Source organism: Nicotiana tabacum, chromosome 3, assembly GCF_000715075.1.
Source record: "Nicotiana tabacum cultivar K326 chromosome 3, ASM71507v2, whole genome shotgun sequence".
Taxonomy (NCBI): Eukaryota; Viridiplantae; Streptophyta; class Magnoliopsida; order Solanales; family Solanaceae; genus Nicotiana; species Nicotiana tabacum.
The window spans coordinates 59,644,818-59,716,906 of NC_134082.1; the positions used below are offsets into that span (position 1 = coordinate 59,644,818).

Genomic DNA, 72,089 nt, shown 5'->3' on the forward strand with positions numbered 1-72,089 from the left:
GTGACTACCCGGCCGGTCGTCTTAAGAATTAACGCCCCGATCCCCTATTAACTGTTTTCCCCGGGTTTATTTGTGCCATTTTGATTTTCCTGGATGTTCGGTTTTAAGTTTTGGAGAGTTTTTGGGACACTTAGTCCCTAAATGAGAGCTTAAGTGTTGGAAAGTTGACCGTAGTTGGAACAGTGTGAAGACGACCCCGGAATGGAAATCTGAGGGGTTAGGAGCATGTTTGGAGTGTGTTTTGGAGGTCCGTAGCTAATTTAGGCTTGAAATGCCGAAAGTTGAATTTTTGAAGTTTCCGGTTTCATAGTGAAATTTTGATCCGAGGGTTAGAATGGAATTCCGATAGTTGTAGTAGTTCCGTTATGTCATTTGGGATGTGTGTGCAAAATTTTAGGTCATTCGGACGTGTTTTGGTTGGCTTTTTGATCGAAAATGGAATTCAGAAATTTTTAGAAACTTAGGCTTGAATCAGATATGTTTTGGTCGTTTTGATGTTGTTTGAAGTTTTTTAAAGATTAGTACAAGTTTGAATAAGGTTTTAGGACATGTTGATGCCTTTGGTTGAGGTCCCGGGGGCCTCGGGATGAATTCAAATGGTTGACAGAGGAAATTTAGGAGTGAAGTTGCTGCAGCAGCTGTTCTTCTGGTATTTTCGCATCTGCAGTTTGGGGACCGCAGATGCGGAGCCGTAGAAGCGGTGTAGTGGACCGCAGAAGCAAAATTTGGGATTTTCCTCAGGAACCGCAGATGCGGTGAAATGTCCGCAGAAGCGGAACTGCTCCTGGTTAGAGTTCCGCAGATGCGAAAGCTAGGTCCTTAAGTGAAAGTCGCATATGCGACACTTGTTTCGTAGAAGCGGGACCGCAAATGCGGTCCCAGGATAGCAGATACGAAAATTGCTGGACAGAATGTTTTAAGTTCTGAAAATGGGACCATTTTCCATTTTTACGAATTTGGAGCTCGGGGAGAGGCGATTTTCGGGAGATTTTTGAGAGAAACAACGGGGTAAGTGTTCTTAATTTAATTTTGGTTAGATTACTCAAATCTATTACTAATTTTAGCATTAAATCTAAGAATTTAGTTGGAAGAGTTTCAAAACCCTCTCGGATAAATTTGAGGATTTTAGGGTCGAAATGTTATGGGATTTGGATAATTTTGATATGGTTAGACTCGTGAAAGTGCGAGATTTCTGGAAATATAAATTTTACCTGATTCCGAGACGTGGGCCCGAGGGGCATTTTGGTCATTTTACATAATTTAGCGCATTAGCTTAGAATTTAATTGTAGAATCAGTTACTTGAAGTGTTATTTACATTATGCAATTGAATTAAATAGATTTGGGCCATTTGGAGTCAAATACTCGCGGCAAAAATGTGGTGTCAGATTGATTTTTGAGCCGGTTCGAGGTAAGTGGCTTGTCTAACCTTGTGTGGGGGATCTTCCCCTTAGGATTGGTATATTTGGTAACTGAAATGCCTTGTACGTGAGGTGACGAGTGCGTACTTGTGCTAATTGTTGGAAATCCGGATTTTCTTTAAGTAACTACTAGTATGTTTTCCTTTCTTGTTTCATTACTTGTACTATTAAGCACGCTGTTAGCTTAAGAAAGCATGTCTAAATGATTTAATTGCTTGATTGCTCAATCTGTTACCTGAACTCTGTGCAGCACGCTAGGCTAGAATTATTTGTTTCCTTAATATGAAATTTCCCTTCTCTGAATATTTTCTTGCTGCTGCTGTAAATTGACATTGGGACTACAGATGTGGGATTCCGGTAGCTCCCCCTTGTTTGCTTACTTTGGGACTACGGGTTAGATTCCCCAGAGATTCCCCTGCACATTACTTTGGGACTACGGGTTAGATTCCCCGGGAGATCCCCCCTGTACATTTACTTTGGGACTGCGGATTAGATTTCCGGGAGATCCCTTGTGCAGTTATATGGAACTACGGGAATACACCCGGCAGATTCTCCCAGTACTGGGTATTTATATTTGGGACTACGGAACGGGATTCCGGTAGATCCCCGCACACTATGAGTTGGACTACGGGATGGTATCCCGGGAGATCCATTGTATTTGTACACATGGGACTATAGGACAGTATCTTGGGAGATCCCCGATTTTGTTATTATTGGTGTTGAGCTATACTTCCTTTCCGTGTTTACCTTGTTTCTTTATAGTTGTTGTTGTCCTGTACATCCTGTCGTTATTCCACTGCTGTACTCATTTATACTGTTCTGTTCTATACTGTTGACCTTATTATTATATTTAATCTCAGTAGGGCTCTGACCTTCCTCGTCACTACCCAACCGAGGTTAGGTTTGACACTTACTGAGTACCGCTGTGGTGTACTCATGCCCCTTCTGCACATATTTTTCATGTGCAAATCCAGGTACCACTACTCAGGCCTACTATCATTGAGGGAGGCGAATGCTTAGATACTTCGGGGTACTTATGCCACGTCCGCAGGCCGAGAAGTCCCTTTCTATTCATGCTTTTAGTATTTGGCCCTTCTGTACTTCTGTTCTTATTAGACAAAAATTCCAGAGTTAGAGCTATGTAGCATTTCTTTTTTTTAGCTTGTGATTCGTGGGCTTCCGGGTCTTGGATTTAGATATTGGTTTTGAGATCTATATAAATATGGTGTATGCTGAGAGGCACATTTAACACTGTTATTTCCTTATTCTGTTTTTAAATTGTTTTAATTCCGCAAGTTTTGGTTATCTTCCGCAATTTAGGCTTACCTAGTCGTACAGCCTAGGTGCCGTCATGATGGTTCATGGAGGGCGAACCGGGGTCGTGAAATTATCCCTTCATAAGTAGCATTTCCAGCATATTTTATAGGGAGTAACCAAAATTGGTCAAATTTTGCGTAAAAAATTCTGGATTTTGGTCGTCCAGTATTTAATACGGGACATAGTGGTTTAACAATATATAATATAGTGGCTTATATCCCTTCATAAGTAGTATTTCCAGCATATTTTATAGTTAGTAACCAAAATTGGACGAATTTAGGATAAACAATTCTGGATTATTCACATCTAGTATTAAATACTGGATATTATGGTTTAAAAATATATACCTCCAGTGTAATATACAGGAAATAAAATATTAAATTATTTAATTCCAGTAAATTGTTCTAGATACCAAGTTTCTACTATTTTTCACTTCTCCATTATAATATACTAGTTTATATCCCTTCATAAGTAGCATTTGCAGCATAATTTATAGGGAGTAACTAAAAGTGGTCAAATTTAGAGTAAAAAATTCTGGATTTTTCACATTCAGTATTAAATAAGAGACATAGTGGTTTAACAATATATACCTCCAGTGTAATATACAGGAAATAAAATATTAAATTATTTTATTCCAGTACATTTGTCACAAACCAAAATACACTAAGGGTCGTGATGGCGCCGGACACCGCTGTCAGGCAAGACAACCAAAAATACTTAATTTAATTCTCGTTTTAATAATTTTGAAAGCTATGATTTTCCTTCAATTTTACTAGTAAAAGATAACCATTTCAAATTAAATATAATTGCTAAGAAGTTAATGCAAAATACTCCATATCATCCCAGAACCCGGTGTCACAAGTGCATGAGCAAATTTCTAGGAAATGAAATAAAATACAGTAACTGTCCGAAATACAAATTGGACAGAATGAAAATATAGTACAATACTCTAAAGGAGACTCTGCTGGCTGCGGGGCGTCTCGATAAATGCAACTCATCTAAGTATCCATATCAACCGTACCGCTGCGCAAAACTAGGCCACTAGACACACACGGACCTGTGCAACAAAAATGCACAACAAGTGTAGTATGAGTACGAAAACAACATGTACCCAGTGAGTATCCTGTCTAATCTCGAAGAAGTAGAGACGAGAGGTCGACTTCGACACTTACTAGTGGTCCAATAATAATATTTTGAAAATGTGAGAAAATCATGGATTTTATAAAGCAAATATAAACTCATAAAGCCTGAAAGCAGGTAAACAACTTCTCAAATAATGATGAATTTCTAAAGATTTATTTTTTCATCATCTTTATCAATTCATCTTCGGCTAGGAAAGACAAATATCAAAATTTGTAAATCTCAGGCAAGCAATACAAGCATGCACATATCATGTCGAGGTCGTACGACCCGATCCAACATAAAAGTAAAATGTGCACTACCAGAGGGTCGAATGGCGCAAACCATAGATGCATCTATTACCCTACTCGCGAATCATATATGCGACGCGGTCAACATAAATAAACAAGCACCCCGCTCGCGAATCATACATGCGACGCGAGCACACATAGATATATACATTCAAACAGCCAATTAAGAATTTAGCAGGGAACATTTATCTAAATAAAAGCCAATTCTCTTTTAATGATTTAAGAAAACGAAGTTTAATCTTTTTTCTTAAAATTCATTTACTAATTCGATGTGATTTAAGCAATTCAAACTATCAACAAGATTACAAATATTCCACGTATAACATGCTTTTGGGTCCTAGACTAACCGGACTTAAACATAATAGTAGCGACGCACGGACTATCGCCACCTCGTGCATACGTAGGACCCACAAATAGAAGCATAAATCCAATTAATTCACCTATGGGGACAATTCCCTCTTACAAAGTTAGAAAGGAGACTCACCTCGCTCTGAAGTTCCAAAACCAGCTTCCAAGCCCTTTTGGCAACTCAAATCGATGCACAACGCTCCAAAACTAGCCAATAAATGAGAAAATCCATAAACATATGCTGCAATACTCACAACAATTCAATTTAGATAAATTCCTAACTCCGTTCGAAAAGTTGACAAAATCTCCCTCAGGCCCACGTGCCCAGATTCCGAAAAGACTCACAAAATCCTACAACCCATTCCGATACGAGTTCAACCATACCAATTTTATCAAATTCCGATAACAACTTGACCTCCAAATCTTGAATTTTCGTTTTTGAAAAGTTTTACAAAAATCTTGATTTCTTCCATTTAAATCCGAAATAAATGATGAATATAACCATAGAATCATGAAGTATAATTAATTTTGGATATAGAAACTTACCCCAATCCATATGGTGAAAATCGCTTCAATCCGAGCTCCATAGCTTTAAATATGATAAAAATGGCCGAAACCTCGAAATATAGCTTCTGCCCAGGTATTTACCCTGCGCGATCACGGAAAATTCTTCGCAATCGCGAAGCACAACATTTTTCAGCCCAAAATTTGCCTTTCGCGATCGCGAAGAACAAATGCCCAGCTCTTCTAGACAGTCTCTAGTATAATGGCCATAACTTTTTTGTAAAAAATTCCAAATTGCAAATGGTTTAACTTTTTGAAAACTAGACTCCAAGAACTACAACTTTGTTGCTTTGCTCATCTACCAGTTCCTTATAGATTACAAGATATAAACTTCTAAAGTCAGCCCTGTGCAACACAAATTTCTTCTTCGCGATTTCCAAACTCTTCTCGGATAGGATGTAGTGTACCACTCATAACTTTTTGTACACAACTCCAAATTCCAAATGGTTTGATGTTATGAAAACTAGACACAAAGGGATACAACTCTCGTTTTTGGATCATTTCCAAATTCTTTATAGATTGCGATATACAAGCTTCCAAATTTGGGTCAGTGCAGCAGAAACTTTCCTCTACACGACCGCGAAAGCCCATCCGCGATCGCGAATCACTGGCCATTTTCTTCCATTTTACTCATCGCGATCACGACCAATTCCCCGCAATCGTGTAGCAAACTGCTGTAGCCAAAAACGAGCAGCTAAAAATGGTCTAGAAAGGATTCGAAACCACCCGGAAACTCACCCGAGCCCCTCGGGACCCTGTCCGAACATACCAACAAGTCTCAAAACATATCACGGACTTAGTCGAGGCCTCAAATCACATCAAACAACGCTAAAACAATGAATCGCACTCCAATCCAAACTTAATGAACTTGAGAATTTCAAACTTCTATATTCGATGCCGAAACCTATCAAATCACGTCCGATTGACCTCAAATTTTGCACACAAGTCATATTCGACATTACAGACCCACTCCAACTTCCAGAATCGGAATCCGACCCCGATATCAAAAAGTCCACTTTCGGTTAAACTCCTCAAAAACCTTCAAATTTCTATCTTTAGCCAAATGACTCCAAAATGACCTACGGACCTCCGAATTCACTTCCGATCATGCTCCCAATACCAGAATCACAATACAGAGCTATTCCCAGACTCAGAATCCCAAACGGACATCGAAAACACTGAAGTACACTTCAACCCAAACTTATGAAATTCTTTCAAAAATGCCAACTTCCACAATAGGTGCCAAAACGTTCCCGGGTCTTCCAAAACCCGATCCTGACATAAGCCCAAGTCTGAAATTATCATACGAACCTGTTGGAAGCTTCGAATTCCGATTCTGAAGTCGTTTACTCAAAAATCTAATCTTAGTCCATTCTTTTACCTTAAAGTTTCCAAATTGAGAATTTTCTTTCCACATTAACTCCGAACTTCCCGAAATTCAATTCCGACCATGCGTAGTAATAATGCCTGAAGTGAAGCTGCTCATGGCCTCAAACTGCCGAAGAACGTGCTAAAGCTCAAAATGACCGGTCGGGTCGTTACATTCTCTCCCACTTAAACATACGTTCGTCCTCGAACGTGTGCTAAGAACTGCACATGAGTTGTCCAAAATCACTGTTTAACACCTCGTGCACCTACCCATGCTACCACAAATCAGTTGAGCACATTAGCTTGATCAAATATGAAGATATTCTCTTTCATTTAGGCAAGTAAGCCTTAGAGAGCAGTTTCAACATCCGAAATTCACTGCCAGGCCTGCTTCCAACATATGAACACTGTATAAATCACCACACGATGCACCCATACATGATTGCATACCATTGCTGAATCCACACTATGCATTGCATAACCCACAGGACCATAATAATATCCTCTGATAATAGCCGCCAAAATTCTACGAACCTGACGCTCACAACACACCTCATGACACATATAAGTCCTGTTCCAACTCTTGTAACACTGCCACGACGGAAGAGGTGTGTAGAAACTTATAACCAATTGCTGAGTCAACAAATCATTGAGTCTTTCCTCTTGACTAAAACCATTGCCTCATTATGAACCAAATAACTATATTTGCCTTTTAATATACTTTATACAAACCCGGTTGCACCGAATCCCAAGTCCAATAATTTCGTCTTACCCAGTATAAGTTGCCCAAGCAATAAGCCACTTCAAACGCTGCCAAAATCACATATAATGCCGCAATATGCCAACAAGCTACAAACTCGAATGTGATACATAAGAAACGAACTCTGGAAAGGACTACTCAACCCATATAACTAATTAGACAACAGAAAAGGTGTTATGAACCTTCCTCGGAAAATGAGAAGCAAAACACACAAAAATAGATATAGGAAACTGTACTCAACATCATACTGTTGCGGCATGCAACCCGATCCAAACAACATACCCGTGGCAGTGTGCCACCCGATCCACATATAGGACTCACATAAGAAGATACACACCGAGCTAAATTGTTCAATAATACTAAATACCGAATATCGGTTGCAAGCACACTAAGTGCATAATACCATCCCTGGGGAGACGGATAACGCCATAAGCTACAAAACTCAAGCACAACTGAGGTGCGATATATAATCTGAATTGCAAGAGCCATCTTGCTCACATAACACCATCTCTACGCGGAATCTCAACACATAAGAAATTTATCAAGTCATCACAGGTCACACGGCACAATATAATATTACATGAAATAGCCAACGACAAAACAACATCCAACGTCCGGATACTCCTCCATGAGGAGCGCCATGCTGAAATGAACACATCCGGCCTGATGTAGAGCCCATATTCATATTTAAATCCACCCACCGACCTCGAGCCGATTCTGACCGCACCGTACTAGGCAAATAACCTTTCAAGGGTCCATAATAACCCCTTTTTCCATAACTCACAAGAACAACCCTCATATCTGGAGCAAACCTCCACAGTCCATAACCCAATAAACCAAGTGCCCTCCAGGCATAAATTCTCAAATTAGTGATATTACCACAATCTTCATACTTGGTTTAAATCTTTAATTAATCAAGTAAATACATGTCACACTTATACAATCTTCCCGTGAGATACGCTCCCACGACCTTCCACACTAGATAACGAGTCTGCACATCCATACCACCGGTCACACTAATGTTGTAAAGCATATCAAGAATCTGTAACCAAGATGAGCCTCCGACACAAAATGCCGATCTTAGGTGACGCTGAAGACAATAACAGCTTACTCTAAATATCCAAATCCCCTTCTTGCTCATCCGAGCTCGTGACATCCTCATCAAACACCGAACTGCAACCTTGATCCTCACTTTCAAATTTCATACCGCTCACTGCACCTAACAAGCCAATATGCGATAGTACAAGAATTTTATCATAACTCATGAACCACTATTAGGGTAAACACTTCATCACATAGAAACTTTTTATTTAACTCATTCCAAGAGAATCTGAGTGAATTCTCATAACCGTAGAACATTCAAATCCTCAAGTAGTGGTCTAAACTATCATGATCCTTCCGGATCTGCCTACGCATAACAAGGACATAATACTTGAATAATTCCAAATAAAATCAATTACGGCGGCCGTCAAGCCTCGCATGTACCGCCACAAATCACATGCATAACTTAATCACGCTGAAGGAACTGATCACCACCACTATTATGCCAATTCAACCATGGCTAGTCAATCTAACTTCTTCTAATTCATTCTTAACTTGCATTAGAGATAATAATAGCTCCATTCCTTACATCACCAACCTAAATCCGCACTCATCTTGAGTAACCCTCTTCTACGAGACCACATTGTCTCCAAACCCATGAACCGTTTCACACCCTCCTTGCACGCACATTCGCATCTTCAACTAATACACCCATTCTGATAATTCCTCTACGAATCCGAAGTCTTTTTCTCATTTTCCTCCGAATGCTACACTGCAAGTCAAAAATATCATAGAACATTCCGAGCCTCTTATCATAATCTTCTACAAAAGCTCGATTCTTAACCATACTTGTGGACTCAAAATCCTTAGGCACCACACTTTAACCTTTGAATCCACTAGGACCGTTATTGAGAGCCACCCACTCTGACTTAGTCACGAATATAATCAATAAGGCAAATTATAGCACGCATTCCTTAAATTCTTTGCTCAAACCACTACCAGATACATTAATGTCACCAATCTATCCTGATTCATGTGCCCTTACAAGAAAGAAAGTCCGAAAATCACCACATTTACAATAATAAGACAAGGGACAAATGCACAAAGACACTCACTCTCAACAAAGAATTTCATGTGTTACAAATTATCATACTATAAGCTTGCCTCATTTTAATTCGCGACCTATTCAAGAGCATTCGGTTGGAGATCCCATAAGGACCTTTTATGCTTGTAATGTAGGTTTTGGGAAAGGATCGGATAATTATTTGGGATATAAGTGACTACACCCTCCTTGAACACTGCTCACATCTTTTTAAACCACAAAGCCCTTATTGGCATGCAGTTACCAACATAGAACCACCTTAAAGTACCTCTCTAATTTTCTCAAGACTCCATATTTATATATATATATATATATATATATATATATATATATATATATATATATATATATATATTTTATATAACTATTTTCTTTTGAAGCTTGAGTAATTTCATATGAACAACTTTGAGATATATGTTTCTACACTCAATGTACAACCTTACCAATTTCCAACTTGACACCAACACCCGTAACTTAGGCTTTTAGCCTTATTCTCAATATTCAAGGAGGGATATGTTCAAAAGAGGGAATTATTTCACAAAAGGGTAAAGGTTTGTAATGAGGTGGTCAAAGAATGTTAAAGGCTCAAATGGGGTAAACTAGTGATACTATTTATGCAATGGTAGGCTTGAAAGGCTAAAGAGACTTTTTCAAAGACCACAAAGAATGCCTAAGGTCATCCCTCCAACCAAACATAACTAATATTAGCATTGAAAGATCAACCGGGCAAGTTCTAGATGATAAAAGTAAACACAAGAATTAATTATAGCAAAAACTAACACTCATGGCACATGAACCAATCAAGACAGATTAATTTTACTTCTTTATAAGAGCATCTAGAGCAATATCATGCTAACTAGTGGGCAAATAGTCATCAAAAGAGCCAAAAAGTTATCACAAAAATTATTCTTCCCCATGCAAATTACTTTTTCGATTTAAAACCAAAATTTGGAGGGGTATTCTTAACTCATGTTTCACGTACAAGAGACTAATTCTATTAGTACCAAATAATCCAAAAGTCTCCACATAACAAAACAAGACTAATTCCCTTAAGAAAGTCGTCACGCCATCTATCATAGGGAAAAGTCACCCGGTTCAGCACAAAAATGTTCCTCGGGAAAGAACCGTAGCATAAAGAAAACCCAAGGAAATACTACTAAAGAAATAAAAATAAAATAATGAAAACTACTAAAGAAAATAATTAACAAAAGCAACTAATAATAAAGGAGCAAAATTAACATAAACTAAAAACTACTACAGAATAAATAAAGGAAGAAAGAAAAAATAAAATAGAACAACAACAGTGACTAATCTTCACATAAATAACTACTCACAACTATGCTCGGCAAGAGCACATGATAAGCAATAACAAAACAAGCCCGGCAAGGGCACACAATATCCATACAACAGAATAAGCCCGACAAGGGTACAAGTCAAGTATCAATGTATCAACAAAGTGACTCCCTAAATCCACCCCCAACTACATACATTGCAGTGTCCTCACTGCAAAATATAAAAATAAAATACAAGTAGTTTGAGGGTCTCCCTGAGGTCTGCATCAAACTAGCAGACTACGGGAGGAAGGCTAATCACTGTTGTGAAGTACTCGCAGCCTCATCATCATCAGTATCATCAGCATCATCACCGGCATCATCTAACATGAAAGAATACTCTTCGCTATCATCGTTGTCCTCAACTGGTATCTTCGTGTTTGGCTTCCCCCATTTGAAGATGGCCTTGATGCGTCTCCACATTTTGATCATGAACTTGCCCTTCTTCTTATTCTTCACCTTCTCCTTTTGGAAGTCTGACTGAAGATCTGCATGTGCCTTGGTCAAGTTGCCATAGGCTGTCTCGAGTATGCCAACAAATGTTATTATTTTCTCCTGAGACTCCGCCTTCTTTTTCTGTGCATCTAAGTAGGTCTTCATGTCTTCCCTGGTAAAGTATGTGGGCATAGGCTGGGAGGATGAGGGCCCACTAGGGAGCTGTGCCACTATGTCATGAATGGATGCAAGTTGGGAATTTAGCATCCCAAATGGTCCCTCAGGTGCAGCTTCCTGTGAGGATGACTCTGGTTCGGCAACAGTAGTGGTTACTTTCCTCTTCTTGCACTACCCTTACCCGTTACTCTCAACAGATGAAAGGGTTTGTCTGCTGGCAACTAGTGATCGGTGCTATGCACCTCAACCTCTGCCCACCTATACAACTTTGTGATCAGCGAAGGGAACATAAACCTTGCGTTATCATCTAACAAATACTCTCTCAACTCCCTCAAGATATAGTGACCAGCATTCACAGGAATGCCGTATAGAATCCATGCAATGATCAAGGCTCTGATGTAGGAGACATCTGAAACATTTCCACAGGGTGACACCCTGTTGCAGAGGATGTAGAGCCACATTTTGGCTTCAGCTGTGAAGTCGATCGACTTCAAACCCTTTCTCTTATTAGCCTATTTTGCTCTCATGCTTGCAGGATAGAGTTTAGAGACAAGTCATTCTCCGTTGTCTCAATGATCTTTTTCTCGCACTGGCTCAGGTGGATGGTTAGGAATCCCGAGTATATCATTAATCTGCTCAATCCCAAACCTCACTATTTTGCCTCTAATGGTGAGTTGTGGATCAGTGAAGTTTGTGCGCTTAAGATTCGCATAAAATTCATGTACCCGCTCCTCATTGGCTTTGCATAGAGTAGGAATGAAGCATGACCATCCGGATGTTTGGAGACGACCATAAAATTCTGGGAGCCGCTCGGCCAGTTTATCCTCGATGATCCCTTTTTCAAGCACAATCTTCTTTGTGATAAGATTGTCATAATACCGGTGATGACAATTAGCATAAATGAAGCGTGAATTATCAAATGGTTCCTCAGCTTCCTCCTCGATTTCATGATGAAGCGGAGCATTTTCGTTCATGTTCGGATCCATTTTAGCCCAAAGTACCTTCACAAAATCAAAACAATGAGTAGAATCATTTTAAGAAATTTAAAACAATGCAATTAGGCCAAAGAATCAAGTTGAACGGGCCCGGGAAGCTCTAGTTGCAATGCTACTGGAATTGCAGAAACTGCACAGTTTCTGCACCTGCGGAAGAACCATCGCAGGTGCGGTCCCGCTTCCACAGGTTTTCCTCCGCTTCTACAGTTTTGCGCAGTTTGCCAAAAATCACACCTGCGGAACAGTCAAAGCAGGAGCGAGGTCGCATCTGCGGCACTTTTTCTACTTCTGCCGTGTTCATCCAAGGGTTCAAACACCCAGAATTTTTCAACTCTTTTCAATTCTTGAACATGATTTTGGCACCTAATTTATACTCAAAACTTCTAAATTAGTACAATACAAGAATCTATGAATCTCTTAAGACTAATTTTGTGGTACTTAGCATATAATTTTCTTTTGGACAATTTGTCAAGCACATGACAAATAGTGAGAATTTATGCTTTTTTTTACACAAATTTGGGTTCTTATATTTCCCAACAATTTGTTCTTCTTTATTATCAGCACACACAAACCTACTCTCAACCAATTTCCCTCACTCCTAAAACTTCTAAACCAAATAGTGACAATAAACATAAAAAAATGAAAATGTGACTGTGATTGAGATGAAGAAGAAAAAAAAAGAAGCAGAAGAGAGGAGTAGATGAGAAACATGGTACCTATGTGGTCTGGTGCTTGAGAGTAGTAGAAATCAAGAGTAGTGAAGGATTTGAGCATGTGAGAGATGGGGAATTTTGGGTTTTGGGGGAAAACGTTCAGAGAATACCTAATGAAATGAGGGCTCAATTAATTAAACTTGCCCGATTTTCTACACCTGTGGTTAAGGTAGCACTTCTGCGGACGCGCACATGCATTAATTTTTCGCAAGTGCGGTTACACCAGGGTTCAGCAGTCCAATTTTGGGCAGCTACTGCTTTGGGTTGTTCCAACATCTCAAACTCCTTAATTCAACTCCAAAAAATCTGAAACTTGGCAGATTAGTCAAAAATAATATTCTAAGCTATTCTAAACAAGAATATTTCAAAAATGACAAGAAATTGAAAACGAAGGGTTGCCTCCCACCAAGTGCCGCATTTAACGTTATGGCATGACACAGATCAACTTTACCACTTTTCTCACCATTTGGACGCTATGAACTGGGCACCTAACTTGGAATCAAGCTTGTGACCACGAGCGGTGGGGGGTTGGTAAGTTGATGATCAAGCCAAACTTCAATTTCTTCATTTTGCACTTCTTGACTTTCATATAAGGGATGTCATTTTGCCTTCTTGTTCCCTCAAATTGTAAGATGTATGGCATTTGTCTTTCCTCCTCGCAATCCTCATTGACTGGTGTAGTTCAATTCTCATATCACCACAATGTTGAAAAATGTTTGGAATGTGACATCAAACCTTCAAATTGCAATTCTTCTCGGATTTTAACATCCTCATTTTTCCCCGGACTAGATTCAATCTCAACCAATTTTTTATTTACACCGGCTGACTCTAAATCCATATTTTTTTTGGCATCACTAACAAGCATGAAGTCGGTTGGAGGATGTTCAATTCTTGATTCCTCAAAATAAAGCTCGCTTTCTTCCTTGAAATCGGACCCTTCTTGACTTCTTTCCACACTCTCAAGTTGGTGGGGCATAGTGAGTCTCAACCAATATTTTCATTTGACCTTCCAAGATGCGGATGTTCTCATCATTTTGAGTCAAGACTTGCTTCAAGTCCTCGAGTGCAAAGTTGTGTTTCTCCTCATTTTCAAAAATGGCTTCCAACATGAGTATAATTTTCTCATTTTGAGCATTTGAGAGTTCTTCTTGGTTTTGATCAAGTGCCAAGGAAGGATTTTAGGCTTCCGCATATAAGGAAGGTTCTTGGCTTTCATTTACTTCTAAGGCTTTTTGGACCTCTAAAGCTTCAAGCATTTCTTCCATTTGTGAATGCAACCTTTCAAGCGCCAAGTCATTTTGGAGACTATTTTCCAAAAGCTCCTCCAAGGCACTTTGCCCTTTGTTTCCTCCTTCAATTAGGCATTCTAACATGAGCTTGAACTCTCCATTTTGAACATGCTCAATTTCTTCCAACTCCATATCCTTATAAATTTCATCACAAAAAGTAGAATCATCATAGCGGGGGCTTGGGGAAGGGAAGGACAAATAAGCACAATACTCCCAATGTCCATTTTGACGACCACACTTATCACAAATACTCCACTCATGGGTTTGAGATTGTGCGCACAATCCGCCTCCAACATAATTTAAATAATTTTGCCACGAGTGTGGTCCTCCAAAATAAGGACAAGGGTCATCAAAGTATGAACAACTACCATCTGACCAGTTTTCATTATATGATACCATTTATTTCAAAAACTAAGAAAACAAACAAGAAACAGACAAGAAAAATAGACCAAGGTAAAAAAGATAATAACACAAATATTCACAAGTTTGGACCAAAGCACTTACGCTTATTTCTCGAACAACTTAAATTATGCCACATTGTTCCCTGGCAACGACGACAATTTTGATGACGTCCAAATCCACTACTATAAAGTAAATGGACACGGTCGCATGAAATATAACTTACCCAACTATGAGTCATGGTCGAATCCCATAGAGAACAATATGTAGGCGATTAGGAATGTAAGAGAATTATCACTAGTTATGCAATACCAAACACTTAGAATTGGTTTTAGAAAATATTTATAACTAAATACAAAAATGCAAACTAACCTAGAAAACAAGTAAAATGATCAATGGCTACAATATGGATACACGGGGAATTACACTCAAGCAAAGATCCAATGTATTTCACGATTTTACAAATATGAGCGAGTTTATGTTAATTAGCCAGGGGTAACAATTCTATATTAGCTTCTTCCAAAGACTAAAAAGACTTCCTAATTGAATTATCCCTAATCAATTACGAGATTAAGCACACCCTGATATGGCTACAAATAGTTCAATCCTATCCCTAGATAGAATCTATAAAATGAGGGTTAAAGTCTCAAGTGCTTGTTAATTAATCTTTCCCAACCCCAAGTAATCTTTCCCAAAATTAATTCGAAGTTAATGGGCGAGTCCTAGGGTTAGCTAATCCCTTTGGCAACATTAAAGAGTAAGAATAATTAAAGGAAAAATAACTTACTTCATAAAAGATCAAAAATCATTCAATACATAAGCACAACAAGATATTTAATCCACACTTTAATTATGAATATTTCCATAAACAAGATTCAAGTGTTGGAATAAATGCGACACACTTAGATATTCAACACAAAGCAAGGAAATGAAGAAATGAGTAAGAAATTCTTAACAAAAATCTTCAAATCTTCAAAACCCAAGTGTATATGCAAAACTCCTAGCTTCCAAACTTATTCTCTCTAGTCTTAGGGACTGAAAATAAGCCAAAGATATGTTTCCAATAGGCTAGGTCATGTATTTGTGGGTTTGGATTGGAGAGAGTGTGATTTTCCAAAATTACCCAGACCTGAAGCCCGTTGACCGCACATGCAGAACAATCCTCGTAGGTGTGGCTCCGCAAAAGCGGACTACCAATCGCAGGTGCGAGGCTAGTGTAAAATTCCTGTCTTCGTAGATGTGGACCTATACTCACAGCTGCGTGACCACATGAGCAGATAATTGACCGGAGATGTGGTACCAATGCCTTGTATCTAATTCTCGCAGATGTGGCTTCTCCTTTCGTAGATGCGATAACGCAGATGCGTACAAATGTGACGACCCAAAGGGTCATCACCTATTTTCTTATCCATTCTGTGCATTCCGAGGCCTTGAAAACCTCATTTAGAGTTGCCTCAATTTACGTGCGCAGTCTGGGCACATAACCGGAAAGCGTAAATATGAAATTTTGTGAAAAATGCTAAGTTTTGAGTCTAAAATGAATAAATTTGACTTCGGTCAATATTCTGGGTAAACAGACCCGGACCCGTACTTTGATGGTCCCGGAGGGTCCGTAGGAAAATATGGGACGTAGGCATATGCTCGGAATCGAATTCCGAGGTCCCAAGCCCGAGAAATGAATTGTTTAAGAAAAATTATTTTCTGAAAATGTTTAAGGAAATTGGAAATGAAATTTGATTAGAAAGCGATGGTATCGGGCCCGTATTTTGGTTCTGGCGCCTGGTACATGTCTTATATATGTTTTAAGCCCTTCCTATAAAGTTTGGTTAAAATCGTACGTCGTTTGATGTGTTTCGAACTTGAAATCCTAAATTTGAAACTTGAGGAAGTTTTTGGAAAAATTCTTGATTTTTGAGGTTTGATTCATTGTTTTTGAGGTCATTTAGGTGATTTGATCGCACGGATAGGTTCGTATGATGATGTTAAGTTAGTGCATGTGTTTGGTTAGGGGCCCCAAGGGCTCGAGAGTGTTTCGGAGGTGGTTCGGAATGGTTTTCGCCTTGTAAAAGTTGCAGGTTTTCTACAGTCAGTGCACATGGAATTTGTTCTTCGCGTTCGCGTGGTCGTACTCGCGAACGCGTAAGGCAAAGATCCCAAGTGCCCAGTTTCTTCATCGCGAACACGAGCTTTGGGACGCAAACGCGAAGCTGAGGGGGGAGACCCTTCGCGAACGCGGCCCTACATTCGCGAACGCATAGGGTACAGGGGGAAGGGCCACCAGTTTGTTCAACGCGAACACGAGGCTCGAGGAGATTACTCTCCGCGAACATGAGCCCCTGCATGCGAACGCGAAGGCCAAGAAGCCTGACCCATCACGAATGCGAGGGTCCTGTCGCGAACGTGTAGAGTTATTTTGCCCAATTATTTTAAAGTTCCAAAACAGAACCCATTGCGGGATTTTCATAAAACTTCTCAAACTCTTTCTTCTCCAAGGTTCTAGGGAGACTATTGAAGCATCCTTTCACCATTAACTCTTGGGTTAGTAATCTTTAACTCGTTTTCTTCATTTTCCATCAATATCTATTGAAATTCTAGGCCTAAAACATGTGATTAAGGGTAGAAATTAGGGAATTGGGTAGAGTTAGGGTTTTTTTATTTTTCTTGATTTAGACCTCGTTTTGGGGTCAAATTTGAAAACAACATATTCGGGCTCGTAGGTGAATGAGTGATTTGATTTTGGTCCGAACCTCGTGTTTTGACCAAGCGAGCCTGAGGTTGATTTTTGGGATTTTGGGAAGAATGCTTGGAAAGCTATAATTAGGCATTGAGTTCGATTTGTTTAGCATGTATTGATGTTATGAAGTCATTTATGTATAGATACAATCGATTTGGAGCCAAATTCGAGAGGAAAAGCGGTAATTGAGGATTGAATTGGCCATGGAAGTTTGAGGTAAGTGTTTGGTCTAACCTTAGCTTGAGGGATTAGGAGTTGAGTCCTATTTGCTATGTGATACTTGTTGAGTACGACGTATAGGCATGGTAACGAGTATCTATACGTTGGTGTCTAGCATGACCGTGGGTCTTTATATTGTGAATATTCTGATTTTGTGGTATCTTTCATGCCTTGATGATGATTTCTATATGTTGTGGTAAGCTTGTAAAAGAAATTGTGACCTTCGAACTTCGAGGAGCATTGGCTCAAGTTATGATATGAATTGTGAAAGTATATGAGATTATTGAACCCTTTGGAGCACTGGCTCAAGTGGTAAAGTGAGTTATGAAGTAAAAAGTGGAAGAAAGAGAAAGAGTTATTGAGATGTTCCCTTGCTGGGATGTTTGCTGCTTTGTTGATTATCTCCCTAGCCGGGATGCTGAGATTTATTGATATTGTTCCCTTGCCGGGATTTAACTGTTTAATTGTGTTCCCTTGCCGGGATTTCTATTATTATTTGTTTACTCCCTTACCCCTTTGTTTGTGATTGTTGTTTGGGTGAGGAAAAGCGTTAAAACACGAAGGGTGATGTCGTGCATTGTTTTCTATTGTGAGGAAAGAGTGTAAAACACGAAGGGTGATGCCGTGACGTACGATGTACCATTCCGTACCGATTATCATTGACTATATGGTGAGGAAAGAGAGTAAAAGCACGAAGGGTGATGTCGTGCACACTTTTGTTATAAATTATTATTTGGTGAGGACGAGAGTAAAAGCATGAAGGGTGATGCCATGCAAATTGTTGATTTCTGATTCTTGCTGATATTCTAGTTATGTTGTTACTTTCCTTACTTGATGCTTTCTATTCGGAACCGCTATTTCCCCCACAGCATGTTTCCTCTTCCCACATTTACTGGTTATTTTTGTATTTTCTTTTCCGCTGTATATATTTAAATTGCACAGGTTTATTTGGTAGTCTGGTCCTAGCCTCGTCACTTCTTCGCCGAGGTTAGGCTAGACACTTACCAGCACATGGGGTCGGTTATGCTGATACTACACTCTGCACTATGTGCAAATCCCGGAGCAGCTTACGGACAGTAGTTGGAGGGCTTCCTTCAGTCCACCCGGAGACCCAAGGTAGACCTGCAGGCGTTCGTGGGCCCTGGCGTCTCCCTCTATCTCTATTTCCTGTTTCATTTTCTTTTGTTCAGAAACAGTTTATTGTATTTTCTTCAAGCCTTGTTTGTAGTGACTCTTAGACAGTTTGTGACACTGTGACAACAAGTTTTGGGTATTGAGGTTTTGAAAGTTGTAATAGACATAGTCTTGAGTTATAAAATAGTTGACTTCCGCTTATTTATTTAATTCCGCTGTTTTCATGTTATCATTGGTAATTGTTAAAAGAAGTAATCTATTAATGAAAAAGGTAGTTAAGGGTTGGCTTGCCTAGCTCTCATTAGTATGTGCCATCACGACTCCCGAGGGTGGAAAATCCGGGTCGTGACAACAATATTCCGCAGGTGCGGAATCACTAAAGGATTTTGTACTTTTGTTACTCTTTTTGCTCAATTTCGCTTCAATTGACTTCAAATCTTTCCATGACATCAATTACCTAAAAATCTAGCAATGCATACCATAATTCACCTCATTTTATAATTAAAGGACATAAAAACTAAAGAAAAGAGACTAAAATGAGTGGTAAAATCACCACTCATCATACCTCGAGAGCGCCCCTATTGCATATTTACATTTGGGACTACGAGGCGGTACCTCGAGAGCGCCCCTGTTGCATATTTACTTTTGGGGACACGAGGCGGTATCTCGGGAGCGCCCCTGTTGTTTACCTCTTTCTACCATGCGATTGTTATTGTGTTGCACGAGATTTCTGTTGTGCTATTGTTAGTATTGATATATGCACATGCGGCGTGACAAGGCGAGCTATATATATGGGTTTGCACATGTGGCAAGACAAGGTGGGAATGTTATTATACACGTGTGACTAGACAAGAACAAAGAAAGTATGAAAGAAACTGAAGAATGACTATCTCAATTACTTTATTCAAATACATCAAATATATTGGTATTTATACACAAGAGAAATAAGAGATGAAAGGAAGTAAAATATCCTATACTAAATGTAAATCCTACAATGTATTCCTCCTATATTCAACAACTAATGCTACACAATATTCTACAATAAATGCAAAATATCGCTAATAATATCCCATATATTCACCATATCGAGAATATATTAATGACGATACTCTACAATCTGTCCATTATGCTAACAAACACCGTTTGTTTTTTAAACATATGAATATACACACACACACACACACACACACACGCACATATATATATATATATATATAACGAAGGTGCTTGTGAGTGTCGACTAGAGGCGGTGGTTGGTAGTAATTTTGGTTAATGGTGATGGTTCTGGGTAATAGCTAGTGGTAATTGGTAGCGATGATAATTATAGTTGAGGATTATAGTAGGTGGTGATAGTTAATAATGGTGGATAATGATGGTGATTGAGGTTGTGATTGATGAAAGTGATGGTGGGTGATAGTAGTTTATAATGGTGGGCAGTGTCGGCTAAGGTATTGAAGGTGATGGGGAGATTGGTGGTGGTAGTTGAGGTAGGTGAGTGAGTGGTTATGATTGAGGATGATGGTGGTGGGGGTGGTGGGTGGTGGTAGTGGTGGCGGCTCTGGTTGAGGGTGGTGTGGAGTGTGGTTATGATTGAGGATGATGGTGGTGGGGGTGGTGGGTGGTGATAGCGGTGGCAGCTCTGGTTGAGGGTGGTGTGGCGACAACTAGTAATGGATGTGTATAATAATATCTTAATGAAATTAAGTCTTTATTATGGATTTTAATCATACAGACCTATTCAGACCCATTAAGTGGTTGTTAAGTAAAAAAATACTCTTAATGATTAAGATTCAGACCTCCATCAAATGCATACAAATGAGGCCTAATAAAAGATTTTTAAATTAAACAACTCCAGAGATGTTCTTTCTTTGTCTACCAAACTCAGCAACTAACCAAACTAACAAGTTGCAAGAAAGTTTAAGCTAACAAAAATATTTTCCAAGCCTTTAATCTTTTGCTAGCTAGGGTAAGGGATGAACAAAGATCTAAAAACGATATTCATTTTGAAAATGAAACACATTTTTTCTTTTAATCTAATGCCCACAATACATACTAAAATTGAGACGTGAACCAAAAGGACAAAAATATTTGTTAACTTAATGTATTACCGTAAACTCCTTAACTTGTTACTAAGAGTAACACAATCAGGCAGAATTTTATTATCGAAACTTGTCTTACCAATTTAGTAAAACACCACTTCAACACCAAGAAAACCAAGAATCCACGTTTAGCTCAAAATAGTGAATTTTACATGCTTAAGATTCAAAGAGTAGTGTTTTAACACAAAAAAATGGATTGAGTGGGACAGAAATTCAGATACAACTCAGGAAATGAACTGACATGTAAAACCAGAATGTCATAACTTCATAATATATCCTAATCCATTTTTACGTGGCTTTTTACAGCTTAGATTTCCAACAAGCATCACCAAAATAACCAGAAGAATAGAAAAGCCCCTGCTACAACAGCAACAACAACAACATCCCAGTATAATCCCACAAGTGGGGTCTGGGGAGAGTAGTATGTACGCAGACCTTACCCCTACCCCGAGGGGCAGAGAGGCTGTTTCCAGGAGACCCTCAGCTCAAGAAAGCACCAAGTGATGATATATTAGTACCATCGATAGACTCATAATAAAATAACATAAAAGACAAAACATAACATAAAGGAACCTAAAATAGCAAAATAATAGCAATATAAGAGAATATAGTAAATACGAGCAAGATGGAAGGTAAACTAATACCCAGCGCATAAAGCCTTGCATCAGTAGCTGACCAGTAGCATCCTAAGCCTAACTCCTAACTGGCTAGGCTCACTCTAGTACGCTGTAGAAATATTCACAACTTCCCCCTAACTTTCAACCTTAATGTTCGACCTCCACAATTCCCTGTCTAGGGCCATGTCCTTAGTAATCCTAAGTCGCGCCATGTCCTGCTTGATCACCTCTCCCCAATACTTCTTAGGTCTCCCTCTACCTCTTCTCGTACCCACCACCGCCAATCGCTCACACTTCCTCACAGGTACATCAGTGCTCCTCCTCTGAATGTGCTCGAACCATCTAAGTCGTGCTTCCCGCATCTTGTCCTTTGTGGAGGCCACGCCCACCCTCTCTCGAATATCTTCATTCCTAATCTTATCCATCCTTGTATGCCCGCACATCCACCTCAATATCCTCATCTCTGCTACTTGCATCTTCTGGATGTGTAAGTTCTTAACCGGCCAACACTCGATACCGTACAACATGGCAGGTCTAACTACTGCTCTATAAAACATACCTTTTAGTAACGGTGGCACTTTCTTGTCACACAGGACTTCCGTCGCTAACTTCCACTTCATCCACCCCACCCCTATACGGTGTGTGACATCCTCGTCGATCTCCCCGATCCCCTGAATAACTGACCCAAGGTACTTGAAACTACCCCTCTTAGGGATGACCTGAGAGTCAAGCCTCACTAATAATAAACAAGTCAGGCACAATCTACTGATTTCCAGAGCTAACTAAGTTGACACTTCAGCAACCGCGAACAAGGCTTCGAACAACAACCTCGACGGTGCAACTAGACTTTAAACTCAACTCCCCGCTTTCCTCTTAGTCCCTCGCTCCCTCCTTGCTCCATCTAACAAGTTGGACAATTCTTCAGAGACATACTTCATACATGTGCGTGCACCTGGATCCCTGTCCAGACATTTTGCTGCTATAGTCGTGATGCTATTAGACATCAGCTCATCATCATCATCATCATCATCTTGGAAAAGTGATTTATTCACTATCGACTTTTTTCCACCTTGGAGTTGCTCCTGAATCCAGCAGTAGTGTGGAGTGGGAATCTCTTCGATTTTGGCAAACAACTCCACAAGTAGAACACCAAACATGTATACCTCAACTATTAACGGCTGAACACCACCTTCATGGATTAGAAGCCATAGTAATGTAAAGTCAGGTACTTATTAAACAATAAAAAAGAACGATTTAACACATAAAAATCACATCAACAGTCAGATGTTCTCAACTCAAGATTCAGCAAATATTTAGGGAAATTTTAACACTCTTGATACCACAACATGAATGAATAACAGTTATTTGTACATCCCATCACTGAGGCAATTGAATAGAGATAGACACTGATGATTCAAAGAGTTTCCACCTACGAGTTTGACGGAAACCTGAACACAGAATAAGATGGCCAAGATAATGGAAATAAGTGGCCCTAGTAAAGGTAGGGCCTCTCTTTACTGGAGATTGAAGAAGGGTGATAGTAGACGATTGTAAGGCCCCGTGAAAACTTGTACTCAAAACCCGGTAGTTTGGACCTTTTGTACTAATCTATGCTATAAAAAGTTAAGAAATACTGTTTTCCAGAAAATGCGATTCTGCGGTCGAGAATGCGGTTGCATATCAGGTATACGGACCGCATAATCACCGCAAAGTGAGTCAGTGTTTGGTCGAATTGGAGGTTAAATCTGCGACCTGATATGCGATCGCATAACCGATACGCGGACCGCATAATCGTCGCATATTTCTCTTGGGATTTTTGTGAGGGGCAGTTCTACGGTGCATTATGCGATCGCGGAATGAGTACGCGGACCATAATTCTGCCGCATACCCAGGCAATGTGTTCAGATTTTGGGAGTACTTTTGTGGTCCACTCTGTGGACCGCATTTCCACTCTGCGATCGCAAAGTGCGATCGCATACCTAACCCGGGCTCCAATTTTCTAAATTTTAAACCCGACCCCTTTTTCAATAAAACACCCCAGCCCCTTATTTTAACCTATTTTATGAACAAACCTAGAGAGAGGGAAGGAAGGATTCTTGAGAGAGAAAGTCTTGTCTCCATCAATTTGATTTTTCAAAGTCACTCGGGCCGGAGAATTTCAAGTAATTGTCTTCATCTCCATTCTTGAAGGTAAATCCCCAACCCTTTATCATTGTTTTCAGATTTAAACAAAAAGGGGGACTCTCATGCGTCAATTCTTGAAAATGGAAGTTAAGATACACATGCATGTCCTTTAAAACCTAGAATCTAGTAAGAGGAATTGGGTAGAACTAAAGATTTGCAAAAGAGGGGTTGGAAACCTAAGTAAGTTCGGGCTGAGTTTGTGAACTTCAATTCTAAGTTATATGTGCTAACTTGTGAACTAGATTGACGGTACTAGGTTATTGGTGAATTGAAAGTAGAAGCTAAAAGGGAATTCGACTCCAGGTATGTATGACTAACTTTAACCTTTGTAAAGTCACCTTGTTGGTGTACGGGTAATTGGTATGTGTTACTTATGTGGACTATTTTGTGAAATTCCTATGATTAATGTGCCTTGAACGTTGTTGGTTAAGTTTTCCGTTATTGTGGTGTGAGTAAAATGGCAATAACACAAGTGCGTGTGGGTATGAATGTGTTACGTGGTAAGAGCTGTGGAACAAACGATGGAAAGAAATCGTAATTGATACAATTGAAACAACTGTGACAATATCATACGTGACTTGTTGTGGGCAATTATCGTTGTGACTTGAATTGTGTACGGGTTATTGTATATGTTGGAATTGGTATTGATGTTTATGAACACTCTTTGTGAATTGTTGTTGTTGTTGTGTGAAATATGATTGTCCGGTAGGATTGGGTTGCGCGCCGCAACACGAAGTAATAAGGTGTGGGTTGTGGTGATAAGGGTGGCCGAGGTAATAAGGGTGGAAAAGTGATCGAAATCACTATTGAAATAAAAATATGTGAAAGTTGTGAAACCATTTATGTGATGAAATAATGTTGAAAGGGGAAAAGGAGAGATTGTGGAGTTGCTTGGCTTTGGTTGTTCCTTTCATGTGCATTTGATTGTTGATTCTATTACTGTTTGTTGTCTGTGTATTTCTTGATTTTACTTAGGGTAAAGTTTGTTTATACATACCAGTACAATTCAAATGTACTGACGTCCCTTTTGCCGGGGGCGCTACATTCGTGTTATGATTGTAGGTGGTTCCATAACAGATACTCCAGCCCACCGACAGTAGCACTCCTTCACCTCCCGTCAGCTGAATTGGTGAGCCCCTTTCCTCTCGGGACCCTGCGTGGCTCATGCCGCTTTTCTTCTTGGAGTCTTATTTTGGTATTTGTGTAAGGTATAGTCGGAGCCTTGTTGCCGGCATTTCCGTATTATTCTTCAGTTGTATTTAGAGGCTCCGTAGACAGGAAACGTGGGTTGTGTACTTATGTATTTTGGGCAGTATAACTTGTAAACCACGTTAAGTAACTATGTATGTTATGTAAATCTCGTAAGAATGTGTTTAGATTTATAAATGGCTATTTCACTTGGTTAATGGGTGATGGAAACGCAAGGTATCACGTGGAATAGGAAAGGCACCCAGGTTCGCTTGGCTGGGGCTATCCGGTCGAGCGTCGGTCGCGCCTCTCGGTTTTGGGGCGTGACAAACTTGGTATCAGAGCCTAAGGTTTTAAAGTGTCCTAGGATGTCTTGGAGCCATGTCTAGTAGAGTCCTTCTTATCGGTGTGTTGTCGACCACATCTATAAGTTGGAGGCTACATGGGCATTTAGGAAATTACCTTATTCTTTGTTACTCTATATCGTGCGGTGAAGTGAAAAGTGGAAGTATTTATATCTAACTCGTGCTCTGTTCCAAATTTTCAGTAATGGCACCTAAGAAGAGAGCTAGACTCGGCCTCGGGGCCAATGCCACCCCAAGTGTGGCTGTGAATCATGTACCTGATGCCGTGGGTGAGAGTGACTCCCCGGTCTCGAATCTGCCTGGCCCATCTATTCAAGATTCAAGTATTCCTGTTCCAGCTGCGGCAGAGGGTGCTACCATCCCTCCCGCTGATATTCCTGATCTTGATGCAATTCCAGCTTTCAGTCCCGGGGTTTCTGATGGGGACCTTAGAGGAGCCATCCATATGTTGACCCAGTTAGTGGCCGCTCAGGCCCAGAAATCTCATGATGCCCCTGCGCCCCCCAGCGGACAAGGGGATTCTGCCAGCTCCAGAGTCAACCAGTTTCTGCGGTTGTCCCCTCCAGAGTTCACGGGCACAGACCCAGAGGCAGATCCGCAGGATTTCCTTGATGAAATGTATAAGACCCTTTGAGTGATGAAGGCTACAGAGACGGAAGGGGTTGAGTTGGCTTCATACAGGTTGAGGGGAGCAGCGTATTCGTGGTTCGAGATATGGGAGGATTCCCGTGGGGAGGGAAGACCTCCGGCTAGATGGGATGAGTTTGTAGATGCATTCATGGACCACTTCTTGCCTGTCGAGACAATGGCGGCCCGTGCTACAGAGTTTGAGGTCCTCAAGCAGGGCAGTATGAGTGTTTGGGAGTACCACATAGAGTTTGTGAGGTTGTCCAAGTATGCTCCTCAGTTAGTGTCGACCATGGATGCTCGAGTTCGGCGATTCGTTCAGGATCTTAGTCCTTTGGTGGTGAATGAGGCTGCTACAACGGCCTTACACTCAGATTTAAATTATGGGAAGATTGTGGGGTTCGCTCAGGCCACAGAGGCTAGGAAGTTGAAAATACAGGCAGGAAGGGAGAGTAGCAGTAGGGCTCGATCAGCGGGTCACTCAAGGAGACCAGTTCCTGGGAGAGGGCCATCAGGGTCGTCCCAGTCATATGCTCAGTCCTCAGCAAGCGCACCGCCATCGATGCACAATTATCAGCAGGGCAGTCACTTGAGATCAGGTTCAGACAATAGGAGACCCCATCATTCCGGTCGTCCCGGAGGGAGATCACTGCAGCAGGGGAGGGCTTCATGCCCCAAGTGTGGGAGGTTCCATTACGAGACTTGTTATTTGGATATTCCGGTGTGTTATAGATGCGGGGCGAGAGGTCATATCCAGCGGGACTGCCGTGCGCCCAGTCAGGGCATGGGTGGGGGATTTGCTCAGTCATCCGGTTCTTCAGCTGCCACATCATCCGTGCGTCCTCCAGCTCCAGCAGGGCGCGGTGTAGTTAGGGGTGGAGCTCGTGGTAGAGGTGTATCCAGCCGGTTTTACGCCTTGAGTGGTCGCCAGAGTGCAGAGGCCTCCCCAGATGCTGCTACAGGTATCTTGTCTGTTCAGGCCATTGATTGTTATGCTCTTATTGATCCGGGTCCTCTTTGGCTTATGTCACCCCATTCATTGCTTCAAGTTTTGGGGTAGAACCCGAACAACTTCATGAGTCGTTCTCTGTATCGACTCCGGTTGGTGATTCTATTACAACCATGCGAGTTTATAGGAATTGCGTTGTCATGGTATGTGGTCGTGCTACCACGACCGATCTTATTGAGCTTGAAATGGTGGATTTTGATGTGATTATGGGAATGGACTGGCTTTATTCGTGCTTTGCTAAACTTGACTGCCGAACGAGAGTCATGAGGTTTGAGTTCCCTAATGAGCCGGTTATTGAGTGGAATGAAAATGGTGTGGTGCCGAAAGGTAGGTTTATTTCCTACCTTAAGGCTTCAAAGATGATTAGGAAGGGGTGTATCTACCATTTAGTCCGGGTGGCAGACACCACTTCAAAAGTGTCTGTCCCCGAGTCCGTGCCAGTCGTGAAGGAGTTTCTTGAAGTGTTTCCGGACGAGCTTCCAGAGATCCCGCCAGATAGGGAGATTGATTTCGGGATTGATGTATTGCCAGATACGCGACCGATATCTATTCCACCATACAGAATGGCGCCAGTGGAGTTGAGGGAGTTAAAGGAACAATTGAAGGATTTATTAGAAAAGGGGTTCATGCGTCCAAGTGTGTCACCGTGGGGTGCCCCGGTTCTTTTGTCAGAAAGAAGGATGGGTCGCTCCAGATGTGTATTGATTATCGGCAGCTTAACAAGGTCACCATCAAGAATAAATATCCTTTTCCTCCGATAGATGATTTGTTCGACCAATTGCAAGGTGTGAGGTTCTTTTCCAAAATTGATCTACGGTCCGGGTATCACCAATTGAAGATCAGAGAACAAGATATTCCTAAGACCACTTTCAGAACTCGCTATGGTCACTTTGAATTCTTGGTCATGTCTTTTGGGCTAACCAACGCCCCGACAGATTTCATGGATCTTATGAATCGGGTCTTCAAGCCATTTCTAGACTCCTTTGTGATTGTTTTCATTGATGACATCCTTGCTTATTCGCGGAGCCGGGAGGATCATGCCGATCACCTCAGGGCAGTTCTGCAGACCCTTTATCAGCATCAGTTGTATGCTAAATTTTCAAAATGTGAATTTTGGTTGGAGTCCGTTACTTTTCTGGGCCATGTTGTTTCTAGTGAACGGATTCAGGTGGATCCTCAGAAGATTGCAGTAGTAAAAGATTGGCCTTGACCCACGACCCTGATGGAGATCCGTAGCTTCTTGGGTTTAGCGGGGTATTATCGGAGGTTTGTGGAGGGATTCTCTACCCTCGCCTCCCCTTTGACTAAGTTGACGCAGAAAGCAGTTAAGTTCCAATAGTCCGACACTTGTGAGAAAAGTTTTCAGGAATTGAAGTCGAGATTGACCTCGGCACCGATATTGACCTTGTCGGAAGGCACAGAAGGATTTGTGGTTTATTGCGATGCCTCCAGGGTCGGTTTGGAGTGTGTGTTGATGAAACATAGGAAGGTCATAACGTACGCTTCAAGGCAACTCAAGAATCACGAGAAGAATTATCCGACGCATGATTTGGAGCTTGCGGCAGTTGTATTTGCCTTGAAAATATGGCGGCATTATCTTTATAGGGTCCATGTGGATGTGTTCTCGAACCATAAGAGTCTCCAATATTTGTTCAAGCACAAGGAGTTGAATTTAAGGCAACGGCGGTGGTTAGAATTGATCAAGGATTATGATATGGATATTTTATACCATCCAGGGAAGGCGAATGTGGTGGCCGACGCTCTCAGTCGGAAGTCCCTGGGTAGTTTGGCTCATTTGGGAGCGGATCAGAGGCCTTTGGCTCGAGAGGTTTATCAATTGGCCAGTCTGGGGGTTCATATTTCGACCTCAGACGAGGGGAAGGTTATGGTGCGTAATGGAGCAGAATCATCGCTGGTAGCGGAAGTCAAGGAAAAGCAGCTCATTGATCCAGCATTAGCACAGATGAAAGAGCCAGTTTTGAATAAAAAGACTTCGACATTTTCACTCGGTGGTGAGGATGGAGTATTACGATGTCAAGGTAGGCTATGTGTTCCAGATGTGGATAATCTTTGGGGGAGGGTAATGGCGGAGGCTCATAATTCCAGGTATTCTGTGCACCCAGGTTCTACGAAAATGTACCGTGATCTCAAGGAAATTTATTGGTGGAACGGTATGAAGAGGGGTGTGGCGGACTTTGTATCTAAATGCCCGAATTGTCAGCAAGTAAAAGCTGAGCACTAGCGGCCCAGTGGGTTAACTCAGCTTGTGGAAATACCAATGTGGAAATGAGAGATGATCAACATGGATTTCGTGGTAGGATTACCTCGCACTCAGCGCAAGTTTGACTCAATTTGGGTAATAGTGGATCGACTCACCAAATCAGCTCACTTTTTGCCAGTCAAGTCCACGGATACTGCGGAACAATATGCTCAACTGTATATCAAGGAAATAGTAAGGCTTCATGGCACTCCACTTTCTATTATTTCAGATCGAGGGGCCCAGTTCACAACTAATTTTTGGAAGAAATTTCAGCAAGGTTTGGGTACTCAGGTGAATCTCAGCACGACTTTCCATCCGCAGACTGACGATCAAGCGGAGCGGACTATTCAGACGCTTGAAGATATGTTACGGGCTTGTGTCTTGGATTTCAAAGGTAATTGGGATGATCACTTGCCACTTATAGAATTTGCTTACAATAACAGCTTCCATGTTAGCATTCAGATGGCTCCGTTTGAGGCATTGTACGGGAGGAGATGTAGGTCTCCGATTGGATGGTTCGAAGTGGATGAAGCAGAATTGTTAGGCCAGATCTCGTGCACCAGGCTATGGAAAAAGTTAAAATCATTCAGGAAAGGCTGAAAGCTGCTCAGAGTCGCCAGAAATCTTATGCGGACATTCGTCGAAGAAAATTGGAATTCCAAGTAGATGATTGGGTGTTCTTGAGGGTATCTCCTATGAAGGGAGTCATGCGATTTGGGAAGAAAGGAAAGTTGAGTCCTAGATATGTCGGGCCATATCGGGTCACTCAAAGGATAGGACATGTGGCCTATAGATTGGAATTGCCCCCTGAAATGTCATTAGTGCACCCGGTGTTCCATGTGTCTATGTTAAAGAAAGTGGTTGGAGACCCATCCACCATCGTGCCAATCGAGGCTATCGAGGTCAATGAAGAGTTATCATATGAAGAAATTCCGGTCGCTATTCTTGATAGGCAAGTCCGCAAATTGAGAAACAAGGAAGTTTCTTCAGTTAAACTGTTATGGCAAAGTCAACAAGTCGAGGAAGCCACGTGGGAAGCGGAAAGTGAAATGAAAGAAAAATATCCCCATCTGTTTGAACAAGTCTAGTAGTGATCGTGCGAACTCTTGTCTCTAAGTAAATTGATGTTGTGTTCAATCTGGTGCAAAGACACCCCATATTTTTCCCTAAATGCTTTACTATTGTAACTCTTCAAGTTGTGCAAGAATTGTATGTGTTGTGATTAGTTGAGTCATGCGCAATCCCCTTTTTGGTAAGTGAAAGTTTTGTAAGAACTCATGTGATAAGTGAATGATTAAAAGTAGTGTAGATTGGTAATGATTAATTGAAATGTGTATAGTGTATTGAAGTGGTTGGACTGTATGGAACTCATTGACGTGACCAAATCATGTGCAATGTTGAGGTAATGAATTGTATACCAGTTGTAGGGATAATAGGGATAGCGTAATAGTGCTTGGAAATAATGTTTTGGGGGCTCTCTAACAGGTAGATAAGTCTAATTACAAAGGAAACTCTGGCAAAATATTTCAAAAAAGGAGTTTGCATTTCATGTTTTCAAAACCAACCGATTTCCAAAATCCTCATTCGAGGACGAATGATTTTAAGTGGGGGAGGATGTAAGGCCCCGTGAAAACTTGTACTCAAAACCCGGTAGTTCGGACCTTTTGTACTAATCTATGCTATAAAAAGTCAAGAAATACTGTTTTCCAGAAAATGCGATTCTGCGGTCGAGAATGTGGTCGCATATCAGGTATGCGGACCGCATAATCGCCGCAAAGTGAGTCAGTGTGTTGGTCGAATTGGAGGTTAAATCTGCGACCTGATATGCAATCGCATAACCGATATGCGAACCGCATAGTCATCGCATATTTCCCTTGAGATTTTTGTGAGGGGCAGTTCTGCGGTGTATTATGCGACCGCAGAACGAGTACGCGGACCACATTTCTGCTGCATACCCAGGCAGTGTGTTCAGATTTTGGGAGCACTTTTGCGGTCCACTCTGCGGACCGCATTTCCACTCTACGATCGCAAAGTGCGATCGCATACCTAACCCGGGCTCCAATTTTCTAAATTTTAAACTCGACCCCTTTTTCAATAAAACACTCCAGCCCCTTATTTTAACCTATTTTCTGAACAAAACTAGAGAGAGGGAAGGAAGGATTCTTGAGAGAGAAAGTCTTGTCTCCATCAATTTGATTTTTCAAAGTTACTCGGGTCGAGGAATTTCAAGTAATTGTCTTCATCTCCGTTCTTGAAGGTATAATCCCAAACCTTTTTTCATTGTTTTCAGATTTAAACAAAAAGGAGGACTCTCATGCGTTAATTCTTGAAAATGGAAGTTGAGATACACATGCATGTCCTTTAAAACCTAGAATCTAGTAAGAGGAATTGGGTAGAACTAAAGATTTGCAAAAGAGGGGTTGGAAACCTAAGTAAGTTCGGGCTGAGTTTGTGAACTTCAATTCTAAGTTATATGTGCTAACTTGTGAACTAGATTGACGGTACTAGGCTGTTGGTGAATTGAAAGTAGAAGCTAAAAGGGAATTCGACTCCAGGTATGTATGGCTAACTTTAACCTTTGTAAAGTCACCCTGTTGGTGTACGGGTAATTGGTATGTGTTACTTATGTGAACTATTTTGTGAAATTCCTGTGATTAATATGCCTTGAACGTTGTTGGTTAAGTTTTCCGTTATTGTGGTGTGAGTAAAATGGCAATAACACAAGTGCGTGTGGGTATGAATGTGTTACGTGGTAAGAGCTATGGAACAAACGATGGAAAGAAATCGTAATTGATACAATTGAAACAACTGTGGCAATATCATACGTGACTTGTTGTGGGCAATTATCGTTGTGACTTGAATTGTGTACGGGTTATTGTATATGTTGGAATTGGTATTGATGTTTATGAACACTCTTTGTGAATTGTTGTTGTTGTTGTTGTGTGAAATATGATTGTCCGGTGGGATCGGGTTGCGCGCCGTAACACGAAGTAATAAGGTGTGGGTTGTGGTGATAAGGGTGGCCGAGGTAATAAGGGTGGAAAAGTGTTCGAAATCACTATTGAAATAAAAATATGTGAAAGTTGTGAAACCATTGATGTGATGAAATAATGTTGAAAGGGGAAAAGGAGAGATTGTGGAGTTGCTTGGCTTTGGTTGTTCCTTTCATGTACATTTGATTGTTGATTCTATTACTGTTTGTTGTCTGTGTATTTCTTGATTTTACTTGGGGTAAAGTTTGTTTATACATACCAGTACAATTCAAATGTACTGACGTCCCTTTTGCCGGGGGCGCTACATTCGTGTTATGATTGTAGGTGGTTCCATAACAGGTACTCCAGCCCACCGACAGTAGCACTCCTTCACCTCCCGTCAGCTGAATTGGTGAGCCCCTTTCCTCTCGGGGCCCTGCGTGGCTCATGCCGCTTTTCTTCTCGGAATCTTATTTTGGTATTTGTGTAAGGTATAGCCGGAACCTTGTTGCCAGCATTTTCGTATTATTCTTTAGTTGTATTTAGAGGCTCCGTAGACAGGAAACGTGGGTTATGTACTTATGTATTTTGGGCAGTATAACTTGTAAACCACGTTAAGTAACTATGTATGTTATGTAAATCTCGTAAGAATGTGTTTAGATTTATAAATGGCTATTTCACTTGGTTAATGGGTGATGGAAACGCAGGGTATCACGTGGAATAGGAAAGGCATCCAGGTTCGCTTGGCTGGGGGCTACCCGGTCGAGCGTCGGTCGTGCCCCTCAGTTTTTTGGGCATGACAACGATAATCATGCAATTTAGATAATATTTACACTCCAATTTGGCCGCACTTTATTAATGTTTGAATGTAAAAGATAACAAAATGCTCTAATTAAGAGTTTTATGCTTTGCGGGAGCCATTCCGAGCTAGGAGGAAGCTAAAAGAGTATTTTGGAGTCAATATGGAGCATGGAAGGCCAACCGAAAGATAACACGATCGAAAAGGAGAAGAAAGAGCAAGGACCAGGTTCGCGGCCGCGAACAGAAGTTGTGTAAAATCCGCGGTCTATCCGCGGTCTATCCGCGATCCAATCCGCGGCCACAGACGGGTTGTTCAGAGCCAAAATGTCAGGGCCAATTGTGTAATTTCCAGTACGACTCTCCTTAACCTATAAGAAGCCCAGCTTGCCCAAAAAGAGGATATTGAGGTTTTTGAAGGGATTTTGAAGGCAAGAACAAGCAAGAAGCAAGGCGGAAGATTCGACATAGAGTTTTTACCTTTCTTCTTCTTGTTTTTATCATTGATGATGAATTCTATCGTTATGATTGTGAAAACGATTATGGTTAGCTAAACTCCTAATCTATGGTTTTGAAGAAACCTCTTGGAGGATGAATTTCTCGTTATGTTAATATAGATTTGCCATTATATTTTCTCTGTTTATTCAACTATATTGTGATTGTTGTTGATTGAAGGACCCTCAATCGGCTGTGCCTATTTAGTATGCATTACTCGGGAGAGAGTGCATATTTAGGTAGTTGTTGAACAACACCACTCCTAACGTATATGAGGGATCAATACGAAAGGTTTAAAGGTGGTATTAGGGATAACGAAACCTTGGGCGCGATCTAGGTGAGCTGTAACTAAGGCCAGCTAGCGTAATTAGGGAGAATATGTCTAGTATATTGTTGTAATTACTCGGGAGAGAGTAACGACAGTAAGAGTGTTCATGATCGATAGAGAAGACTCAGGCAAATTTATAGTAAACATAGCGGAAAGGATTCTGATAAGAAGGGAAAGCAGAACCTTAGACCATCCTCATTCTTGCTTACAAAACGGTTTATAGCTAGTTCTTAATTACTGCATCTTTATTACATAATATTTAGTTAATAAAAACCAACTTTTTTACTCAAATATCTCTAAAGATTGAACACATGAATTTCTTTGAGTCCAACAGCTGTGATTGATAGGTTAATTCCATGTCGGATTCGACTCCGAACTTGTTAACCGGAATATATTTGCAGCGACTGCTTTGTCCTTTCTATAAGGCATAGTTGGGCATGATCAAATTTTGGCGCCGTTGCTGGGGAATTAACGGTGTTATTAATTGTAGTAAAAAGAAGTACAAAATTCTTACTATAGTCAATTTTCTTCAATTTAAACTGATCATTGAAATTCTAACGTTTGTAGTCGTGGTGAATTGTTTGAAGCATTATCAGATCCTGAGAAGGTGTTCAAGGCATTGAACCGTGCAAACAGAAAAGGCATACAACAACAGAACTCAACCGAAAAATTGAACCAGACATGGAAGACGATAATCTAAACAACAGAGACAACGTGAATGACCCAAACAATAGAAACAACGTGAATGACCCAAATGATCAGGGTGTGGTACCTCTTGTGCCAGAAGCAACACTATATGATTGGGCACAACTCACCGCTGACAACTTAGCAACTGCCATTGTAGTCTCTCAGATACAAGCAGATTCATTCCAGATTACAAATAACATGCTACATTTCTTGCAGAACAAGGGACTGTTCTCTGGGTCATACGTTGAAGATCCTCAGCAACATCTAAAGAATTTCCTGTCAATCTGCGCCACGCAGAGGCAACACAACATGACACCAGAAGCAATACGTTTGTTGTTGTTTCCATTCTCAGTGACATGAACAGCTCAGACTTGGCTTAATTCACTCCCCATAAACTCCATCACTACTTGGGAGGAATTAGTCAAGCAATATTTGAACAAATTTCATCCACCCAACAAGACTGCTCAGCAAATTGATGAGATATTGAGCTTCAGACAGAAACCAACTAAGACACTACAAGAAACATAGGAGAGATTCAAGGGTCTGCTGGTTACGTGTCCACATCATGGTATTCCGGAGCAGATGTTGGGGCAGAGATTTTACATGGGTTTGGCAAATAGTTTAAAAGTAAATGTTAATGCTTCAGCAGGTGGAGTGTTTTTGAGCAAAACATTCAGAGAGTGCAAGATCCTACTTGACAAGATGGCACAAAACTCAGGATGCACAACAATCCAATCACTCCTGTGATGCACTCAGTGGCTCTAGACCCGGCCAACTCCATGTCTGAAAATATGGCCACTCTACTGACACAAATGAGCATCCTTACCAAAAAGGTTGAAGAATCAGCCCAGAAGCAACAGGTACACATCGTTGATGCAATGAATGGGGGCTTATGTACATCATTCATTAATCAACCATATGTCTGCTCGTGGAGTGCTGAAGGTGACAATCAACAATATTAGGAGAACATGAATTATGTGGCCAACTATGGGGGACCAAGACCAAGTGGTCAAAATTGGGGTCAACAGAATCAACAATATAGACCAGCTCAACAGTAGTACAACAACAATAACCATAGGGCTATGCGACCACAAGGTCAAACGGTGACTTACCAAAGGCAACAAGGGTACAACCAGCAAAATCAGTAGCAGGCTTATCAACAACCGCCACAACAACAGGTTGTGAGACATGAAGATGGGTTTGCTAAACTTGAGGGAATGATGTAACAAGTGATTGGGTCCACTGGAAAACTAGCTGAGAGTAAAATCACATGAGTCAGCGATAAAGAATATTGAGATCCAATTAGGATAGATTTCCATGGCCCTAAATAATCGTCCTCATAGGACGTTACCTGCAGACACCCACCAAAAGAGCAGGGCCCGAAGCAACTGATGGCAGTGAGTCTCCGAAATGGTAAAGACTTAGATATGGAGCAAGAAATTGCTCGTGAAAGCATACCAACAGAGACACTAGTGCCAGTACCCGTTGAGCTAGACAATTTAGCAGGGTTAACTGAGGTAATAGTACAACATGCGCAAGAGAACACCAACAAAGAAAAAGAGGTTGTGAAAGAGACGGAGATTGCACTAGAGCCAACAATAAAAGCAGAGCCTGAACAAGAGAAAAACCAAATCACAGGGAAGAAGCGGCCACCAAACACCATTCCCACAGAGATTGGCCAAGTATCAGAAAGATGAGCAGTATAAGAAATTCTTGGAGATGTTGAAGCAAATTCAGGTAAACATTCTACTGATTGATGCCTTAAAGGAGATGCCTGGCTATGTGAAGATGATGATGGACTTGATGTCCCGCAAGTTCAACTTTCAAGACTTGGCCACGATTACACTGACTCAGGCCTGCAATGTTGTTGTAACGAGATCCATAGCTGAGAAGCTGTCTGACCCTGGGAGTTTCACAATCCCTTGCACAATAGGCAACTTTGCATTTGCTAAGGCACTATGTGATCTGGGAGCAAGCATAAACCGTATGCCCCTGGCTATCTACAAAAGGCTAGGCATTGGAAGAGCTAGACCCACGTCTATGTTACTACAGCTGGCTGATCGAACAGTGAAGAGGCCCTCTGGGATTCTAGATGATGTATTGGTACAGGTTGGGATGTTTGTGTTCCCAGCAAATTTTGTCATCCTTGACTGTCGGGTTGACGAGGAAATTTCCATAATTTTGGGAAGGCCATTCTCGGCCACTGGGAGATCCTTAATTGATTGTGAAACTGGAGAGCTCAAGATGAGATTAACGATGAAGAGATAACATTCAACATGCAGAAATCTACGCGGAGACCAAGAGAATTTGCTAATTGCTCTCTAATAGATGCGGTGGATGTAGATTTGGAGGAGGAAGATGATGCAATGAACATTAAAGACCCTTTAGCAGCCTGTCTCATGAACTTAGATGAAGCTAATGGAGAAGAGTTGGTAGAGTGGGTACTTGCTCTTGAAGGCCAAGGTTTTTGGAGAAGGGAGCTTGAATTTGAGCCTTTGTACTTAGAGGAAAGAAAAACTCCTCCAGATACGCCGTCAATAAAAGAGCCACCAAAGTTGGAACTGAAGTCACTGCCATCCCATCTCAGGTATGCATTCTTAGGACCTGACTCAACTTTACCTGTTATTATCTCAGCTAGTTTGTTAGATGTGCAGGTAGAACAACTTTTGCAGGTACTGACTGAGCGCAAGACTGCAATTGGGCGGACCATTGCATACACTAAGAGGATCAGCCCGGCCTTTTGTATGCATAAGATTCTTCTGGAAAATAGGCACAAACCTTCCAGAGAACATCAAAGAAGGCTGAACCTCAACATGAAAGAAGTGGTGAAAAAGAAAGTGATTAAATGGTTAGATGCGAGAATCATATTCCCCATCTCTGACAGCAACTGGGTTAGCCCAATGCAATGTGTACCAAAAAGGGGAGGTATGACGGTAGTGAAAAATGAGAAGAATGAGTTGATCTCTACACGGACAGTCACAGGTTGGCGAATCTGTATTGATTACAGGAAGTTGAACTTGGCTACCAGGAAGGACCATTTTCCACTGTCATTCATTGATCAGATGCTAGATAGATTGGCAGGGAGGTCTCACTTTTGCTTTCTAGATGGGTACTCGGGGTATAATAAGATTTCTATTGCCCCGGAGGATAGAGAGAAAACATCGTTCACCTGCCCTTATGGAATTTATGCTTTTCGGCGAATGCCGTTTGGCCTATGCAACGCATCCTCCACACTCCAAAGGTGCATGATGGCCATCTTCACACATATGGTAGAGGAGATAATTGAGGTTTTCATGGATGACTTCTCAGTGGTGGGGAACTCATTTGATGATTGCCTTGTGAACTCGAGAAGAGTTTTGAAAAGGTGTATCGAGACTAATTTGGTACTCAACTGGGAAAAGTGTCATTTCATGGTACAGGAAGGTATAGTCTTGGGGCACCTAGTATTAAGTAAAGGTATTGAGGTGGATTGTGCAAAAGTTGATGTGATAGAAAAGCTTCCACCACCCACCTTCGTCAAAGCAATCAGAAGTTTTCTTGGGCACGCCGGTTTCTATAGGAGATTTATGAAGGATTTTTCTAAAATTGCTAGTCCCTTATGTAAATTGCTTGAAAAAGATAACCCTTTTGTGTTTTGTGATGACTGCAGTGTAGCTTTTGAGGAATTAAAGAAGAGATTGGTAACAACACCTATCATAGTTGCGCCCGACTGGGAGCAACCATTTGAGCTGATGTGTGATGCGAGTGACTATGCTGTGGGTGCAGTTCTTGGGCAGCGAAAAGATAAAATCATGCATCCAATATACTATGCAAGTAGAACGCTAAGTGGAGCCCAGCTAAATTACACTGTGACCGAGAAAGAGATGTTGGCAATGGTGTTCGCATTTGACAAGTTCAAGTCATACCTGATAGGCTCGAAGGTAATTGTTTATACTGACCATGCTGCTCTCAGGTACTTAATTGAGAAGGAGGAGTCAAAATCGCGCCTGATTCGATGGGTGCTACTGCTGCAAGAATTTGATTTGGAGATAGGGAACGGAGAACCAAGTAGTTGACCATTTATCCAGGCTGGAAGGAGTTGAAAAAAAGGTTGAGGTAGAAGAGATTATGGAAACCTTTCCAGATGATCAACTACTAGCCACGAGTCTCGAGGAAGCGCCATGGTATACAGACATTGCAAACTACCTGGCGAGCGATATTGTTCTTTATGATCTTTCCTCTGTTCAAAAGAAAAAGTTCTTTCGTGATTGTCGCATGTATTATTGGGATGAGCCTTATCTGTTCAGGATTTGTGTTAATAACATGATCCGGCGATGTATCCCCGAGATATCAGTCTTCTATTTTGCAGGCATGCCACGCGTCACCATATGGTGGGCACTTCGGGGGAGCATGGCCAGCTGCGAAAGTCTTGGAGTCGGGGTTCTACTAGCCAACACTGTTCAAAGATGCACATCTATGGATAAAGGGCTGTGATGAATGCCAACGAACCGAGAACATTTCCCGCAGACATGAGATGCCCATGAACCCAATTCAGGAGGTAGAAGTGTTTGATGTATGGGGGATCGACTTCATGGGGCCGTTTGTAAGCTTATATGGCAACAAATACATACTCGTCGCTGTGGACTACATGTCTAAATGGGTGGAAGCTGCAGCACTCCCTACAAATGATGCAAAGGGGGTAATTGCTTTTTTGAGAAAGAACATATTCACCCGATTTGGCACCCCACGGGCAATAATCAGTGACGGAGGCACTCACTTTTGTAATCGAGCCTTTGCAAAGTTCTTGGAGAAGTATGATGTACGCCACAAGGTGGCCACCCCATATCATCCACAAACAAGCGGGCAAGTGGAAGTCTCGAATAGAGAAATAAAGAGTATGCTGACTAAGACTATGAATGCTACTAGAACAGATTGGCGAGGAAGTTAGATGATGCACCTTGGGCGTATTGAACCGCTTTCAAAACTCCAATTGGCATGTCGCCATACAAGTTGGTGTTTGGGAAGGCGTGTCATTTACCAGTAGAGTTGGAGCATAGAGCTTGGTGGGCGTTGAGACGGTTGAATCTTGATAGTGAAGCTGTAGGAACAAGTAGAATAACGGAGTTGCACGAGCTTGATGAGTTTCAGATATCACACTTTTGCGAGCACAAGATTATACAAGGAGAGAATGAAGATGATACATGATAGAAATATTATTGAGCGGAATTTTAAACCTGGAGATACGGTATTGCTATACAACTCACGACTGAGGTTATTTCCGGGCAAATTGAAATCACGATGGTCAGGGCCTTTTCGAGTGGTTGAAATTCACCCCACGAGTGCCGTAGAGATTGCTGCAGAAAATGACTCTCACGCATTCAGAGTCAATGGGCACAGGTTGAAACATTATGTGGGCATAGATGAGGCAAAAGAAGTGTCAGTGACCCATTTGATCGAGCCTCCGATGTTGAGCGTACCTTAAATGCGCTTACATGTATCGTGCCATTACATTAAATCAGACGCTTCATGGGAGACAACCCATTGATTTGTTGTATTCGTTGTGGTGACATAAGTATCCCGGGGGTAGGCATAAACACAAAAAAAAAACTTGGACGCCTAATCCGCAGTCGCGGATCTGACTGTGGATCAACCGCGAATTTTGCAAATCTTCTATCTGCGGCCACGGATCTTACCGCGGATCCGGTCACAGACATAGCGACGTCCAGGTATCAAATTTTAATTTTTTTTTATATTCTTCCCCCTTCACCACCTTTTTAGTTAGATTTTTTTCTTTAATTAACCCCCCCCCTCCGCATCCCCCTTTTTCTTTTATTCCCCCTAACCATAAACAACATGACAAAAACAAAAACAAAACTCTCCCCCTTCCTCAACTTCTAACGCATCCCTCTCCCCCTTCTTCACCAAATCCCCTTCTCCGAAGCGAGAAGCGGAAAGCAAAGCGTGTGCTTTTTTCATGTGAAACGCAATTTAATACATAAATAAAAAAATATTAAATACAACAACATATCCAGTATTATCCTACATTGTGGGGTCTGGGGAGGGTAATGTGTGTGCAGACCTTACCCTACCTTGTGAGGATATAGAGGTTGTTTCCAATAGAATAAAAAATATTAAATAGGCATAGATAAATGATCGAGAACTCAATAAAAATAACATATTAAGCAAATGTTTCAATTCTTAAAATAACATTGGACTTTTGTGCTACTGCCAATTACAACTCCATACACCCAAGTTGGATCTTTATTTTGGCTTGATGTCATTGGATAATGAGATAGAATTTACTACAATCACCAAAAAAAACAAAAACAGAACTGGTAGAATAGGGCAGAACCAGTGAACAACAGTTTAAAAAAACAGAGCAGTAGCATAACTAGACAGAGAAAAGAAGAACTGAAAAAAATAGAAAAGAAAAAGAGAAAGAGAAGACGAGAAACGAGGAGAGGAGTCGAGAGGAAGCAGGTAAATCAGAGAAAAGCAGAAGAGGAAGAGAAGAGAAGAGAAACTTACCTTGAGAGAATAAGAAAAGAACTGAAGAAGAGATGTCGAAGGATGTTTTGGCTTGTAGCAGTAGCGAGAAATGTTTTGGAAGAAAGGTGCGTAAGTGTATTTGTAAATTTTTTTAGAAAAACCCTAAGCAGCCGCTGGACCTTGCTTAAGCGAGCTTTTCTCACTTTTTTTCCTCGCCTCGCTTTTTTGCCTAAAGCACTCACTTTTTTTTTCAAATGCCTCGCTTTAGGTCAAAAAAGCGCAGACCTAGCGCCTCGCCTCGCTTCAGCGCTTTAAGCGAGAAGCGCTCGCTTTTAATAACCCTGGAGAAGACTTAGGCAAATTTATAGCAAACATAGCAGAAAGGATTCCGATAAAAGGGGAAATCAGAACCTTAGACTATCCTCATTCTTGCTTACAAACAGTTTATAGCTAGTTCTTAATTACTACATTTTTATTACATAATATTTAGTTAATAAACACCAACTTTGTTACTCAAATATCTGTAAAGATTGAATACGTGAATTTCTGTGAGTCCAATAACTGTGATTGATAGATTAATTCCCTGTAGGATTCGACTCCAAACTTGTTAATCGGAATATATTTACAGCGACCGTTTTGTCCTTTTTATAAGACATAGTTGGGCGTGATCAAAGGGACTCTTATCAACTCTTGGACCAGCCATGAAAACCACTCTCAATCTCCTAATGCTTCAGGAAGAGAGGGAAACACCGTTGTGAGTACGTTGTCATGCGCCTCAGCAAACAGTTAGAAGCTTATCCATGAAAACTAACAACAGAAGATAGCAAACGAATGGTCGCAATTAGGGGTATATCCGCCCGTGGGTTCAGGAGTTGTGTGTGGTGACTTTAATATCAAAAGGTTTGCTGCAGAGAGAAGGAACAACAACAGAGTAACAATATCGATGCTAGAATTCTCTGATTATCCAGAGAACAACAACAATAAAAACATCCCAGTGAATTCTCACAAGTGAGGTCTTGGGAGGGTAGGATGTACGCAACCTTACCCCTACTCTGGAAGGGCAAATAGGCTGTTTCCAGAAGATCCTCGGCTAAAGAGAAATGTAAGAAGCACCGATAGAAAGTAATAACAATACAGGATATTTAGAAGAACTAAATCCAAGATAACAAAGGGGAAGATGAAAGAAGTACTTATCACAAGTAATAACAGTGCTAAGGTATATAATGATATCAAACTAAAGGGATACTAATGGCAAGTACTAACAATACAAGATATGTGGAAATAACAAACTAAGGGTAAAAGGGATATCATACTAACACTAATATTGTTGAACTAACGAAGACAAAAGGAAACGCTCAACTACATCTAACCTTCTACCCTAATTCTCAACCTCCACTCCCTCCTGTCAGGGGTCATGTCCTCGGTAAGATCAAGCTGCACCATTTCCCGCCTAATCACCTATCCCCAAAATTTTTTCTGCCTACCTCTACCCTTCCTCTTACCCCCTAAGTCTAACCTCTCACACCTCCTGACCGGGGCATCTGTGTTTCTCCTCTTTAACATGCTCGAACCATTTCAACCTTGCCTCTCGCATAATTTCCTTCATAGGGACCACTCTCACCTTGCCCCTAATAACTTTAATCCTAAGTCTATCAAACCTCGCATGTCACACATCCATCTCAACATCCTTATCTCCGCTATTTTCATCTGTTGGACATGGGAGTTCTTAACTAGCCAGCACTCTGTCCTATACAACATAGTCGGTCTAACCACTACCTTGTAGAACTTCTCTTTAAGTCTCAACGGCACATCCCAGAGAACATTGAAACTAATTACCCATTCACATACACACAAAAAAACCTTCTTAGTTGGATGCAACTTTCCCTTGAGCCAAAGGAGATATCTCTAATATCACTTTCAGAATTGACAGATTCCTATTCGTCGCCTCTGACAACACAACTATATTACTGGAATATAAAGAAATCACTCCTACTTCAAATTTAAGAAAATGTGAAAAAAAGGATTTCATCAACATTATGAGTAATTGTGGTACATGAAAGTCCAGATTTCACCTTAGCTAAAAATTAAAGACGCGAAAGGATAAATTAAAGGATGGAATAACACTTCCTTTGGTTTTCTGGAGAACAGAAAGTCTCGGAAAATTGTGATAGAATGCTTGGAGAAGGAACCTAAGAGGAAGATCTCGAATCACGGAAAATTTACAAATGAAACTGAAAGACATTATGAATAAGTACCCAGGAGCCAAAAGTCTGAATGCTTACAAATGAACAGTTCCCAAAACATGGCCAATGACCATAGAAGATATCATACAATCACAAAGATAAGTCGGAAGTAAATGATGAGAAAAGGGAAAATAGTGCCACTATGAAATTCTCAGCTACTACAAAAGGTTTACACACATATTAGGCCTACTTACACACTAGAAGATAGCGCCAACAAAACTAACGCAAATGAGTCTTGACTATCCGCAAAGGCAACACAAAACGGAGAACCTATGGCAACGGATACCAGAAAATGAAACAAAAAAGGCTAGTAAGTTGGAATTAACCATACTTCTCTATTGGTGGAAGACTCGCATTTATCAATAATGTCCTTCACTCTCTACCACGTATATCATGTCACCCTTTCCTACCCCCACAGTAAAAGAGACATAATATTTTGAGAAAGGAATTCTTTTGGCATGCCCCTTGTAAGATGAAGTTGTGTTACAGAAAGCAAGCACTGAAACACGAAAAATAGCTATGAGGTGATTCACACAAGCTGTGGGGGCCCACTAAATGGATGTCATCATAGAAAAAATGGCAGGGAAGAAGAATTTACAGAAGATACATATTTTAAGCTTGATCAATGTGCAACTAACATAATTTTCAAGACAAACCTAAATGACTAAAAAGTGGGAACGATATTTGAATTCCTCAAAATTCGGGACATATTCCAAGGCTTAACTGATGATGCCAGTATATCTTGCAGGAAAGCCCAAAGCAAAGGAATCTTTTCGATACAATTTTGCTAAAGCTCCTTATCTATAATAACATTCAACTAATTAATTGGCCTCCGAAACAAATAAGGACATACAATACTTCTCCTCCTGGCATGTGGTCTGTGGTGCTTGATTGACACAAGAAAACCTATATAAGAGAGGTCTCACTCTATGCAATAGGTGCTACTTACGTGAGAAAGAGATGGACCCCATCTGTCTCCTCCTATTCCTTCACTTTACAATAACAACACACCTCTGATAGATATTCTCAAGCACCTCAGCATTGTCCTTGCTTACATTTAGTGGAATAAACACTCACAACACACACACACAAAGAATTCCCAGGTGCTTCAAGACGACTACAACGGCACTCTGAAGATCAAGCTCAACTGCTACATTTTTACTCCTTTTAGTGTAGAATGAACTGCGTACATCAAGTTGAAACCTAGCTAGATTTCATAGTCCTTATATACTTGATAATTGACATACTTCCGATGTTTCAGTTTTTGCTTTCGCAACCTTCTGATGTACTAACAACAACACCTTCTTTGTGCACTGTACATCAATAAGATCCATTTTTGGACGATAAGAAAAACACAAATGTCACTGAAGCGCTCTAAATTTAACATGCAATACATCGGACTATTAGCAAATACAGAGAAAATCTCTTCTTTCACAAGTCAAACTAACTGCTTTTGTTAAATGATTATGACATACAGACGTTGGGAGCTTACTGGTTTAGATACAACAACAACGACCCAGTATAGTCCCACAAGTGATTACTGGTTCAAATAATAAGTTAATAAAACAGATATGTCATTGACCATAATCACTCACAACTAAGTTCACTAGCAGTACAGACATTGAACTAAATAAGAAAAAAGAAGTCGCAGAGACGCACGACTTACATACTCAAGAGAATCTGGGTTGACAGGATAAATAAGGGGGTACACCGTTTTATTATCCTCCCTTATAGGAGCAAGGAAATTAAAGTCGAACACTTTTATGTTGAAGTCCTGCAAGCCAATTGAACTGTCAATAGTAAAACATCAACTAGTAACTAAGGAGGTCCATAAGGTGTTGTTACCTCGTCACTCATTATGTCAGAAAGATCGATTGCTCGGACAGTAAATTGCTTCTCGTGCAACCAAGCAATGAGGCTTGCAAGTTGAGTAGCCACATTTATTCTACCATGCAAACGAAAGTCAGTGCCTGCCAAAGGTACAAATGACCCATCAAGAGCACACAGAAGTAGTAAATTTATTTAGTAACAAACTATAGCTTTCTTGAGTAGCTCTAATACCAAAATGAAGCAACTACGACAAAAACATAGTTGGTTTTTCATCATACACAACAGCAAGTGCTTCCTGGAAGCAGAACCCCTTTATCTTCATCAAATTGGGATGCGGGTTTTCACCCGTCAGTATTTCAAGCTCATTCTGCAAATTTTCCAATAGAGAGAGAGAGAGAGAAAAGGGTAGAGAAAGAGAAATGGGATCCAATATAACGATGGTAACATACACAAAATCTGTATGGATGGTCACCATAGTACTTCTGTCTTGGACAATAGAAATCCCATGTCTTGATAGTAACTTCTTGCACTTCTACGCCTTTGTCATCGTGAATGACACCTTCGTACAATCTCCCGTGCATAGTCTTTCTAATATCCCTGTCAAAGTTTCCAATCATATCTTTCAAATCGTCAAATCTGTATCGTTTCACATGACCCAAGGGTGCTAGAGTCATTCTCCAAAGAGAACTCATGAAGGAATATATAATCAGTGTTGAGAATTTGCAAATAAAGATCCTCACACTAGTCATCTCCTTATAATTTTGGAACTCATACACGCTAGAAGAAGAAAACAGAGGACATCATCTCACCAATTTTTGAGTAAGATGTGCAATTATATGTTTGTGAAATTTTTCATTGTTTTCTTTCCCGGGAGTGATTTAAGTTAAATTTACAAATGGGTCTATAATCGTTAAGGTGATGTGACAAGAATAATTAAAATCCCATTATTATAACCATATAATAGACAAAACCTAAGAAAATTACAGAGCCAAAAAGCCAAAGGAGAAGACAAAAATATCTAACAGAAAAGAAAGAAAAAAAAAACTAACACAAAAATCAAGAGTATCATTGATTCGTTCAAAGATTTAAGAAAAGTTAAAGCGGACAATTCTGAAGAAGAAAGTGAGAGAGAGAAGCATACTCATTGGTGGCCATCTGCTCCTTTATTTTCTCGCAAATCCCCATAAACGTTTCTTCAAAACCCTCAAAACAGCGATTGTGGGACTTAATATAGTTGTCCTTCTGATAATAGAACGCTGCATCGCCCCATCGCGCCAATTCCTTCCTCAACTTTTCCAGGCTTTCCAGGCGTTCCATTGATTTTGCACTTTGCAACGAGAGGAAGGAGCGGAATAGATGTAAATGCGGATGAGTATTGGAGAGAATTAGAGAAAAGTAGAGGAATTCTTATTGATTTTGGAATAGAAGTCGTTTGCCAAATAATAAACCCTACAATTTCTCTAAATATCGACATTAGCTATAAAATTTATTTATAACACTCCCCTTAAATATCTATTCGACAGATAATATCTCGTTAAAACCTTAACTAAAATAAAACCAAATGAAAAAAAAAATCTAGAGAAGAAAAAAGAGTACACATATTGAAAAACTTAGTGGGACAAAACCTTTTAAGAGGAAAAAAATACAACGCATATTAACTCCCCTGATAAGAGCATCAATTCACATATTCAAACATTTGTATTCCAATCTTGTGCACCATCTTTAAAGGATCTTTGGTAGAGATTTGATAAACAAATCAACCATATTAACTTGAATGAATATATTGCATCTTGAAATCATCAATCTTGATAGAGATGTAATGTCTTCATAAACTGCAATGGAATGGCCTTTTCAATATCTCCATAGAGGTATTCTCGTTATCACATTATCATGCTTATAGTTATAGCAAGATATATTTGTACACAAATTGCACTGAGGAAGTGGTACTTCAAGATCAAGAATTGTATATGCTTTAAGCAGTTTAAATCCTTTAGAGATTATCATATAAGTATAGTCAAATAAGCCATTTAAAGAGACTTTAGATGCATATCAACTTTTCATGTCATGCTAGACATATAAGATAAATAAAAGTGATTGCACACACCATTGACTTTATACCTTCAAGCATTTGAACTGCAGATCCAAAACAACATGTCTTTCATATAAAACCAATTCTACTTGAATTGTTTCTCTAGACTTAAGATCCTCATATATATTTAACGCTATTATAGATGTCGTCGAACATTTTATATCGGTTCCAATATTTTTTCATAAAGACATGACATATAGATCTCTTCATTCATATTTTTAGGTACCTGAATCTCTCTTGAGATTTTATGAGATGTTATGTCATGTGATCTTCAAGATCAATTGCATCCTTATTATGATCATTTTGATCATTTGCTCATCTTCTTTATCAAGAAGTTTATTTGAAACCGATTTGTTTATACGCTTTAAGCGTAGCATAGACTTTGTCCTTCTAAGACTTAATAGGAGCATTTGCAATGAGAATATAGTTACTTTCTTTGGGTCAGCAAATGCGTCTGGCATGCTTTGAAATATATTGCAAATGAATTATCCTTTTACGAACTTTAAGTTCATATTATCGTATTCGAGGATCTAGATATACAAATGATAATTCATTCCACGTAACTTTTTCTCAACTGTTTATCTTGTCTCCCCCTTATGTTAAAAAAACTAACTTTTTTCCTCAATTTTGGGAACCCATCTATGTGTGTTATGGTGTTAATCAATATATATATCGCACATCAATAATAGCAAGATGGAATTATTTGGTTCCTGACACCGGACCACTTGTGAGGAGAGAATATACTATATTTTCGTATATAACGTATATCAAACTGATATAGATAATTTTGTTCTCATAAGTAATAGTTTAGCTATTAAGTGGAGGCACTCAATAAATTATTTTGCTAAACCAACTGTGATGTAACCCAACTTATCAAGATAAACTATCTTGGATAGAAAATCTGGAAATTATGCTCTAAACTAAATTATTGAGCAAATTACCTCGCAAACACCAAGTTGCGGGTTAATAATAATCGCACATGTAATCATCTCATAGATGCATCTTATGTGGTATACATGGAAGGTGAATGAGCTCATATTCACCTTTGATATTTCCAGAATTAATGGGATTCAATCCTAACTTTAGTTGGTCAATTAATTAATGAGAACAAGCAACATTAGAGAATTCGTAAAGAACTTTCTAGTTCTTTAATATTTACCCATGTGAATTCTCTTTTATTTTTGCACATCATACTTAAATTGATATGACTAAACCAGCTATGCCAACTGAATAAATTATCAATATTGATAAAGTTCAGGTTTATAGCATGACGTGTGCAATTATCGATAAACTCCAAGTTTATTATGATATGAGTTTTTATATCAATAAACATCCACTTTATTGTGTCATTCTTTTGTTTGTGTAGTACAAACTGGAGAATAAAGCGGGAAGTTTTTCACATACATATTATCCCGCTACAAGTTGTAGTAATAGAAGATATCAAATCTTTCCTTTGTTTATAGTCTCAATATAATCAACCGCTTTCGCGTATACTTTGGAAACTGAATAAGTTTCTTTGAGACTTACTACAATACAATACCTTATTGGTAATCAATTGTGTTTCTCCAAAATAGTATAATTGGCTATTGTAGAGTTCTCAATTAATTTTGTACTACCACATATTCGTCAACATCCATATGGTGAATATCTCTTTTAAAAAGAAAGTTACACCATTATGGTTACGGTCAAAATTATAGGCAAGATTTGTTTCTTGCATTACTGTTGTCTTTTAATAATCACAATGCCAAAATATTTTGGCATACAATAAGTACGTGAACAATGACCATTTAAGCCATAATAATGACATTATTTTCTTATATCATCTCAAACCTTCTTCTAGAGGTGAGTGTGGTATATTCACTACCACTAGAACGTTCATATTCTTCCAAAAATGAATATGTATTTATAAATCAGATGTTGTCACATTCACATCATGAATGGACCATAATCATCTATATGTACTTTATAAAATCTCATGTCAAATTGATGACAAAATATTACTTTCACAGAGTGAAGGATTATTTTGAGAATCCTTATTATTCTCATTGTCATAATGATGACGATTATAATTTCGTCTATTGCCACGTCCACATCCATTGATACCTTTACGGTAATAATTTTGTCTTCTTTCATACTTATCACATATTGCTATCACAATCTCTTAAGGGAATGAGAATGGAGCAAATTCAATGGGACGAGTTTTCAATTCTTTGCCCACAATCATACATGAATTTGATCATGGCAAGGCATAGAAATTCTACTACTTCAAGTGGGTGTAATTTCTTACAAACTCCATTAGAGTTATAATCAAACTTTGTTGTCCTTACTTGTATATAAAATCAAATTATAGAATTCCAAGAATTTGAAAGAGCAAAGTAAAATACTTACCTTAAATCCAGAATTTAATCATGAAGTAAGTTCATGGAATAATTGACAATCATTATGCTCAATTCCAAAGCTTCTACTCAATAAGTTAGAGTCTTGTGCTGATAACGTGTTATGAAACAATAAAAGAAGAAGATGAGTATTGGAGAGAATCAGAGAAAAGCAGAGAGAGAGAGAATTCTTATTGATTTTGGGATGAATTACAATGGAATAGAACCCTCTATTTATATAGAGAGAGTGACTTAGCCACCAAATAATAAACCCTAGAATCTCTCTAAATATAGACATTCACCATAAATAAAATACTATTTATAGCAATACTCGTTTATTGTATTTTTAACCCCTTTTTTCACTTTCTTCTTGAAGTTCTAATATCCCTCTATTGTCATTAATTCCCCCCGTACACCCCCACCCCCTCAACCAACCAAAGTATTCCCACAATAATGCTTTTGTCGTCTTACTATTAAAGATAAATATTCATATTTTAACATATGGACTATGTGGCATGACTAAACTCATCCGGTTATTTTATTACTTATCTGATCCAAATCCTTTACACCCACCCTAAAAATTAGGCTCTTCACCCAATTAATGTGTGAACCCTACCTTGTTGTACTTATTTTTTATTCCAGCAATAAAAGCGCTTTGTCTCTCTCTCTCTTCCATAACTGAAAAGCTAAACCTTGTAATTCAGTTTTTTTTGTTCTTCGTTGTTTATAAGGTAGACTTAAAAAGTTGGTTCAATGTCTAGTTCAAGTGTTACATCGAGAAAGAGGTGCTATTGTGGGGATATTGCGGAAAACTTCACTTCGAGGACTCCAAACAACCTCGTAAAGAGATTCTACAAGTGTGCTAAACCTGAAGTAAGTTTGAATTTTGCTTGTGATTCATTACTTGAATTTTTTAAAGTTCTAATTTTTTGCTCTTTAACATAGTTATTGATTGTGTTTGTGGTATTGAGAATAGCAAGACGAAGTTATTTCAGTTAAAATATTGATGGTAATCAACATTTTCAAGTTTAAATTAGATGCTTCCATTGACGAAATCACGATGTTGAATATGTTGTCAAATACGTGCAAGCTTGAAAGGGACAAATTGATGGAAAATGTTGATGTTTTAAAGGCTATAAATGATGTTGAAGTGAATAAAGCAAGGGATATGGAAGTGAAAGTGATGCAGATGAAGATGTTCATTATGATTTCATTTGCATTATTTGTCGAATTTGATGTGGCATTGTCGATGAAATGAATTCTGCATTTTGTCTAGTGCCGTAAGTTTTTGATGAAGTGAATTGTTGTAAAATTTAGATTGTCATGAATGTTTTGTGTAGGTTAACTGGATTGTAATATGATGAATGTTTTGGCGTGATTTTTAACATATTGTAATGCCTCAATACTTGTAGTTCCATATATGGCATGTTAATGTGAATTTTAAATTGAACCAAAAATTAAGCACTTAAATTGGGCAGTAAGGCACACTTAAAATCCAACACATTTCAATTTCAACTTAACCATAAATTTGCAGTAAAAAACTAGGCAAATTAGGGCACACTCTAATTTTTCAATGTTCAGGCATGTATGACTAAACTGAATGAGTTCAACTATAAATGGCCAGGTCTTCCAAGGCATACACATCAATATACACAAGTCCAAAAATCATAATAATAATTGACCCAACTGCAAATAGCATTGGCGAAGTCTCAAAAACAATCCACTCACTTTCTGGACATTTGAAAGAATATGACAACAATTACACACATTTAACCATCATCACTTTAAAACTTCACTAACATTAAATATTGATCATCACGAAGTATTGTCAATACAGTAATTATATATCACCAAAAATAGTAAATATGGTAGGTCAAACTGATGATTGGATGTCAAACTATAACCCCCAAAAACTTATAAAACTTAAGTCATACTATGATATCTAATTCAGTTATCAGTACCAATATTAACAGAACATTAAACTTGAAACTATCATTAAGTTTGCAGTATACATCCCACATCACAAAACTAAATAGAACAGCTTGACCATTTTCCTTTTCTTATCTTCAACTTCCTAATCTTCTATTGCCTTTTTTTTTTTCTAATTGATTTGAAGATGTAGCTGTTTTCCCCTTCTAGATTAGGCTTGCTGGTGAATATGGAAGATGTGTGGGCTCACTAATACCAGTGTGATTATCAGTAAAGTTGATTGACTTTGTCCTAGATGGTATGTTTACATGCTGCCTCATTTGAAGTCTTGTTTTTAATGCTCCATCTCTATGAACTTAAAATTTGGAACCATACTTGGTTGGCTGGCTATAGGTGTATGCTTGAAGCTAAATCCACTTTCTTGACTATCATTTGTGGTACGGAATAGTGGATTTCATCTTCAGTTTCAAAATCTAACAAAGTGCTCACCCTCTTCAAAGGTTGTGTTCCCTTACTTAGATGTTTTCCCTTTGGTTGCTGTTAAAAACAAAGTTAAAAACATAAATAAGTATAAATTTTTCTAATATATGTGCAAACCGTAGATTACCTGAGCACAAGTTCTTGCATTATGGTTTGGTTGTCCACATTTTTCGCAAGTCACGACTTTATCTTTTCTGGACTGTGACCACACTCCTTGCCTTTTAATTACCTCATCCTTCTGCCTATCTCTCTTAACGTTAGGCTTGCCATCCAACTTCACCAACTCCGGTGGCTCCATTGCTTGTGATGGGCCAATTTCCAAAAAGTGTCTCCTCTAACAGGTTGAAACTTGTGTCTATAAGCAAGTAAAAATACCTCCTTACTATACCATCAGTGCATCTCTATTAAAGGGTCACCCCTGTTGTAAATTATATCTCTAATAGCATGAGGACATGGGATTTTTGTAAGGTCTCATGCCCTGCAAGTGCACCTCTTTATGCTTAAATTCATACAATGCTTGTCAGATCCTTCTATAACTTCATATCCATTTTCTCCATTGCAATTAACTTGACAAACTTGAGCAATCTCCATGAATTAAATATAGAGTTCTCGGCTCTTTGGACTAAACTCATTGCTCCATGTCCTAACTTCTTCTTCTTCATATTTTTTCATCATGTTCATGACTTTTGAATCTAATTTCCTCCAACATCTTAATGATTGACCTTTTCCCTGCAATCAACATCCATTTATTGAATGATTCAGTCGGATTATTATCAACTGACTGATTAAGCTATGCACAAAGCCTGTGGTGGGTACTGCAATAAACTCTCAAGTGCTTGTTGTTGCACCCTATTTTGCACAAGTCAAAACAAGATTCAACTTGTGGTTTCCCTGTTGATAATGAAAGAGAGTCACCACCTAATATTTAAAGCTATACTAAGGTACCTATTTAATTGTTAAACCATTTTTTATTAGTTTACTAGCAGTGAGATTTTGGTAAGGTTCTTGTTCTTCTAAGGGAAAGGTATTAGGCACCCCTTAAAATCTACCTAAGGTAGCTCCATAGGACTTAGACTAGGTTTAGGAAATTTAATGTCTATATTCTACTTGGTTAGTGCTTAGAAGCATATTGCTTACCTTATATTATGTTTTAAAACTTATCATTTTGAAAGGAAGGTAGTATATGTATTTTTTTTAAGAGAGCGCATATGTTTTACTTATAAAAACCTTGAAAAGTGTTCATATTTGTGTAATTGAGAGATCTTTTGAAAGTATATTTATAATGCTTTATTTGTATACTTTGTAAATATGTCTACGTTTAAAAATACTTTACTTTTGAAACGAAATGATAGTTTGTGTAACCTTAGTGAAATAAGGATTACTAAAGGAATGAGTTTAGATACACCTTGAACACTTATTTGCAAATTCTGCAATCAGGTTTAGATGAAAATCGTTTGAATTTCTTTAGTCGTGACTGTGCTCGTTTGGTTTGTAAAAAACTCAACTTTAAAATTATTTACCCGATTCTGGCTTTTAAAGAAAGAGTATTGTCAACTTTGCAAATCTGTTTTGAACTTCAAAAATTCAAAAAAAAATCAGTTAGTAGGCATGAAAGTGAAAACTGGATAATAGAAATAATTAGACAAGTTGAAGTTATTCAACTACTGAAGAGATAATACCTCTTAATTTAACTATGGGTTTTAGCTTCCCTAGGATGCTAAAGTAACTCAAAGAGATAAAAAGAAAAGCATTCACTCAAATATTATCAGTGTCATGCATACATAAAGGTAACAACAAATTATGTAAATTAATAAATGAATGGAATGGACTCATAGTTTGAGCCTGAAGAAAGTTAGGCCCAACGGACAATGAATAGCAGCAACTTCAGTGACTTCCGACTCGGGTTGGAACTTGGGCTTGAGTTCTTGAGAACTCAGCAAGCCAGTTCGGTTACATGTACAAAAGAGGAAAGGCATACATTAGTGACAAGGCTCAACATAATAGTTAAGCATAAATAGTATCAATATAAGGCCCAAAATAGAACTGTAAAAAATGATAGTAGTTCGTAATGCAGTGAAACCAATATAAGGTCAAAGAGAGTAAACAAATTAACAGTGAAGCCTTTTATTCCATTTAACACTAATCTTAAAGGTATTAACAAATGTCAACGGTTAAGAGCTTAAGGTAAAATTTCATTCATGGCCAAGACATCATTTGGATCCCTGGCACTTCAGAGTTCACAAGGGTCTCAAGGACCCCGAGCAATGCTTGTGTCAAGGATAATATCTCAACCGCAAATTAAATCTAACTCCTAAATACCCTTAACTACTCATACTTACTTCTCCCTATAGGTTTAAGTGCCAATAAGGTACTCACTGTAACTTTCAATATGATAGTACTTATAACACAATGATAGATACGTTTTTCACAGCAACTATGTAGAATAGTATCATGAGTGTAAGACAATCAATCACTATTATAGCCACAATCCAAACACAAGTATATGGTACAGTATCAATACTTTCAACATGTTCGAGTATGCATAAAGAAAATAATTACAGGTGCAAACAAAGGAAAAGAACACCAGCAAATCATTTTAGAAGTTCATACACTAAACTATGTGATTCAGAGAAGACATATATGTCAACCTTTACTGGTTCCGCTAATCAATTCAAGTTTGCCGGAGTCATTAGTTAAATCTGCAGTACGTCATGAGTTTATCAAACTATGTTCAAACTCAACAGAAATTCACACACATAGATCAAATCTTAACTTCTTACTTGGTATATAAATTAACAGCCTATTTCAGAATCTCTAAATAGTATTAACAAGGATATTTAAGAAAATAAAAGTGATCCTTATTTAAAAAGATGACATAATCCATAAAGAATCTCTCATTCACACTAGGTTTAGTAGGAGTTAATGCATATTATTATACTCAAACAAGGCCGATAAATGATACGTTGGTATTTTACCAACTTATCTTGTCTTTAAGCTTATATTTTGCTATGATTGATGTGATAAAATCATGTTTTTAATGCCATTTACTTCTATATTATAGGTTCTATGTGATTTAGAAGTGATGTTGAAGAAACCAAGTAAAACAAGTCAAAAAGGAGCTAAAAAGAGGAAAATCTAGGCAATGTCCTTAGTGGTCGCAATTGCGACATAAACCTGGGAATTGCGAAGATTATAGGTGTGGGTATTGCGAAGAAAGTGTGGGAATTGCGAAGGAATACAACCTAGGCAGTCATCGCAAATGCGAAAAACTTCGCATTAAGGGAGTCAAACTTCGCAAATGCGAAGTCCTCTTGGCAAATGAGAAAGTGCACAATATAGTCATACTTCGCAATTGCGAACCTTTGTTCGCAAATGCGAAAATCGAGCATCAGACCTGGGCAATTTTGGAATTTCACTTTTTTTTTGCCCCAAACCATTTAATACCCGACTTAGCTCATTTGTAGAGGATCTTTGGCTTATTTTTTTAGTTCCATCGACTAGAGAACAACAAGTTTTGAAGCTAGGGTTTGCACACACACTTGGGTTTTGAAGATTTCAAGCTTGAGATTAAGGATTTCTTACCCATTCATGTTTATTTCTTCATTTCCTTGCTTTGTATTGTATATCTAAGTGTGCAATATTTTATTCAATACTTGAAACTTGTTTATGAAAATATTCATGTTTAAAATGTGGATTAAATACTTTGTTGTGCTTATGTATTGAATGATTTTTATTCTTTTATGAAGTGAGTTATTGTTTCTTTAATTATTCTTGTTCTTTAATGTATCTAAAGGGATTAGCTAACCCTAAGACTCGCCCATTAACTCCGAATAAATTTTGAAAAAGATAATTTGGGGTTGGGAAAGATTAATTAACATGAACTTGAGGCTTTAACCCTTATTTTATAGATTCTACCTAGGAATAGGATTGAACTACTTGTAGCCATTCTGGGTGTGCCTAATCTCTTAATTATTTTAGGGATAATTCAATTAGGAAGTCTTGTTAGTCTTCGGAAGAAGCTAATTGAGAATTATTATCCGTGGCTAATTAGCATAAACTCGCTCATATTTGTAAAATCATGAAATACATTGGATCGTTACTTGAGTGTAATACCCGATGCAACCGTACTTGTAGCCATTGATCATTTTACTTGCTTTCTAGGTTAGTTTAAATTTTTGCATTTAGGTATAAATATTTTCTAAAACCAATTCTAAGTGTTTGACATTGCATAACAAGTGATAATTCTCTTACATTCCTAATCGCCTACATATTGTTCTCTGTGGGATTCGACCCCAACTTATAGTTGGGTAAATTATATTGCATGCGACCGTATCCATTTACTTTTTAGTAGTGTATTTGGACGTAATCAAAATTGGCGCCGTTGCCGGGGAACAATTTGGCGTAATTTAGGTTGTTTGAGAAATAAGCGTAAGTGCTTTGATCCAAACTTGTGAATATTTGTGTAATTAATTTTTCTTACCTTGGTCTGTTTTTCTTGTTTGTTTCTTGTTTATTTTCTTATTTTTGAAAAATGGCATCATATAATGAAAATTGGTTGGATGGTAGTTGTTCATACTTTGATAACCCTTGTCCTTATTGTGGAGGACCACACTCGTGGCAAAATTATTTAAATTCTCCCGGTGTCACGACCCAATTTCCGACCCCGGTCGTGATGACGCCTCTCGTGAAGACAAGGCCAATCAGACCAAAACGGAACACCTGTTTTAAATAGTTAAATATCATAAACAATTCTAAACATGATATAATAGCCATAATTTGCGGAATTAACGATAACAATAGTAGAAACCATCCCGACACAGCCCAAACCGGGGTGTCACAAGTCATGAGCAACTAGAAAATCCCAATACAAGTCTACTAAATACTAAATCCGATACAATAGTTCTAAAAGCATGAAAATGATAAGATAAGATAAGGGAGGCAGTGGGCTGCGGATGCCAACAACTACCTCGTAGTCTCCGAATCACTGCCTGGACTGGGAGGGATCAACACTCAGGAGCGGACTCTGCAATGCCTGAATCTGCACACACGATGTAGGGAGTAATGTGAGTACTTCGACCCAGTGAGTAATAATTATATATAAAGGCCGAAAGCATGAAAATACGTAAAGGCACAAAGCAATTCTATATCAAAGCAGTAAAATCACTTAAAACAGTAAATCAGTGAAGAAATCAAATGAAATCCCTTTAAAACAAGTAAAACAGGTAATCTAACAGGTAAATAACAAGTAGAAATCCATCCCTCGGGCACAATATCAATCACTCAGAACAATATCAGCCCATCGGGCTCACTCTTAGTACAATATCAGCTCCTCGGGCTCACTCTCAGATCAAATGGGTACCCGCGCTCACTGTGGGTGTGCAGACTCCGGAGGGGCCCCTTACGGCCCAAGCGCTATATCAAGCCACCTCGTGGCATCATCTCTCGGCACTCAGCCTCACATCACTCGGCACTCGGCCTCACATCACTCAAGCCACCTCGTGATATATAAAAGTGTCTCAGGCCCTCGGCCTCATATCACTCAGTATATCCTCACATATGGCCCTCGGCCTCACTCAGTCCGAAAATCATCACAAGCCCCTTGGGCATTAGTAAAACAGTAGTTCTCAGCCCAAAACATCATTTGGAAATATCATTTAAGTTTCAAATCTGAGTAAAAGTGGTTGAGTTTGTAAAACAGTAGATATCAATAGGACTAAGTTCAAGTAATAAGTCAAAACAATGAGGAAATAGGGATAAAAATCCCCGAAGGGTTCAAATAATTGGCACGAAGCCCAAATATGGCAATCAGCCCAAATCATGATGACAACAAATAAGTTTCAGTCAAATACGCGGTAAAATCATCAATCGGGACGGACCAATTCACAATCCCCAGTTGAAAACGACCCCACGCTCATCATCAAGCACGTGTCTCACCTCGATATAGCACTACGATGTGCAATCCGGGGTTTCAAATCCTCAGGACATCATTTACAATCACTACTCACCTCGAACCAGCTACAACTCTAGCTCGCGATGCCTTTTCCCCTCGAATCAGCCTCCACGCGTGTCAAATCTATCCAAAATCAGAACGAATACGTCACAATATGCTAAGGAACAAACCCAAGCGAAAACAATCGAAAAATATCAAAAATCCCGAAATTAGCAAAACCCAAGCCCCGGGCCCGCTTCTCGAAACTCAGAAATTTTTATATCATTAGATTCCTCATCTCCCCACGAGTTCATACATATCAAAATCACAAGAATTGGAGTTCAATTGACCCCTCAAATCCTCAATTTAAGCTCTCTTAAACCCAAGCCGTAATCCTCCATTTTAGTCCTTTAATCTCTTCAATTTCAGTCCCAATCTGTGAAATATTATCATAGAAGTGTGTTTTAGGTACAAAATCCTTACCTTATCGAAGTTCTCTTGAAATCTCTCTTCAAAATTGCCTAAAAGTCCTCAATCCGAAGTAAAAATGGTTAAACCCTTCAAAAATCGCGAAGAAAGAGCATATATACATTCTGCCCAGGGGTTTTCGCATCTGCAACCCCTCCACCGCATTTGCGGTCTAACCAACCGCTTCTGCGGTTCTCATTAAAATTTCAAAAGCTGCTTCTGCGACAGACCTTCCGCATCTGCAGCTTCGCAGATGCGGCCCCATTTACCGCTTCTGCAGAAACTACTCGCCAAGCCCACTTTCGCATATGCGACCTCCTCTCTCACACGTGCGGCACCACACCTGCGGTCCCCAAGCCGCAGGTGCAAAAATACTAGAAGCAACAATTTTTTGAATTCTCTTAAGCCCAAAATCTTCCCGTTAGCCATCCGAAATCACCCCGAGGCCCCCGGGACCTCAACCAAAAGCACCAACGTGACCCAATACCTTATTCGAACTTGTTCCAATCATCAAAACACCTCAAACAACATCAAATTTCCCAAAACTCATCGAATTCAAGCCTAAGTTTTCTAAAAACTTCCGAAACACGCTCTTGATAAAAAACCCAACCAAACCACGTCCGAATGACCTAAAATTTTGCACACACCTCCCAAATAACGTAACGAAGCTATAGAAACTCTCGGATTCCCATTCCGACCCCCGGATCAAAATCTCACCTACCAACCGGAAATCGCCAAAATACTAACTTCGCCAATTCAAGCCTAATTCTACACCGGACCTCCAAAACCAATTCTGATCACACTCCTAAGTCATAAATCACCTCCCGAAGCTAATCGAACCATCAGAACTCACATCCGAGCCCTCTAACACATAAGTCAACATCCGATTGACTTTTCTAACTTAAACCTTCTTAAAAGAGATCAAGTGTCTCATTTCTTATCAAATCCACTCCGAACGCAAACTGATCAACTCGACCACACAAAACATGGATAACGAAGCATAAAGAAGCAGAAATGGGGAAAATAGAGCGGTAACTCATGAGACGACTGGCCGGGTCATCACACCCGAGGGTGGATTGTGCGCACAATGTGAAACCCATGAGTGGAGTATTTGTGATAAGTGTGGTTTTCAAAATGGTCATTGGGATGATTGTGCTTATTTGTCCTTCCCTTCCCCAAGCCCTCGCTATGATGATTCTACTTTTTGTGATGAAAATGATAGGGCTATGGAAATAAAAGAAGTTGAGCATGGCCGAAATGGAGAGTTCAAGCTCATATTGAAGTGCTTACTTGAAGGATGAAACAAAGAACAAAGTGCCTTGGAGGAACTTTTGGAAAATAGTCTCCAAAATGACTTGGCACTTGAAAGGTTGCACTCACAAATGGGAGAAATGCTTGAAGCTTTAGAGGTCCAAAAAGCCTTGGAAGCTAATGAGAGCTAAGAAATTTTCTTAGATGTGGAAGCCGAAAATCCTTCCTTGGCACTTGATCAAAACCAAGAAGAACTCTCAAATGCTCAAAATGAAAAGATGATGCTCATGTTGGAGACTATTCTTGAAAATGAGGAGAAGCACAACTTTGCATTCGAGGACTTGAAACAAGGCTTGGCTTACAATGATGAACATAGCCGCACTTTGGAAGATCAAATGCAAATATTGGTTAAGGCTCACTATGCCCCCCAACTTGAGAGTGTGGAAGGAAGTCAAGAAGAGTCCGATTTCGAGGAAGAAAGTGATCTCTACTTTGAGGAATCAAGAATTGAACACCACCAACCGACTCCATGAGTGTTAATGATGCCGAGAAAAATATGGAATTAGAGTCATCCAGTGTAAATGAAAATTTGCTTGAGATTGACTCTAGTTTGGGGGAAAAAGAGGATGTCAAATCCGGGAAGAATTGCAACTTGGAGGTTTGATGTCATATTCCAAGCATTTTACAACATTAGAATTGTGTGGTGATATGGGAATTGAACTACATGAGTCAATGTGGATTGCGAGGAGGAAAGACAAAGGCCATTTTACAATTTGAGGGAACAAGAAGGCAAAATAACATTCCTCACATGAAAGCCAAGAAGTGCAACATGAAGAAATTGAGTCTTGGCTTGATCATCAACTTACCACCCCCACCGCTTGTGGTCACAAGCTTGATTCCAAGCTAGGTGCCCAATTCATATTGTCCAAGTGGCGAAAAAAATGGTAAAGTTATTTTGCGTCGTGACACGACGTTAAATGCGGCGTTTGGTGGGAGGCAACCCATCATTTTTCAAATTGTTTAGTCATTTTTGAAATTTTCTTTTGTAGAATAGCTTATTACATTTTTACTAACCAATCTGCCAAGTTTCATAATTTTTGGAGTTAATTTGAGTAGGCCGGGGAGACAGAGAGCATAAAAGGTAGTAGCTGTTGAAAAATGCAGGGGCATGTTTCACATTTGCGAAACAGTGTTCGCGTTTACGAAAATTTCCCATCGCAATTCCCCAAGTTTTGTCGCAATTGCGACAACAACAGGTTACATTGACCTTCACAATTGCGAAGGCTGTGTCGCAATTGCGACATCAGAGAGGTAAAAACAGACTGTCGCTCATTTTGAACAAAAATTGAAGAAAAAGCCTAAGGCTCTCAAACTCTTGTCTTCCTCACCCTCACTACTATAAAACTCCATCAACTCTCACTCCTAAACAAGGATCCAGGTATGAAAGCTTAATCACTCTTTCTTCTTCTTCTTCTTCTTCTTCTTCTTCTTCTTCTTCTTCTTCTTCTTCTTCTTCTTCTTCTTCTTCTTCTTCTTCTTCTTCTTCTTCTTCTTCTTCTTCTTCTTCTTCTTCTTCTTCTTCTTCTTCTTCTTCTTCTTTAATTCTCTGCAACCCTAGAGTCCAAATGGGTATCATTCTCTGCCCGGAATGGTTCAAAAATTTGTCAAAACTTATATCGATTTCTGGGTGAGGTTGGTTAAGAGTGTGTGATTATTTTCTTTGCTAAAAATTTGGGGAAGTCTGAGGACCCACAACTTGTCAAATAGAAGTGAAATTTTTGTGCTTTTTATGTGATCGATGAAAGGCCCGAATAAAATTCTTGGCCGAAACATCGATATTTTTTGATTCATGGTTGTCTATGAAGTTTAATGCATGATTAGGATGATTGGGTTCACTGAAAATGCCTTCGATTCCAAAACGTTAGGGCTTAAAAACTGTTCTCTTAAAAAGGTGAGGCTGGGGATGATGAAATCGCAATTGCGAAGGCCTTTTCACATTTGCACTTTCGCATTTGCGAAAAAGTGGTCGCATTGCGAAAAACCCAAGTCCCAACAACCTTCGCAATTGCGAAACTTTAATCGCAAATGCAAGCTTATCAGACGCCAGTGTTATTCGCAATTGCGAGGAATAGTTTGCAAATGCCACCTTTGATAACATCGCAATTGCGATGATTTCTTGGGAATTGCGATATCAGAGAGCAGGCAATTGAAAATCTGAAAATCCTGAAATTTTTTCTAAGGCTGAGTTTCGACTGTCCGATCATTCCTTTGGCATATTTGATTCATTTTGCACTATTATTCATAGCCATACTATGTTTTCACTCTTATCATTCGTTGACAGGTACTATAATTGGAAAATGAGCTCTAACTCTGAAGGATCCGCAAGTGACAACCCCTTGGAAGCTGAGCAGAACTTTGACCAACACCGGTTCTTGTCATTGGAATGCCAAGAATGGTACTTTGCTAAACTAATCTCGAAAACGTTGCTCCCGGAGAGTGGTATACTGTTGGACAACGTCCTGGAACGCCTTCCTGAATTCTATCAAAGGCTGGTAACAACGGGATGGAACTTTTTTGCTCCTCAACCTTGCCATGCCAATGAGCAATGGGTGAGAGAGTTTTATGCCAATCTCCCGGCTATCAGGATGAAGAAGCCAAAGATGAGAATTCGTGGCAAAATGGTGCACTTTGGGGCTGAAGCTGTGAATCATTTCTATCATTTGCCAGACCACAAAATGGCCCCATTCAAGGATAAAAACTATGCCTTAGGGGAGTGGTTAGTGTCCAAATTATGCCCGGGTGCATATGTTCCATGGGCAGCTGAGAAGAAAGGGATCACATGCAAAGAGTTCACGATCGAAGCAAAGATATGGCTGGCCATCATATGCAGTCGTATCTCCCCATTGTCGAACATATGGAATGTACCGGTTATAAGAGCTCAAATGATAGCCTACATCCTTGATGGTATTCAATTAAATGTTGGTGAAATCTTCATCAATGAAATGAGGGAGTATCAGATCCAGAATAGTACATCATTGATATTCCCATCGCTTATCACCGAGCTATGCCAACTGGCTGGGGTGGAAGAAGCTCTGGGAGACAATTGGATAGATCCGGGAAAGCCTCTAAATCCGTTGAAGAAAATAGGAGAGGGCGGCACAGTGAAGAGCAAAAAGAGAAAGATGGTTTCTTCTTCTTAGGTTGATCCAAGTAGTCAGCCATCATCCTCTGCAGGAGGACCATTTGTTGTGCTTAGTGAGGAGATGCGAGTGATTCTTGAGCTAGTAGCTGGCCTTCCACAGGACCTGGGGAGACATTTGAGGGACCCGCTTATATCTTAAAGAAAGAGTTTCAAAAATACCTTGAGGATCAGAGGAACCAGGGGGATCACCTTAAGGCGCTGGAGAAGGCATACACTGATCTGGCCAAGAAGCATGGTGAGTTGAGAACTTCCCATGGCAATCTAGAAAAGGCACACACTCAAATGAAGAAAAGGGAGAAGAAAATAGACAAATTCTTTACTCACATGTGGAAGGGTGTGAAGGGGCTGTGGAAAGTCCTAAAGCCTCAGGACCCAATGCCATCGACCAGGCCGATAGATGATGATGATGATGTTCCTGTTCATTGGTCCGAGGAAGAAGGAGAGGAGGATGATTCTGACTCAGACAACGAGGAGAGCACTTGATGTAGTATTCAGGGAGCACTTTACACCATTTTACTCTATCATGTTTTGTTGCATTAGGGATATTACAACATCTTTAGTTGGGGGTGGCTTCTTGTATAACTGTTGTTCTGGCAGATTGGTACTATAGTTATTTTCATTTTGTTGTTAGTATATTTTCATGTGATGTGTAAAATTATTATTTTTAGTAGCTTCTTAAGTTCTTGTCTTTATATATATATTATGTTTTAGTTACTTGATATTTATTAACTTCTTAATTTTGGTTATTATCTTCTTAATTTTCTTTTTATATATAGTATGTTTTATGTTAGTGGCGATATCCTTGGTTTTCTTTATACCACAGTTCTTTTTCCAAGGATGCCAATTTTCTTCTTGAACCGGGTAATTGTAGAAAATTTTTGTCGACCTTTCCCGATGATGGATAGATAGACAACTTTCTTAAGGGAATTAGTCTTGTAGTTTAGATATAGTTATGTTAATATTAGGAAGAATAAATGGTTTGGGTTGGAGTTTGTGCCCATTGACCAAGTTGTGGCTTGCTTGGTACATCATGATTTAAACTTCGGTATATGAATTTTTGGTTGTTGAAAAAGAAAAATAATTGAAGTAGAGATGTCATGACTTTTAGACTCAAATTTTGGCTCTTTGATTCACTAAATAGCTTCCTATGCTATATGTAACCTCTTTGAATCATTGATTTTAATTGGATTTTGGATTTGTATTCCACTTGAGTGTTCATGTGCCATGTGTGGTTAGAGTATTTGTGAGTTCTTTTGCATTACTTGTAGTCTAAAACTTGCCCGGAATGTTCTTCAAGGCGAAATCATAGACTAACTTGGTTTGAAAAATGATATTAGGCCTTCCTTGGACTGCTACTGTGCCTTAAATTTCCTACCCTTGAATATTTTCCCTAGTCAACCCCTTTTGAGCCTTTAACCTTGTTCTTTGGCAACCATGTTACAAGCTTTATTCCTTTGTTCTTTATTGATCTGACTTTTGGCACCCTACCTCCTTGAGTACTTTGAAAGTGTAAACATAGGCTAAAAGCCTATGTTTGGGGGTGAAGGTTGGAAAAGTTGTGATATGAAAGTTGTTTAAAAGGTGGAAGGTAGAAAAAAAAAGGAATGATAAAAAGTGAAACCTTCCTTGATTTTGAAAAGGGAGGAAGAATAAAAAAAATAAATAAAATTATAAGAAGTTATTAATAAAGGGAAGACTAGGTGTGGAATGAAAAGTGAAAAAGGATGGAAAATATTTTCGAAGGAAGTGGACTTTGATTGTAAAGTTTGTAGTGCTTGGGGAGGTTTTGAGTCACTCTAACCAAAATTGTGGCCCACTTTAACCAAAAGCCTAAACTACAACCCTTTAAGTCCTAATTGATTTTGACCCAAGTTGTCTACATTAGTGGAGGAATACATGAAGGGCAAGCCTATGGTACTGCTTGTATGCATTTGAACATCTTGTTAAGAGAGAGAGAGAGAGAGAGTTAATTCTTTCCACTTGATATCCCATTTGTGTTTTGAATTAAGATTTATGAGTGTGGGATCCTCTCTTAAATATGAGGGCACATGAAATTTGAGTTGTGAATTTAATCCCATTTTCAATTGGAAGAAATGACCAAAGAATGATAATTGTGATAGAGAGGCAAATTTTGAAGTTTTAGTGTCATGACTTGATTGCTACTTTGATTTGCATAGTGCTTGAGCACTTGAAATGTAATGAAGTTCATGAAAAGTGTTCAGTAATTCATATGCGTTGGTTTAATTGTTGGTACCAATCGAAGTTATGTGTTTGTGCTTAAAGTAGACCTTTTTGGCTTAGCATGATAAGGATGCAATGTTGAGTTAAATACTTGGGAGGAGATTTTGTCGCTTTCATTGCTTGAGGACAAGAATTAGTTTAAGTTTGGGGGTTTGATACGTTGTTATTTTACCAACTTATCTTGTCTTTAAGCTTTTACTATGATTGATGTGATAAAATCATGTGTTTAATGCCATTTACTTCTATATTACAGGTTCTATGTGATTTAGAAGTGATGTTGAAGAAACCAAGTGAAACAAGTCAAAAAGGAGCTAAAAAGAGGAAAATCTGGGCAATGCCCTCAGTGGTCGCAATTGCGACATAAGCCTGGGAATTGCGAAGATTATATGCTTGGGTATTGCGAGGAAAGTGTGGGAATTGCGAAGGAATACAACCTAGGCAGTCATCGCAAATGCGAAAAAGACTTTGCAAATGCGAAGTCAACCAGGGGAGTCAAACTTCGCAAATGCGAAGTCCTCTTCGGAAATGCGAAAGTGCACAGTATAGCCATACTTCGCAAATGCGAAAATCGAGCATCAGACCTGGGCAATTATGGAATTTCACATTTTTTGGCCCCAAACCATTTAATACCCGACTTAGCTCATTTGTAGAGGATCTGTGGCTTATTTTTCAGTTCCATAGACTAGAGAAGAACATGTCTGGAAGCTAGGGTTTGCACACACACTTGGGTTTTGAAGATTTCAAGCTTGAGGTTAAGGATTTCTTACTCATTCATGTTTATTTCTTCATTTCCTTGCTTTGTATTGTATATCTAAGTGTGTAGTATTTTATTCAACACTTGAATCTTGTTTATGGAAATATTCATGTTTAAAGTGTGGATTAAATACCTTGTTGTGCTTATGTATTGAATAATTTTTATTCATTTATGAAGTGAGTTATTGTTTCTGTAATTATTTCTGTTCTTTAATGTTTCCAAAGGGATTAGCTAACCTTAGGACTCGCCCATTAACTCCGAATTAATTTTGGAAAAGATAATTTGGGGTTGGGAAAGATTAATTAACAAGAACATGAGGCTTTAACCCTCATTTTATAGATTCTACCTAGGAATAGGATTGAACTATTTGTAGCCATTCCGGGTGTGCCTAATCTCTTAATTGTTTTAGGGATAATTCAATTAGGAAGTCGTGTTAGTCTTCGGAAGAATCTAATTAAGAATTATTATCCGTGGCTAATTAGCATAAACTCGCTCATATTTGTAAAATCATGAAATACATTGGATCGTTATTTGAGTGTAATTCCCGATGCAACCATACTTGTAGCCATTGATCATTTTACTTGCTTTTTAGGTTAATTTACATTTCCGCATTTAGGTATAGATATTTTCTCAAATCAATTCTAAGTGTTTGGCATTGTATAACAAGTGTTAATTCTCTTATATTCCTAATCGCCTACATATTGTTCTCTGTGGGATTCGACTCCGACTCATAGTTGGGTAAATTATATTGCATGCAAATATGTCCATTTAGTTTTTAGTAGTGGATTTGGACGTCATCAATAAACATTAGGGAATTCTCTTAGCAAGGTTCAGTAATAATGAAGGCACATACATGAGCATGAAGGACAAGTAAAAGTCTACTTTAAAACAAGTATGATTGCAGAACCCTCAAGAGCTAGCATTCAAATACAAAGATGAGATATTCTTACCAAATTGCAATATTACAAACATGGTTGAGTATCAAACAACATGGGATCAGACTAACAATGTTATTATAGAAGTTCAGGACAATTAATGTTTTATATTAAGTAGGCATGGTTCGGCTATACAAATTAAGAGTGATAACTTAGCCATGATGAAATTAAATTCAGTATACCAACTGTAAGGACCCGACCGGTTATTTTGAAAATTTGGTGGCTAAAGGTCTCGAGCAGCTTCGTATTATATATTATGACTAGCGTGTGTGGTCGGGTTTGTATTTCGGATGATTCAGAATCAATTTGGAAGAATGATTCTTGTTTTAGAAGATTAAATGGTAAGAGTTGACCAGAGTTTGAATTTTGTGTAGACGACTCCAAAGTGGCATTTTGATGATTTCAATAGATTTGTATGGTGATTTCGGACTTAGGCGTGCATGCGGATTTAGATTTGGAGGGCCCTAGGATACGTTGAAGCATTTTGGCAAAAATTAGAAAGTATAAGTTTTAGAAGGTTAAGAGGTTTGGCCGGGAGTTGATTTTATTGATATGGGGATTGGATTGCGCTTCCTAGATTTGGATTAGGTCCCTTATGTCATTTAAGACTTGCATGCAAAATTTTACATCATTCCAGGTGGATCTGATATATTTCGACACGAGTTATAGAAGTTGAAAGTTCATAAGTTCATTAAGTTCGATTTGAGGTGCGATTCGTAGTTTTGATGTTGTTTGGTGTGATTTGAGGTCTCGAGTAGGTCCGCATTATATTTCGGGACTTATTGGTATGTTTTGAGGCTAAGCCTTGCCTCCTCAATTGCATGATACTAAGCATTGTCTCCTCTTCTTGCGTGAGGCTAAGCCCTGCCTCCCTAATTGCATAAGGTTAAACACTATCCATTTTACATGAGGCTAAGCATTGCCTCCCCAATTGCATAAGGCTAAGACCTGCTTTTCCTTGCATGAGACTAAGCATCATCTCCCATTTTGCATGAGGTAAAGCATTGCCTCCCCAAGTGCATAAGGCTAAGCTTTGCCTTTCCTTGCACGAGACTAAGCATCGTCTCCCATTTTGCATGAGGCTATTGCCTCCCCAATTGCATAAGTCTAAGATCTGCCTTTACTTGTATGAGACTAAGCATTGTCTGTCCTTGCATAACCACAAATTCTCTTGAAGTTACCGGGCTATTGCAACACTGTTCAAAACCTTGCATTATTCTCTTCTCTCGGGGCTAAGCTCTGCCTCCCGACCTTACACAGGACTAAGCTCTATCTTGTTTCATCTCAAGCATCATGTCTTTGCATTTCATTGGCTGAAACATCGCTAGATTATCCAAAGGCGTCATAGTCCGAAGGCATTATCCTCATAGCCGGAAGACACATGTCATGGCCTGAGGATCTCTCAATACTGCACATCACTATTCAAAGGCGCCATGGTTTAGAGGCACCATTCTCATGGCCCGAGAATATTATTTCATGGCCTGTGAATCCGTTATCACATGATTCATGGCCCGGGCAAATGGTCTAAGGACATCATCCTCACCGTCCGAAGGCAATCTTTATGGTCCAAAAGGAATTTGCATCATATTTAAATTCTTGCAATAGTCTATATATATTTGCGTGCATCGTGTTTTATATTTTTGCAGGTGATCCAGGAAGTAACCGTTCTTCAAACAGGAGCAACCTTCGCTCCGGTTTCCGCTCACATCATTCATACCCTGCCGTTTTTTCAAACACATTTGACTCCCATCAATTACTCGCTTTTACTCTATGACCGTTCAGATATCTGCCATGTGATACATCCATAACATCTTAAATTCACATTCCTGACTTCGCATAAATTCATCGGATACTATCCTACTCAAAAGAATCCTTTCTGAAACACACGACCATTCCTATAGCAATTCCATCGGTTTCATTCACCGTTGGATCCAGAACTACACATGGCCTGATTTCTGTAAAACTAGGGATATGTAGCAGCTCAAAGATCAGGGTACCGTCTATATTTATCAAAACACCCCATTCGATCAAAATCGGTCATCATTTCTTTACCCGACAACTCTTTCATCCTTCCCGGGTAAAGAGGGACAGCTATTGATATCCAATGTTTTCCTCATATTTTCCAAATATATATACATACTTTCAAAATAGTGCACATGTATTATCATTTGATTTACTAGCATGCACAAGTATTTTTCATAATTTTTAAAAGCTTTAAATCAATTTATTTCTGCATTTTATTATATAAATATCCAATAATTATCCGTCATATTATTTTTTATGATGATTTAATCATCTAAATTTATTATTTGTACCAAAATAATGTTTAAATATTTTTAGTGCATTTTTATAATTATATTTGCATTTTAAGGTTAAATTGAACACTTTGCAATAATAGCCCATATGTACTTATGATTATATTATTTATGCAAAAAATAACCTTTTATATTTTTATAGTGTTACATAATTGTTTTAAATCATTTTTATGCACCACTGATATTTTATTTATTTATTTATTTATTTATTATTTTTTTATTTATTAAAATTGGATATTTAAAATCTGGCCCTAATTCTACAATTAATTTCGGACCTAAGCTACCCAAAAATAACCCAATTACCCAAGACCAATACACCTAGCCCAACACCCTTACCCACTCAATTAAACCCGACCCAGTCCCGATCAAATCCCAACCGTTGATCAAATATGATCAACGACTCATAAACGACCCCTCACTTTCCATATATCCCCTTCTCCCAAACCCTAACCCCATTTTCCTAAACCCTCCGCCTCTACTCTCCTCCTCTGATAAACCCTAAGCCCCCCCGCCTCTCCAAAATCCCCTTAATCCCGTTCCTAATGGGAGTTTCCTCCCATTTACTTACCTTTTCAGCATATTTCCTTTATTTGGTGATTCTTTATGGAATAACATAGTACTTGCCTAAACATGGTAAGTACCCACTTTGATTGTGTCCTAATCGATCTTCACCTTTTGAATCTGGACGATATTAAGTCCACACACGTTATTTTGTACTGTGTGAGCCCGATTTGCTCGTATCTTGTTTATTTGTACTTAACCCTAAGGTTAGGGTTTTCAGATCCTCTCTTGATTCGAGCCAAAACTGGTTCAAGCTTGGATTTTGAGTATTATCTCATCATTATTCACCCTATTATGTGAGAATCTGCCTATTTTTGTCGATTTCTTTTACTTACCATAATTTAGGGTTTCAAATCTTTTTAATCGAACCAAATCTGGTTCGACTCTGTGTTTTTTTTGAATAATTTCCTGTCTATGTGCATTTTATGTGATATGTGATTCTTTGCCTATATTTTCTGCTGATTTGTGTATTTTTTCCTAAAATTGGGGTTTCAACTTCTTTCCTTACCGATTGAAGTTCTTGCCCTTTTAGCGTCTGAATCAATTATTTTCCATGTTTATGTTTTTAGTTTTGCACTATTTAAACCCCTCCCCGCTACCCTTCGATTAAGGTTTTTATGTTTGAAGTTCAAAAATCTTTCATTACTATAACAAAAGTTGTATGCTCCTACTCTTTTGAATAATCTTGTTCCGTGATTTGATTCCTGGCCGGCTGAAAGCCTAGGCCAGAAATCTCCAAACTCTTGCTTCTGTTCGGTAATATTCACTACACTGTTGGATCCCTTTCTTCCATATTTCATCTCAACTGGTGAGTTATTAGACCCTTTGTCATTTCATTCTGATTATCCATTTAATGTGTTACCTCAATTAGCCTATGCCATCCTAAATGCTATTATGTTGTGGTTTGAGATATGCTTAAACTTGTTTTGAGTTGATTAGTTAGATTCTTCTTAAATTCTATGTCAATGATAACCATCTCTCAAAGCTAAGTTTGCTGTGAACCTGCTTATAAGCACGCTCTCATACCTTTTATGTGGTTTGGTTAACTAGGTGTAGATGTCTTCCTTAACAAGATAACAAGTTTCTTTCTGAGTGCATTATAATGTCGCCTGTTTGACTTTGTTCTCATTATATTATGACACCTCTAGTAACTGCCCTAATCAATTTTTAACATGCTCTGATCTATTGCTAATTAATATGATTCTTTCTTATGATACTAGTTTTTGCACTTAGTCTACTCTGAATCCTCTGTTATCATTATGAATCTGCTTTATAATTTGTCTTGCTAGCATGTGACTGAATTTATTCCCTAAAACTTGATTAAGTCTGCCTAGGTTCAAGCATGTCTACTATTTGGTTTGTATATGTTCAATATGTGTTTTATCCTTCAGTGGATCCCCTAATTTTATTCTACTCCTCCACTATCTGGCCCTTCTGAATTCTTATTCCTAGCCGGCTGAAAGCCAAGGCTACTTAGGTTCTGTTCTTTTACCTCCATAATGTGAGCACTTCTCAGGGTTCATGTGAGGCCCCTGTGAACTCTGACACACTCGGATTTGATCCCTAGCCTTCCCCCTGAACTATTTCTGATCAATCTCCCTAGTGTGAGCACTGTCCTAGGTTGTTGAAGCCCTTGGGAACTCTGACACACTAGGGACTTGGGTTATGTATGCTCAGTCTTGATATATGGGTGAATTACTCCACAACTGGTTATGTTGTATGAACATGGGTTTTGGAGCTATTGTGAGTTGAAGGCCTGGCCTATCCAAGTGTATTTGGGCCTTCTGTAAGCTTCTTATAGTTTACTCACTTTGTAATTCATTACATTAATTTCAGGTCTATAATGGGGTGTTAGTGAAATTAGGAAGGGTTTCTTATTTTTGCAATAAAAGTTGGGTAGAAATCCTGCATGTACGTTCAACAATGTGCTATTATATGTGACATGTTAGAAATCATGCCTATAGGTTTAATAGTGTGCTATTATATATGACGTGTTAGAAATCATGCCTATAGGTACCTTATTATGTTTAATCATCCTATACGGGTAGCCATGCCTATAGACTTAATGCTTGGTTCTGTTATGTTTTGCTTTGCTAGAAACCATGCCTATAGGAAATGGTGTGATCCAATATGTGTGCAAAATGCCTGTTTACATACTGTTCTGTCCAAATTGTAGAGATCATGCCTATAGGATCTAAAACTATATCAAATTGTAGAGATCATGCCTATAGGATCTAAAACTGGACCAAATTGTAGAATGCACGTTTACAGGCCTGAATTTGTTTAATTGTAAAAAGGAGGTGTTACATACACTATGCTATTACCCTCACTAGAAAACATGCCTATAAGATTCAAACAAATAATTCTGGATCTGTTTCTGTGACCTGCCACTGTCTTCTATCACATAAAACATCTAGATACCATGCTAATAGGCTTAATCGTATTATGCTAAAATCAGTAGGCAAACCTATGTAGGTTCTACTTAACAGATTAAGAAACTGATTTTGTACATGATTGTTTGTTTGTTCAGTCAATATCACATAGATATCCTGCCTATAAGATTCTGAAATTGATAAAATCTGTCAATGATAACCAATTTGGCGTGCATTTGATGT

At 39.2% G+C, this 72,089-nt stretch overlaps 1 protein-coding gene and 1 long non-coding RNA gene across 10 annotated transcripts; one reads left to right on the forward strand and one right to left on the reverse strand.

The window, feature by feature from the left end:
* Nucleotides 1-21,111: 21,111 nt before the first annotated feature.
* On the reverse strand, nt 21,112-46,381 carry LOC107776565 (uncharacterized). Of its 8 annotated transcripts, none has more exons than XR_012707582.1 (6): nt 46,087-46,376; nt 45,395-45,542; nt 45,177-45,312; nt 44,961-45,085; nt 44,782-44,889; nt 21,112-22,680 (listed from the first exon to the last, which is right to left on the reverse strand). XR_012707582.1 is itself a non-coding variant. In XM_075249470.1 (4 exons), the coding sequence occupies exons 1-4, from the start codon at nt 46,088-46,090 to the stop codon at nt 22,663-22,665; spliced, it is 255 nt and encodes an 84-aa protein (XP_075105571.1). In that variant the 5' UTR covers nt 46,091-46,377; the 3' UTR covers nt 21,112-22,662. The 8 variants fall into 8 exon arrangements, 2 of the variants coding, with proteins under 2 accessions (XP_075105571.1, XP_075105570.1); XR_012707583.1 differs by lacking the exon at nt 21,112-22,680 and adding an exon at nt 43,803-44,428; XR_012707586.1 differs by lacking the exon at nt 45,177-45,312 and having other exon boundaries at nt 46,087-46,372.
* Nucleotides 46,382-49,937: 3,556 nt separating this feature from the next.
* On the forward strand, nt 49,938-50,812 carry LOC107776567 (uncharacterized). 2 transcript variants are annotated; one of them, XR_001646003.2, is made up of 2 exons: nt 49,938-50,282; nt 50,355-50,812. It is a non-coding gene; the product is annotated as an uncharacterized LOC107776567 (long non-coding RNA). The 2 variants fall into 2 exon arrangements; XR_012703879.1 differs by having other exon boundaries at nt 50,386-50,812.
* The last annotated feature ends 21,277 nt before the right edge of the window (nt 50,813-72,089 follow it).

What these genes read in the sequence shown, in the direction of transcription:
- LOC107776565 (XM_075249469.1), bottom strand. An exon ending in CTGACATAATGAGTGACGAG is followed by an intron (nt 44,890 to 44,960) that starts GTAACAACACCT and finishes ATTGGCTTGCAG; the next exon opens with GACTTCAACATAAAAGTGTT. An exon ending in ACCCAGATTCTCTTGAGTAT is followed by an intron (nt 44,429 to 44,781) that starts GTAAGTCGTGCG and finishes ATTGATGTACAG; the next exon opens with TGCACAAAGAAGGTGTTGTT.